The 59,292-nt window shown below is 32.9% G+C and overlaps 6 protein-coding genes and 1 non-coding gene across 7 annotated transcripts; 2 read left to right on the top strand and 5 right to left on the bottom strand.

The window, feature by feature from the left end:
* Positions 1-3,391: 3,391 nt before the first annotated feature.
* LOC107467888 (probable serine/threonine-protein kinase At1g54610) lies at positions 3,392-6,906 on the top strand. The gene is made up of 7 exons (XM_016087108.3): positions 3,392-4,149; positions 4,596-4,880; positions 4,976-5,293; positions 5,379-5,600; positions 5,826-5,920; positions 6,029-6,128; positions 6,429-6,906. The coding sequence occupies exons 1-7, from the start codon at positions 3,706-3,708 to the stop codon at positions 6,750-6,752; spliced, it is 1,788 nt and encodes a 595-aa protein (XP_015942594.1). The 5' UTR covers positions 3,392-3,705; the 3' UTR covers positions 6,753-6,906.
* Positions 6,907-8,966: 2,060 nt separating this feature from the next.
* Positions 8,967-9,551, bottom strand: LOC110275442 (uncharacterized). The gene has a single exon (XM_021131541.2). The coding sequence runs from the start codon at positions 9,454-9,456 to the stop codon at positions 9,196-9,198; it is 261 nt and encodes an 86-aa protein (XP_020987200.1). The 5' UTR covers positions 9,457-9,551; the 3' UTR covers positions 8,967-9,195.
* A 3,190-nt stretch (positions 9,552-12,741) lies between these two features.
* TRNAR-UCU (transfer RNA arginine (anticodon UCU)) lies at positions 12,742-12,814 on the bottom strand. The gene has a single exon. It is a non-coding gene; the product is annotated as a tRNA-Arg (tRNA).
* An 11,870-nt stretch (positions 12,815-24,684) lies between these two features.
* Positions 24,685-26,449, bottom strand: LOC107467817 (phytosulfokine receptor 2). The gene has a single exon (XM_016087010.3). It carries the CDS (start codon positions 26,049-26,051, stop codon positions 24,978-24,980), a length of 1,074 nt encoding a protein of 357 aa, XP_015942496.1. The 5' UTR covers positions 26,052-26,449; the 3' UTR covers positions 24,685-24,977.
* A 376-nt stretch (positions 26,450-26,825) lies between these two features.
* LOC107467815 (histone-lysine N-methyltransferase ASHH1) lies at positions 26,826-31,342 on the bottom strand. The gene is made up of 11 exons (XM_016087007.3): positions 31,158-31,342; positions 30,525-30,554; positions 30,323-30,390; positions 30,004-30,160; positions 29,653-29,739; positions 29,465-29,549; positions 29,276-29,369; positions 28,945-29,143; positions 28,458-28,492; positions 27,360-27,846; positions 26,826-27,229 (listed from the first exon to the last, which is right to left on the bottom strand). The coding sequence occupies exons 2-11, from the start codon at positions 30,525-30,527 to the stop codon at positions 26,969-26,971; spliced, it is 1,476 nt and encodes a 491-aa protein (XP_015942493.1). The 5' UTR covers positions 30,528-30,554; positions 31,158-31,342; the 3' UTR covers positions 26,826-26,968.
* A 3,894-nt stretch (positions 31,343-35,236) lies between these two features.
* LOC107467816 (protein S-acyltransferase 8) lies at positions 35,237-40,249 on the top strand. The gene is made up of 5 exons (XM_016087009.3): positions 35,237-35,782; positions 37,996-38,181; positions 38,351-38,650; positions 38,784-39,017; positions 39,279-40,249. Exons 1-5 carry the CDS (start codon positions 35,738-35,740, stop codon positions 39,804-39,806), a joined length of 1,293 nt encoding a protein of 430 aa, XP_015942495.1. The 5' UTR covers positions 35,237-35,737; the 3' UTR covers positions 39,807-40,249.
* Positions 40,250-55,571: 15,322 nt separating this feature from the next.
* LOC107467747 (uncharacterized) lies at positions 55,572-56,256 on the bottom strand. The gene has a single exon (XM_016086924.3). It carries the CDS (start codon positions 56,161-56,163, stop codon positions 55,597-55,599), a length of 567 nt encoding a protein of 188 aa, XP_015942410.1. The 5' UTR covers positions 56,164-56,256; the 3' UTR covers positions 55,572-55,596.
* Positions 56,257-59,292: the final 3,036 nt, after the last annotated feature.

Raw genomic sequence — 59,292 nt, 5'->3', positions numbered from 1 at the left:
CCCTTGCAATTTGAAGTGCCAGAGAAGGTATGGTCAGGTAATGATGTTTCTTATGATCATTTAAGAGTATTTGGATGTAAAGCTTTTGTTCATATTCCTAAAGATGAGAGATCTGAACTTGATGTAAAGACTAGGCAGTGTACTTTGATTGGCTATGACATGGATGAGTTTGGTTACAGGTTTTATGATCCTGTTAACAAGAAGGTGATTCGAAGTAGAGATGTTGTCTTTGTTGAAGACCAAACATTGAAGGATGTTGATCATGCGGAGAAGCCAATGGTTCAGCCTAGTGATGATTTTTCTGACTTGGATATTACTCCCTCTATGCCTTTAGTAGAAGATGGTAGAGTTGAAGCTCAAGATAATGAGCATGATACAGGTGCAGGTGAAGATGGAACAGTTGATCCGATACTTGATGAAGTTGGTAATGATGATCAAGATGAAGAACCAACTTTGGAAATTCCTGCAAATGCTCTCAGAAGGTCTACAAGAGACAGGAAGCCTTCGTCAAGGTATTCTCCACATGAGTTTGTTTTGTTGACTGATGGGGGAACCTGAATGCTTTGGAGAGGCTGTTGAAGATGAAAGCAAAGCTCAATAGCTTGAAGCTATGCAAGAAGAAATGAAGTCCTTGCTTGAGAATGATACCTATGAGTTGGTGAAGCTACCGAAGGGTATGCGAGTTTTGAAGAACAAATGGGTATTCAGAATCAAGAATGAAGAACACAATTCTAAGACTCGGTATAAGGCTAGATTGGTTGTTAGAGGTTTTAGCCAGAGAAAAGGTGTTGATTATGAGGAGATCTTTTCTCCTGTTGTGAGGATGTCATCCATTCGTACTGTGCTTGGATTAGCAGCATCTCTTGATTTGGAGATTGAGCAAATGGATGTGAAGACAGCTTTTCTTCATGGTGATTTAGATAAGGAGATCTACATGGAGCAACCGGAGGGCTTTGTTGTTAAAGGAAAAGAAGATTTTGTGTGCAAGCTTAAGAAGAGTCTTTATGGGTTGAAGCAAGCTCCAAGACAGTGGTACAAGAAGTTTGAATCTGTTATGGGGAAGCATGGTTACCATAAGACAACTTCAGATCATTGTGTATTTGTGCAAAAATTTTTCTGATGATGATTTTATCATTCTTTTGCTTTATGTGGATGATATTTTGATTGTGGGCAAGAATGCTTTGAGGATTAATGAGTTGAAGAAACAGTTGAGCAGGTTCTTTGCTATGAAGGACTTGGGTCCTGCCAAACAAATTTTGGGCATGACTATTACTCGTTATAAAGATTCCAAGAAGCTTTATTTGTCACAGGAGAAGTACATAAAGAAGGTGCTTCAAAGGTTTGGCATGAATGATGCCAAATGTGTTGCTAGTTCTTTTGCTCCTCATTTTAAGTTGAGTACCAAGCAGTGTCCAACCACTGATGAGGAGAAACAAGCAATGGATGAAATTCCTTATGCCTCAGCTGTTGGAAGCTTGATGTATGCTATGGTGTGTACTAGACCAGACATCGCTTATGCGGTTGGTACTGTGAGTCGTTTTCTCTCTAATCCAGGTAAAGAACATTGGAATGCTGTTAAATGGATTATGAGATATCTCAAAGGTACAACTAACTTGAGTTTGAGTTTTGGTGGTGAGAAACCTTTGCTAGTTGGCTTTACTGATGCAGACATGGCAGGAGATATTGATTCTCGAAAGTCTACTTCAGATTATTTGGTCAAGTTTGCAGGGGGAGCTATTTCATGGCAGTCAAGGCTACAAAAGTGTGTTGCACTTTCTACTACAGAGGCAGAGTTTATTGCAGCAACTGAAGCATGTAAAGAGTTGTTGTGGATGAAGAAGTTTCTTGCAGCACTTGGTTTTAAGCAAGACCGTTATGTCTTGTTGTGTGATAGCCAAAGTGCTATTCATCTTGCCAAGAATTCTACTTTTCATCCAAGATCAAAACATATCGATGTTAGGTATCACTGGATACGGGATGTGTTAGATTCCAAGTTGTTGGAACTTGAGAAAGTTCACACTGATGACAATGGTGCTGATATGATGACAAAAGCATTGTCAAGAGAAAAGTTTGAAACATGTTGTTTGGTCACCGGAATGGCGAGGGCCTCCACCTAGTCAAGAAGGGGGAGATTTGTTGGGTTTTTTTTTTCTCTCCTTTGTGAAGCCCAAGCCCAACATTTTGGGAGTGTATTCTTGCACCCTAGTGTTACAACCCTAATTCAGTTTTTGAGGTCTTTTGAGAGAAAGAGTGAATAGCCACCAATTGAGAGAGAAGAGGGAAAAAAGAATTCCCGTTTTTGCCCAAAGCAGTAAATTTCAAATGGCAGTTTCTCAATTGTTCACCGTTGGATCGGCTTGAAATTTAAAGTGCGTGTTCTTATCATCTTGTTCTTCATTCTGATCGGTGGAGATGTTGATTGGAGGTTTTCAGTAGGAGAAACTGGTTTCGCAAGAGAGAAATTAGGTTTCCCGTTTTTACACAGAGCAGAAATTTTGGAACAACAGTTTCTCATTCTTTCACCGTTGGATCGACGTGAAATTTGAACAGTAGATTCTTCACATCTTGTTCTTCATTGTGAACGGTGGAGATTTTAATTGGAGGTCTGTAGAGGGAGAAATTGGCTTCGACATCAGCTCTGTTTTTTGGGTATATTTCATCTTCTTGACTATTATTTGTGAGCTTTGGTGCATTGATGTTTTGGCTGGTTATATGCACGTTTTTGTGCTTTGTTTGAGACTCTCTTGTACCTCATTTGATTATAGTGGAGCTATTTCATTGGTCTGGACGACCCGTGGTTTTTACCTCTCACATTGAGGGGGTTTTCCACGTTAAAATCTTGGTGTGTTCTTGTTATTGCTTTACTTGCTATATTTGCTTGTTATAGTTGCTGCCATATTGTGTTGTGAGTGCTTCTATATTGTTCTTGTGTTGGACATTTGTGTCGTTTCCTCTGCTAGACTCTTTCAGAAACTCTTGCTTTAATAATAAGATAGGAGTACGTAAACTTGATTAGATTATTAATAAGCAACAGATTTAAGAACTATTAAATAATTTAAAATATTTAATTAAAAGTGAAAATTAGGTACAGTTAACTTCACGTGAAGTTTATAACTGAAAGTGAAGTTTATAACTGAAAGTCGTTAGATGATTTGACTAAATTTTCATCTAACGATTCTCAACTATCAAACTTCAGTCGAAATCGACTGGAGAAGAGTTTTTACCTTAATTAAATTATTTAACATAATATATATATAAAAAAAGTAGAGGACAAAAATAATGAGGGAATCTGGTGTGCAAAATTCTGACGAGGTTGCCGGCAGTTGGGACCCACACACAAGAAGAATATCTGGATTTCCTGTCTGCCCAATGACAGACACGTGTGCACTCTCTCTCTTCTCTCTCTGCGGAGAAAGCAAAGAAAGAAGACATGTTCAGTGTGTCTCAACTCTCAACTCATCAGTGAATCCCAAGAAAAGAAAAAGCACCCATTTTGCTTATTTACAAACTACACACAGCAACATTCCAAATGTGCCGCCCATGGCCGCCTTCTCCTTCTTCCCATTTCTGTCACTATCAACTTCACATTCATCATTTCATCCCACCCCCATTTCCTCCTTTTCTTTTTTCTAATTCTACTTCTTCTCTCTACTCTGTCCCTCCAATAAAAAGTATCAAAGAAGAAGAAGAAGAAGGGGTGCTTTTATGGGGTGTGTTCAGGCCAAGACACTTGAAGGTCCTGCTCATGAACCCAAGGGACTAGACAGGCTCAAATTGGAAAATGGGTATGTGTCAAATTCTGATTTTGTTGCTCACAGAAGATCCACTGGTCAAAAGTATGAACCTATGGAGGATGCTAATGGTAGGCATCATCATCATCATCAGAAGAGAGAACAACCTCAACCCAGAAACCTTGCAAGAGTTAATGAGCTTGCTGCTGTTCCTGGCGGCAACAATGGTGAAAGTGGCAAGGGGAAAGGGGGTGTTACTAGAGAGAGGAAGAAGAGAGAATTGGCAAAGAAGAAGACTTTTGAGGATGACTATGAGATGGTTGATGGATGGCCCAAATGGCTAGTTGATAATGTTCCTGCTCAAGTCTTTGGTGGATTGGTCCCAAAGAGTGCTGAATCCTACAAAATGATTGATAAGGTCCCTATTTTCTCTTTCTCAGTTCCCTCTTTTGATGCAAGGCTTCTGGCCATTAGGATGAAGATTCAAGGGTATTGCAAAATGATTTGGGCATTCAATTCATAGTGCTGAGCTATTTATATATTTTCCTTGTTTGAATAATGAAATCCAGAGTTTTATCTTCTTACATTTGGTTTAGTGCACATGTCCAAAGCCTTACTAGTTATAACTGTTGTCTTAAGTTTAATCAATGATCTGATCAGTTACTTTATGAGAACTGTAAGCTATCATGCAACCATGTTATTGATTTATGTCTAGTATAGAAAAGCAATAATCTTCAGTGGTATTCAGCTTCAATCTGTCTGTTCTTCTTTTCAAACATCGAAATCTGATAGGTAAACTTTAGAGAAGTTAATGGCTGATGTGAGCTAGCCAGTTGACTTGGCCTGTTTTACACATTTATGCAGGTAGGACAAGGAACATACAGCAATGTCTATAAAGCTCTAGATCGGGACACCGGAGAAATTGTTGCCCTAAAAAAGGTTCGCTTCAATACATCAGAGCCCGAAAGCATTAAATTTATGGCAAGAGAAATCTTGATACTACAAAGATTGGATCATCCTAATGTGCTAAAACTTAAAGGATTAGCCACTTCAAGAATGCAATACAGTATATATCTAGTTTTTGACTTCATGCAAACGGATTTGACAAGAATTATCTCTCATTCTGAAGAGAGGCTAACCGAGCCGCAGGTTGGGAGTTTCCCACTTTCCCTTCAGTGCCATTTTAGTATTTGGATCCCATAATTCTCCTTTATAATCTTAAAAGGTAAAATTGTATATTGTAGGTCAAGTGCTATATGCAGCAATTGCTTTCTGGTCTGCAGCATTGCCATGAGAGGGGAATTTTACATCGAGATATAAAGGGATCAAACCTTTTGATTGATAGAAATGGAATGCTTAAGATTGCAGATTTTGGGCTAGCCAACTATTATAGTCCAAACCATGAGCATCCTCTCACAAGCCGGGTCGTGACACTCTGGTATAGAGCCCCTGAGTTGCTGTTAGGTGCCACGGATTATGGAGTTGGTATTGATCTATGGAGTGCTGGATGCCTCCTTGCAGAAATGTTCACCGGAATTCCACTCATGCCTGGCCGAACAGAGGTGATACTGCTGATATTGTGCCATTGTTTTTCAACTTTCCAGTGTCTATATGTTACCACTACTCATGAAATATATCTGCTTCCAGGTTGAGCAACTTCATAGAATTTTCAGATTATGTGGCACACCATCAGAGGAGTACTGGAAAAAATTTAAAATATCTGCATCATTTAGACCTCCAAGGTCGTATCGACCTAGCTTTCTAGAAACTTTCAGGGATCTCCCTCCATCTTCTTTGGGGCTTTTATGTACCCTCCTTGCTTTGGAACCGGCATTCCGTGGAACTGCATCTAAAGCTCTTAACAATCCGGTGTGTGCAAGTATCTATTGACAATTCCCATTAAAATGTGCACAACACATCCATAACATTCATTTTGTTGATCATGAAGCAATTGTAGACTTAGCAAGCAAGCTCATGTGTGTCCAATATAATATTAAGTTCAGATTGCAATTGCTAATGAATAACTAGGAAGTAAAATCATTGCATGAGTAAGCTATTCCAAACTTCTCATATACAATTATCTTTGGCCTGCAGTTTTTCTTTACAAGCCCGTTGGCCTGTGATCTCTCTGGTTTGCCTGTAATCCACAGAGAAGAAGATGAACATGATCAAGCCAAAGAACAGATCAAGTAAGTCACTTTGGCTCAAAATATGACATTGATCAATCAATCCCATTTTTATTTTCCTAGTTTGATGAACATATAAATTGAATCTCATTGCTTTACTAATATTTCTAGGTACATGAACTCTAAAATCAGGCGTTCTCGTACATACCTGGAGCGTCGCAAGAGTCTAGCTCCCAAGAGGCAGATAGAACATACTGTGTCTAACAAGGAGGTAAGTTTCAAACCATGTGCTTTAGAAATCTTTGATTTTCATGCATAAACCAAGGCAAAATGGTCATTAGATGATGCTAATGATAAACTAGCAACTCTTACATGATGGTTTCAGTTCCTATTAATATTTTTATCACCTTATATGATGTGTGACTGATACATCTCTGATGTTCATTGATCCATCTGGTTTTTTTCTTTTTTCTTTTCTTTTTTTCTGGTTATGCATATGTTTCTAGCACAACTACTTTGATAGTTGATTCATTGCTTAAGTACTGAGGTATTGAATTCACATAATATCTAGGATTCAAGAAGGAATGTGGAACCTGAAACTTACATTCCAAGCGAAGAACCGGGTAGCGCAACCATAAGCAGTACCTCATCTAGTGTAAACCCTGGTGTGGCTAAGGAGCAGTTTCCACTTTTGGCTTCAGATAAAAAGGTGGCCCCAAAATACCATCACCATGGCAGTGTTGGTGAAATTACAAGGTACCTTCCTCCATTACCCAAGTCAAAACCAAAAGCAACCCAGAATGATGACTACAACAGATTCAGTTTCAGGAGTGCTTCTACCAGAGAATTTAGAAACTTTAAGAGGGAGGACTATTTACTCTTTGAAATTGATTAGAAAATTTTGTACAATTTTTTATGGATATTGTAAAACCACCTTGCAATTAGTTACTATATCTCAAATATTGACCCTTAAAAATTGTACCTATAGAATTAGAAACATACAATTGGTTCAATTCAATTAGAACCTGTAATTGATTGATTGTTTTCCACTGAATCATTAATCATCAATGGTTAAAGTAAATACTTATTGGTTTTTATATCATTATCAAATTTGGATCATACTTATCTGGGTTATCTTATTTCCCGTGTAGAGAAATGTTAGGAGCTATCAGAATTTATTGATTTTGGCCATCATTTAGCTATTAACTCAATTCTTTAAGGCTAATTTGTTTAGTCTAGTAATCTAACAACATATTTTATGTTATATTTTTAAACATTGATGGCTAGCTGATAGTCAAAAACAATAACTTTTGATGGTCATCTAGCATTCTTCTCCTGAATATTATGTACTGAATTCTCTGTCCTACATACCAAATTATCGTTAAAAGATTACTTGTAATATAATTACAAAAACTAGTAAATTGCATGTCAAAATGAACCGCAGCTTCCCTATAATCATGGTTAAGATAATTCAAGTTGTTTACATAATGCAAGAAGTGCAGTAAGTTGGAATGTCACTTTCTAATAGAGACGATCACAGTACGGTTTGGATTAGCTTTGTGTCAAACAATTATCTGATCTAAACACTAATTTTATTTAGGAGGATGCTTCCATAAAGACGCAGAAAACGTCTTTTTTTAAAGATATTTTTTAATAATTAAAATTTAACACATATAATAATTTAAATTATGTTATTTTTATCAAAATTAGGTCAGAAAAATTAATTTGATAAATGAACAGTGAATCAAATTTTGAATATGTCTAAATTAATATTATTTTTTATAAAAAATTACTACAATATCCCTATTATATAAAATAATTAAAATACTCTTATTATATATATTAATTTTGAAATTTAAGGTGCGATTTGGATTGGATAATTTTTGATAATTTTTGTTAAACAATTCAATCAAATTTCAAGTGTTTTGGATTGCAGTCGATTTGCGACTTTGTAAATTTGAAAAAATAATATACATAATAAGTCTCAACACCAAATTCTAAATAACTAACAATGACATAACAAGTCTCAATAGTATCTTAAAAAATCAACAATAACATAATAATAAAAATAAAATTATAAATTCATTAAAATAAATAAATAAATAAATAAATTTTATTTTGAATTCATAAAATACCCACTATATAATAATAATATATGAATATGATAAAAATGTATAATAAATTGAATATATTATAAGTAAAATTTTAAATATGATAATACAATAATAATATTATATTACATTGTATGGTTTGGAGTGGATTGATTTTGAAGAATAGATCCAAAATTCGATCCAATCCGTATGATTTGTCAAAAATAAAATCCGATCAAATTTAAATTAGTATGATTTTAATCGATTTTTAGTTTGAATGAACGGTTTAATTTGGGTCGATTTGAATTTGAACACTCCTACTTTCTGGTTGTCTTAGTTGTTTGTTTTACTCCTTTGTCGTTTTATTTTCTTCTTTATATGCTATTGATGCAGTACATCCATTGAATTTGGATTCTAGAGTTCTATAATATGCAGAACAAAGAACCAATGATGAAAATGGAACTATTGTAAGTTTTGAGATCCCTTCCCTTGGCACCATGTGTTGAGCAATAAACTCCAAGGGTCAAATCCAAGTACAAGTTTCCAAATTGTAACAGTAATTCGTTTCTTTTGCATAGGATAAAAAGAAAACTTTTAGATTCTTGAGAGTATTTCAGTGATATGTTCAACAACAAAAATTGAATGAACCTTAGAGCAACGGATGAGTTGTTTCTGTGTGACCTCAAAGGAAAATTTGTATCCTATAAATGACTTTTCCAATTATCTTTGCTCATTTATTTTATTTAGATTGAAGATATTATTGCAGATTGATATTAACCAGAAAGAATATTGGAGCTTGACAACAAATACCATCACCAAGAAAGTAAATAAAAAAGAAATGATAAATAAAGATAAGGAATGAAAAATGGTTGTCTTAACTCTCAAGTAAAAGTGAATTACAAGTGCAAAGAGGCTTTATATGAATGTTTTTAGTTACTTTATCAGCTATATATATAAATCCTTTCTACTATATCTCAGGTCTTTTTGGCAAAAGAATTAGAGTACCAAAAGAGAATAACTAAAGATAAGGACAACAATAGAAGTCTATGTTACTATTACTAATCATAGTTCCTATGAACATACATACATTTTGAACTCTTGATTGTTTCATACAAAGCATGCTAGATTGCTTGTTTTCTCTTACTCTTACAAACCAAGAAAACACTTTTGATGATGATCTGAAAACACTTTTTGTTTTCCTTAAATATTCTTACCTTTGCTTGTAAGCAATTCTAATGGTTCACACAATCACACACCATAGCGGATATCACTGAACTTGTTCTTGATCCACTTGAAGCTGTTTCTGAAACTGGTTTTGAGCTTCCCCTCTGATGTCAACACATTATAGGCCTTGATCCTCTTCTTCCTCTTAAGCTCAGGATCACTTGCTGCAGAAAATCCACCTCCCTTCTCAGTTGGACCATTGAAACTATATGAGTTGGATCTTTCTCTGAATCCAAACTCAGAGTAAGAGCATGAGTATTCAGGGAATGACTTGCTTTTCTCCATCACCAAATGCTTTAGAATGAAACCTTCTCTTATTATTGCATGGAACAGGAATATATATATCTATAAAATACAATTGAGAAGGAAAAAATAATAGGACAAAAAGTGATCATGGGATTTTAGAGGGAGAGGATTAGTACTACTACATCATGATCCATGATCTATAGTGGTGGCATCCCATGTGTGATGTTTGATAGCTACTTTTTTTATTTTGGAAAATCATAAGGGTCATTGAAAATTTTAGAGGTGGAGCATACTTGTTTAAACTACTAAATTTAGAATAAATTATATTTTAATTTATTCATTTTAAATTTAAACAATAATGTAATACTATACTTAGTACTTAGTACTTTGTATTTGATTGAAATACTTAATCAATAGACACATTAAGAATCAAACTACTCAAATGACACTATGCATGAGTGAAAAGTCAACATAGGAGCCAACCCTAGTTGGGACCAATATTTCCTAGTGATGAATTCGCATGGTAAGGGTATGGACCCACCATATTTAGTGGGGGGACCAAGGTGGTTGCTTTGTTTGTGAATTATGATACCAAGATAAGGCACTAGCTTTTGCTTTGAACAGATGCCAATTTTCCATTTGCAAGCTATGATGCATTCTCATTTATGTTGTTTAGTAATGGGGGAGCTTCTAGCTAGTGCAATCCCCCAACCATTTCTCTTGTTAAAAAGAGGTAAATTAAATGGAGTTATCTCTAATCACTTTATGTCAATATCAGCTTCTTATGGCTTTTGTGGGCCTTGGGTTTTAATTTCCATGTAGATATCAAACATTACAAAAAAACTAAAATAAAATGAATTAATTTAGGTTAGTTGAGTGGTCAACTCACTCGTCTGTTTAAGCAAGTGTCGGGGGTTCGAATTCGAATTTCAACTTGTACATGCAACAACTCATTGATCAGAGGCAGATTCTTAAATAGAGCTCAGATCCGCAACAGATTAATTATTGACTTGTTGGGCTGAAAAATATGTGAACAACCAAAAAATATAAAACAAAAACCTTAGAAGTTAGTTACCTAATACAATTATATATAATTGACCAAACTCATATCATTATCATTATCATCACCATTATCATTATAGTTATTGGTTGTTAAAAGTGGGTGACACCAATATTTTCTGATAAATTATTTGTTATTACTGAAAAATTATTTATAACACAAATAAAAACTTTGGCTTCCATTCATATGTATACACATAAATATATTTGTAGCTTCTAAATGGCTAATAAGATTTGGTCCATTCAACAATCATCATGAGGTTGAGGATACATAGATGGTAAAAGAAAATTGAAGCTATTTGAGTTTGATTGGATGATATATACTCCATTTTCAACATGTTCAGAGAATTCTTTGAGGGTCAGCATCTTATTTATTTATTATATTCTTATTCTTTATCAATTTGATGTATGTATATGTAGACTCCAAAAATAGGAGCCTCTATACCAAAAAGATAAACGAAATAAAGGGGCCATGCTAATTAATTATATTCCAGGTTACCATCATGGATTAATTGGGCAACCCACCACTATAAATATCAATGAAGCTTCATGATTTTTTATTTAATTTTTGGCCTTTTCTTTATGCGGTTCTCGAAATCATATTCCAAGCAATTCTAATGAATATTCCAAATGCCCTTTAGCATTTTACATAGTGGGGATGAAGTCCTAAAATCTATCTTCTCTAGATTTCAAATTTTAATTTTCTTTTTCATAGTAGGACTTTTCATTGCTAATCGTAACAAACACAAATATATTCTATATCATGGTTCGAATTCAAGTTAATTGAAAATCGGTTACTAGATTAATTCAATCTAAGTAAAAAATTGATTGAGAATAAATTAATCAAAAATAAAAAAAATTAAAATTTGGTTAATTAGTAAAATCGATATAAATTTTTAATAATTAAATGATTTAAAATAATAAAATAATAAAATACTTTTTTCCTAAAGAGATATATATTTTATTAAATCTCCATTAAATTTTAAATCATTAAATCTCTAATTCTATCGGACGATTAGTATAGTTTTGAAAACCTTGATATTTACATATAGTAGCATGTGTGTGTTCTTTACGATTTCTTATCAAAACAAACAATAAGAGAAAAAGGTAAAGGTAATGCTCAAGCTCATTAATTGCGCTACAAATCTGCAATAATTATGATTGAGGAGCACAACTGAATTCAAGACAATAAAAACGCACCACCAAGTTTTTTTTTTTAAATGTTTAGCTAAAATATATTTATAGAATAGATATTAAGGCTATAATAATATTCTTAGTAATTTTTTTAATAAATGCATAATAAACATATTAAAAATATAATTTTTTTATTTTTTTATAACTTTTTTACTGGTAACTAATATATTATAGAGTAAAGTATTATTTTTGTCCTCAACGTTTGGAGTAAATCTTATTTGTGTCCCTAACGTTTAAATCATCCTATTTATATCTCTAACGTTTGTAAAAGTGAGTCAATTACATATCATAAATGCTTTAGTTGAGTTTTAAAAATCTCTTGTTGAAGTTAGAATATAAATGTCTGAAATAGAATCGATGATCCACTCCGAAAAATAGCTCATCAAAAGTTGAAACTAATTCCTACAACATTTAAATAATTCACTTTTCTAGGGGATATAATTGAATCTAAACACAAATAGTCGGTATAATATTAAAATGGAACACATCCAAGTGAAACTTAATTGAGAATGAATACATCCAAGTGAAAATAATTGAAAAATATAATCTGATTTGTTAGTATAATTGATAGTAGGATAACATTAAATCACTTTTATAAACATTAGGAATACAAATAGGACGATTTAAACGTTAAGGACACAAATAACCATTAGTGTTATCTTTTTCCATCAGCATAAACTTCTAGAATGAGTGGTATTATGACATAGTATTAGAGTTTTAAATCAAAAAAATCAAGAGTTTGATCCTTGATAAACTCAAAATCAGCTTAAAATAAAGTTTTAATTGTGAGGCTCTCTTAGCTAGCTAATTAAGTTATAGCATAGCTTTCAAGCGGCATGCCTCTAGAATTTTATATTTCAAATAATTGTTTTAGTTTTGCCCAACCTTCCATTTTTGTTTATTTTTTCTTTTGGTCATATCCGTTTTTGGTGAAATTATATCAAGAGAGCCTTAGAACCGTTTTTGGTTTTTAATTCTTTGATCGAAAGTTGTCCACTTAAAAGCCCAACTTTTCATCTATACTGGGCCTGTTTTGGGGGGCATATACAAAAGAAATGAAAAACATGAAATCACGCCCAGTGGGACTCGAACCCACAATCGCCTGATTAGAAGTCAGGCGCCTTATCCATTAGGCCATGGGCGCAGTTATTTGCTGTAAAGCATTTTATATAATAAATAACTTTGAAGATTCTGAAATATATCACACACAATTTGGAAACAGAAAAAAGGAGATAAATTATGCATTTACCTTTCTTTCTTTTCCTTTTCTTTCATGTCTGTGTTTAAGAGGAAAAAATGTTTGAATTTTTATTTTATTTATGGTCTAATTTGTTAATATAAAAATTAGTTTGAATTGTATTATAATTATTAAGAAATTTTATTAATTAATTATATTGACAGTTGGTTTGTTCTTTGATAGAAAAAAATACGATTGTTCATAAAATTCATAAAGTTTGGGTCTCCAATTCTAATCATCATAACAAAATACTTTAATTTTATCTAAGTTGGTGGTTTAAGACTTGAAAGTTTCTAATCATAATTTAGAATTATTGGCAATGGTTGAAGATATGTAAATTACTAATATATAGTATCAGACCAAAATTATCTCTGTCTTGCCATTTTCAAAATTAAATCACTGTGCATTGTTTTTATTATTTATATTTTAAAAAAATACATAATATGAATTTTAGAATAAAAAATTATTGAAATTAAAATTAAATGAGAAGAGAAAATAATAGATAAAACTTTTTTAAGGAATTTTTTAAATTTATGTGGTAGTTGTTTTTTCTAATGGCATGATTTTCTATAATTCTCATAAGTTTTTTTATTCTTGTATTAAAAAAAAGAGTAAAAACCAAATAGATCCCTAATTTTTTTAAACGTGGACATTTTCGTCCCTCAAGATTTAAAAATACATTTAATTATTTAAATTCCTCCCCTTATAAAACGCGTGAAATTAGACCCCTTCGTCGAGTTGGGGTTCAAAACCGCAACGGAACATGCTGACCTAGAAGGGTAGAGTGTTAGGTATTCGTTTTGGTTGCTGATGTGGATGGATAACAAATTTTTAATGGGCAAATTAGTCCTTGATGTCTAACATCTTGCCTTTGCCATGCGAGTTTCTGCTCAAAGATCCTCCTACTCTCCATATTTTAATTATTCTGAAACTTGTTCATAGCTTGCTCCAATTGATTCAAAACCTCCATTTCACTATACAAATTCTTAGTGTTACTAACATACCTATCCATCTTCCTCACCATACCTTCCATATGCTTAACCAATAACCCTAATTCATTGACATCTATGACCCCACTCTCAATGTCACCATACACATGCTCAAATCCCTGCAATGCAGGAACAAAACACTTCTTCCCTAACCTGAAAACGACGCCGGCGACGCGGTTCAACTCGTCAAGCTTCTCGACGAGAGCAAGGTCGAGGAGATAAGAATGGTCGGAGGAAACGAGGCTCCTAATAGCTTCAGAGGTCAAGATCTCATTCCGAGCCTCGACACCTCAGAATCCGAAAGGAATTTGTGAAGGTGAACCGTTTTGGACATGACATCGGCTACTTCAAAAGAAAGAATGTCAATGGTTACCTTATTGTTGTTCTTGATGGTGCTGCTATGTTGCTGCTGCTTCCTCTTTCCCAAAGAAGTTTTTAGAAGAAGGGCGTGCTTGAGATTGGAAATGACTTTGTTACCCATCTTCACAAACCAGGCCTCTGCAATTAGGTTCCTATGAGTCAGCATCACTCCCTTCACCTTCCCTATGGTTTCTGAAGAGTAAATAATAGCTACCACGTCAGACTGACTCACCTCCACTTGTTCGAGTTTGGCACCGGATCGACTCGCTATCACGAGCGATTCAAACTCGGGCGAGTCGATGAGGACGGTTCCGTGACGGAACTCATCGGGAAGGTTGTTAGTCGCTGATGATGTGGCGACTGCGATGGTAGGTTTTCTAAGGCGGATGATGCGCGTGAGATTGGAGCTCGTGGCAAGTGGATTTACCGACAAAACAACAACGTTGAAGGAGAGGAGCGCGAAGTGGAGGATAGGAACGTGGAAAGAGGTTTGGAGAGAGGACCAAAGCGGTGTCGTTTTTGGAGAGTGTGAAGAGGGATGTAAGGTTGGCAGATAGGGTTTCTGAAAGGCGGATGAAATCGGCGTAGGAGAGGTGGCGGCCGGTGGCAGAATCGATGAGAGCAGTGACAGAGTCGGACCAAGGTGAGTTGCGACGGAGAGAGAAAACATATGATGGATGCAAGGACTAATTTTTCCATTAAAAATTTGTTCTCCATCCACATCAGCAATCAAAACGGACACCTGACACTCTACCCTTTCAGATCAGCATGTTTCGTTGCCGTTTTGAATCCCAACTCGACGGAAGGGTCTAATTGTCACGTGTTTTATAAGGTGATGGATTTAAATATATTTTTAAATTTTGAGGGACGAAAATGTCCACATTTATAAAGATCAAAGACCTATTTATTTTTTACTCAAAAAAAAGGGAAAAGAGAGACAGCGTGCACGAAGAACTGTTACCAGCATAATAAACAACGCGTGTGACATTAGGTTTCAATGACCTTTTCCCTTGCTGCAATTATTATATGGTTTAGTTTGATCATTGGTCCACTGGGCTTCATTTGAATTGCTATAAAAATAAAAATTTAAACTTTGTTATGAGGGAGAAGAGTTCAATCCGGTCGGATTTTTGGATTTTTTGGGTTGAGCAAGGATTTCTGTTTTGTTTGGAGTTGGGTCAAGTTGTTGGTTCAGCTTTTGACAAAAACAAAAAAAAATTGGATCCTCCAAGTATTATTAAAATGTTTAGCCACTGGAGCATTTTTTTATTTTGTTATTATGTATGTCATTGAAATTATTTATCTGATAATAATTATATTTGCATGCTATATAAATTCTTTCGCATATTGTAATTAATACATAATTTAGAGTAATCACAGTATTTTTGATAATAATTGTATTTAAAAAAATCACATAAATATTAACATGATGACTTTACTCATAGAAATTTATTGTCTCATTCACATTTAATTAGGTTGAAATAGAAAATATTTTATTTCTTAATTAGCCCACGAATGTTAAGTAGTATTTTATTTTCTAGTTTCAACACTTTAGTCAATATAGTGAATATTATGTGTTAAAGTCTTTGTCCACAAGTAAATTTTAATGACACTATAATTTATATTTAATTTGATATAACTTGCATTGACATGTATTATCATATGTTATGAATTTTGATATGTCTATTTAAAATTGAGTAATATTAGCATAATTTATTATTTGCAACAGTAATAATATCTAAAACTGTATCTAAAGTTCATTTATTAAGTGGTGACAACTATAAGAAGTAGAAAGATAAGGTTCTTTTTCACTTAGGGTGTGTAAACCTTGATTATATTCTTTGTAGGGAAGAGCCTCCAACACCTACTGATGCTAGTACTCGGACTGAGGTAGCATTATAAAAATAGTGGAAGTAATCCAACTGTACAAGTATGATGTTCATTAAGTCTCGTATCTCAACTAGTATTTAGGGTTCAATTTTTTATTGCGAGAATATCAAGGATTACATGAAGGTTATTAATCACCAATTTGAGTCTTTTAGTAAGGCACTTGCAAGCACTCTAATGGCACAATTATCATTTATGAGGCTTACTGGCGTAAGGAGTGTGTGTGAACACATCTTGAGGTTGAGAGACATAGCATTAGCAGCACAACTAAAGGCTTTAGAAGTTGAGATCTCTGACTCATTTTTTGTGCATCTTATTATGAATTTACTTTCTACTCAGTACAAACCATTTAAGATTTCTTACAACATACATAAAGAAAAATGGTCCATTAATAAATTACTAGTGATGTGTGTTGAAGATGAAGGAAGGCTAATTCAAAAACTTGGTGAAAATAGATTATTGGTGACAAATGAGAATAGTAAAAAATAAACTTATAAGAAGAAAGTAAATTCATAATAAGATGCACAAAAAATGAGTCAGAGAAAGGATAATGCATCCCATCCTATGAAAAAAAGGTGTACGTTGTTTCTTTTGTAAAAAGAAAGGACACATGAAAAAGAAGTGTCCAAAGTTTAAAGTTTGGCTTGAGAAGAAATGTACTAACTTTGTGATTTTACTCCTTCAGTGTGTTTTGAATCTAATTTTATTGAAATATGTCATGATACTTGGTGGATTAATTCTGATGCTGAAATTCATATTTCAAATATTATGCAGGATTTCATAAAAAAAAGGAACCGATAGAAAGTGAACTGAGCATCTATATGGACAGTTGGATGCATTCACGTGTGGAAACTATTGAAACATTTAGACTTATATTAAGTATTAGTTGTATTTTAGATTTAGTAAGAACTTTTTATATTCCAAAATTTTCTAAAAATTTTGATTTCTTTATCTAAACTTATAAAACAAGGATTATATATAAATTTTAATGATGATACTGTTGATTATATTAAAAATTTTAATATTATTAGATATGATACTTTAATTGGTGATTTATTTAAAGTCCATTTTGCCAATAATATTCCATCATGTTTAATGGTTATGCATGGTGTTTTTATGAATAAAAAATCCTCCATGTTGTCGCACCGTAGGTTAGGACACATCTCTATTAGGAGAATGAAAAAATTAGTAAATGATAAAGTTCTTGAATCTTTAAACTTTACTGATTTTAATACTTGTGTGAATTGTATTAAGGGTAAGTAAACCAAAAAGTCTCAAAAGGGTGCTAAAAAGAATTATGACATATTATAAATAATTCACACTGATATACATTGTCCTGATATGTCCTCAAGTGGTCAGAAATACTTCATCTTTTTTATTGATGATTATTCACGATATATGTATCTCTATATGTTTCATAATAAATATGAGGCATTGGACGCTTTTAAAGTTTATAAAGTTGAAGTAAAGAAACAATACGGAAAGCGTGAGATCAGATAGAAGTGGAGAATTTTACGAGATATATATTGTGGAAGTGGACAAACACTTGGTCTATTTGCAAAGTATCTTCAAGAGTATGGTATTGTGGCACAATACACTATGTTTGACATACCAGATCAAAATGGTGTAGATTTGACATACTAAATCAAAATGGTGTAGCTGAAAGAAGAAATAGAATTTGCTGGATATGGTGAGGAATATGCTTAACAATTCCAATCTTCCTTTATCCTTGTGGAGCAAAGTCTTTAAGACAGTCGCATATATATTAAATAGAGTTCCAACTAAAGCAGTTGTTAAAACGCCATTTGAACTATGAAAAAGTTGGAAACTTAGGTTTAATCATATACGCAGTTGGGATTGTCCTACTGAAATTTGGGTTTATAATCCACAAGAAAGAAAGTTAGACCCAAAGACGATAAGTGCCTATTTTATAGGTTATGCAAAAAAGTCTAAGAGTTTCTGGTTTTATGTTCCTCTCACTTAAGTAAAATAGTTGAATCTAGAAACGCAAGGTTTTTAGAGTATGGTGTGGAAAGTGAGAGAAATCGTTTTCTTAAAGTTGTTGAGAATGAAAATATTTGTCAAACCTCTCCATGTACAAGAGTGATTGTTTAATACAATTTTTATACAGATAGAGTTAATATAGAACAAACTATTACTAATTTTTCACATCATGAAGATAATATTCTAGTAGATCATATGATAGAAGATCAAACTCCTTATAATGAAAATGTTGTTCAAAAACACATTGTTCAAGAACAACCTCAAGAAAAATGCTACTATCTTTACAAGAGGTTAATGATGCAACATTAAAATTTACAAGAAGTTAATGATACAACATTAAAAAAAAGAGATGATAAAAAATTTAAACACAATAATAATAGTAAGAAAGATTTAGTTTCAATAGATTATACATCCGTACAACGAAAACCACCAATCCACAATTAGTCCTTTTTATTTAATTTAATTTGATGTGCAACAAATATATTTTATTGTGAATTTCTTTGGTAGTACTATACTACTATTTAATTAGAGAGAATTATTATGTCTCTTCTACTATTATTATTATTATTATTATTATTTTTTTTTGTTAAAGATAGTAGGTTATAATTTATTAAACAGTGAAAAATGAAATACATAGGTATTCAAAACAGGATAGCATAGCAAAAAGTGAAAATCTCCCAAAAAAATACACTGATGATATATATCCAATGGTATATAGACAAACTAAGAATAAGCTAGAAGAAAGAAAATAATAAGGTAAATTGAGTGAAACTAAGAATTGTTCTCGTGGAGACAGTAAGCTAAAAGGGAGATTTTTTGGATTACACGAAGCAACTTGACGAAATTTGTGAGAATGGCTGATGACATCGAAGTGCAGCTTTTAAAGACTAACTGGTTGCGTGCTTTTCAACAGTGCTAGCAAATGATGGCAAACAATTGAGAATTTCGGTCAGCATTTTTCAACGAGTTAATCATCTCTATTGCTACAATCCACCATGTCCAGAAATCATCACGAGGGAAGACAGTCTCTAAGAAAACTTTGAGACCGTACCATACTTCTTTACTTGTAAAGCAGTAGAACAAATAGTGAGTGATCGTTTTTGTTGCTTCCTGATAATAGGGGCATGTTGGCAATGTAGATAGGCAGCGGCGGTGAATCTGAGCAAGAACCAAAAGACGGCCATGTCAAGCTTTCCAAATAAAGATCTTAACTTTGTGGGGCAAGTTTAGCTTCCATAGTTCAATCCATGGCTTCTTCTGCTGCATATGATTAATAAGGCAAAGTTCAAGAGGCAAGTGGTGAAATAAGTAGCCGATTTTGTAACCTGAAACAGTATCATACTGTTTGGAATTGTTTAAATCCAGTTGCAATTAGTCATGACTCCCATAAATTTTAACTGCAAGAATCCTGTCAGAAACGTCTTAGGGAAATAATTCTCAAATGAAGCTTTGATTCCAAATTCCATTTTCAGTAATCAAATCTGTCACTTGTGGAATAAGATTGGAAATAATCTGACTGTTTGGCATTGCCGATATTATTAGAGGATACAGAGGAGGTAGCCACAAATTCTGAAAGGTTCGGATGTTCTCTCCAATACCCAACGCCCAGTTAAGACCTTTTTCAACTATCTTTCAACCTTCCAATATGCTCATCCATCCCTAAGAAGGAAAGACTCCAGTTTCTGCAGTTATAGCATTACTATTTCTAAAGTACCTTCTTCTTCAGGATTTTGGATAATAGAGAAGTTGGCTGTGTTACCAGTCGCCAATACTGTTTGCCTAAGATCGCCAAATTCTGAATTCTAAGGTCTTTAAATTCAAGACCTCCTTCTCTTCTTAGACGAGTCATAGTGTCCTAGCTAATCCGAATCATCCATTTTTTAGAACATTTTTGCCCCCACCAAAACTGAGAGAGTAGAGAGTGGATTTTTTAAATTAAACCATTAGGCAATCTAAAGCAAGACAATGTATAGATATGAATAGCTTTACCCACAACCTTAAGCAATACCTGTTGACCTCTCGAAGATAAGAGACTGCGTTTCTATCCTTGGATTCTCTTTTGCACCTTTTCTTTGATCATACTGAATGAAGCCTTTTTAGATCTAGAGATCCTAGAAGATAAGCCCAGATATTTATCTTGAACCCCAACATGATTGATATTTAAAGAGTTAGCCAATTGTGTACGAATAGAAGAAGGAGTGTTGTGGCTAAAAAAATATAGCAGATTTATTAAGATTCACCCGCCGATCACTTATGCTTTCATAAGTCAACAATTGCAAAATATTTGAACATATCTCAGGATTAGTCTTATAGAATAAGATGGAATCATCAGCAAAGAGGAGGCGATTGACCTCGGGGCATCACCTATGAACCTGAATACCTTGAATTAGTCTGTTTTATTGTGCCTTGTGTAACAAAAAGGATAGACCTTCTGTACAGAAAAAAAAGGTAGGGAGATAAATGGTCTCCTTATCGAATACCTCTATTTGGTTTAAAAAAGCCATAGGTTGTTCTTCCACAATGACAGAATAAAAAACAGTTGTCACCAATTTCTGAATTCACATAATCCATCGGGAGTCAAAACCAAACTTCTCCAAAATAAACCAAAAAAAGTGTCATTCCACCCTATCATATACCTTACTCATGTCTAATTTTAGAGCCATTTCAGTTGTGAGCCCTCGTTTTTTCTTTTTCAAGTAATGTATGCACTCATGGGCAATTAAGATATTATCAAAAATTAATCTGTCTTTAATAAAAGCGCTCTATGTAGGGCTAATTAGTTTGTTCATCATACCTTGAAGTCTATGTACAATGACTTTAGAAATAATCTTATAAAAGACTGAGGATAGGCTTATTGATCTGACCTGAATCATATCTTTAGCATATGAAATCTTGGGGATAAGACAAATTTGAGTGTGATTAAAGCCCTTCAAAATTCTGCCCCCTGAGAAGAAGCTCCTAATTGTTCGCAAAACATCATCACTGAAGATGTTCCAAAAGCTTTAAAAAAATTTGTTGTCATACCGTCATCTCCCGGAACACTTTGAGGATGAATGTTAAATAGAGCTCATTTCACTTCCTCCAAAGTCACTGGTCTTTGAAACCTACGATTCATGAAAATTGTAACCTTAGGTTCCAAACTAGTGAAAAAAATTCAGGGTTCTCATGACAAGAGGAGGAAAAGATGTCTTTAAAATATGCTTCTGCCACGGAAGCGATTCCAGTATTAGAAGTCGCCACTCCACCATTACCGTCATTTAGTTGCCAAATTCGGTTCCTCCTGGTACAATTTCTGAATATCTGATGAAAGAAAGTCGTGTTCTGATCATCAGATTTGAGCCATTTGATTCTAAATTTATTCTTCTAATAAGATTCTCATTTTGCACTATTTTCTCAAGTTTGTCTTCCAATTCTAAAATGATTTCACCGTCATGAATTCTTGATAAGGTAAGTGCCTCTAATTCGGACTGTAATGAATCAATCTCTACCCTTGAATTAGATCTGTTTTCTTCCTTCCACTTGACAATTTTATGTCAACATTGCTTTATTTTTTGAGTTAGGATATACATGGTGATCCTTCAATCTATTTATGCCAAAGTTCTTTAATAATCATTTGAACTTAGGTAAACACATGAAATACTATCGAGATCACTAGAACTATTTATCAAAATTGATGCTGTAATAAAGAATCTATATACTGTAAAATCTGGACGATATAACCATCTTTTCATGTCATTACTAAATTTTCTAATAAATTTTTTTTCCCTTTAAAAGAAAGAAAATTATCTTAAACAAAAAAAAATGTGATTTGTGTGTGTTTTGTGTAGATAATTTTTGTTGGGTCAATAAATAACCGGACCAACTTAGTCGAAACTAATTATTAAAACTGTTTATACATGTAATATATATATATTCTTATTATTCTAACATATATTATATAAGTGACGAATTTTATAAATAATAAGAGGTCATTATAGGTTAATTGTGACACTTTTCTGAAAAAAATTTAAATTCTTTTTTCTACACCTCAACATCCTATTGAAAAGGAAAACCAAGAATATGCTGCATTATTCAATATTCTTGGTCCATATAGAACATCACAACATATCTCTATTTAGGGGTATTTAAAACTCAACTCGATCTAAATTTGAGGTATATTTTATTGGATTTGACTTTGTTGTTTTTATCCATTGCTATTTTAGAGCTGGATTCGAATTATATTTCGGGTGGTCCGATCCAATTTGAAATTATTATTTTTTTATAAGTAAAATATACAATTTAGAGTAAAATTAATAATAAAATATTATATTTTTATATTTTAATTAAATTTTTTATATTATATGATATAGTCAAAATAAACTCAATAGACTATTGGAGTCGTGTCTAAATCTAATTAAATTCAGTCCGGCTACAAACATTCCTATTTCTGTTAGCGTGCGGTGTGGTTAGAAAAATTATAAATAATTTTTAAAAATTTTAAGATAGAAATATCGTATTTATATATTTGGTTTAAAATTTAAAAACTTATTTTTAAATAAATTTGATTTTAAAAAATTAAAATACCATTATTTTAATTCTCATTTTCTTCCTAAGTATATTTGATTTCTATAAAAACAAAATATACATCGGCTCCTTAACCACAGAAGCCAACGAAAAGGACTAGTTTGTTATTGCTACTACTCACAGCAATTGGCATGAATCTCCCCTTGAGTTTGGTCCATCCAGCCATAAACCGGACAGAGAACAAGCTCTGGTTCACAGCAAAACCAATGACACTGCCGTACGTTGGTCGTCTCTTGTAAGGCCTTGGTCAGAGGTGAAGTGCCGCCGCTAGTATCTGAGGTCAATGCAGTCTTTCTTATTGAATATGGCAGAGCTTCATCTCCCTAACTGATATTAAAAGTCCTACATAAATTGAAGATAGCGCTTTGCTAACTTAAGAAAGTAATAAAATAAAATTTTTTATTAATCAAAATCTTATGTTTTTTATACACTTTCAATCTAGCTATTAAATACATAAAAAAGTTCAAAAAATAATATTCTAAGAATATTTATTAGCTAATTCTTTTAAAATGTGATTATAAATTTATAATTGACTTTATAAAAGTTTGGATATTCTTAAGAATATCTTTGATATCAGTTTTAAGTTCAATTTATTTTAGGTGTCACAAAATAACACATAATATTTATGAGATTATATGTTATGAATAGTAATTTAAAATTAAAAATAAAATTTGTTATTCTAATGTTTGGTTTCAGTTCAATTATAATTTTATATTATTTTTAATTATTTCATTAAAATAGCTATACAAATGACAAAATTTTATTAATTTTTATTAGAGTGATATTATTTTTCTAAAGTAAAATTGGTTTTATTTTATCTATCAATGTTAATACAAATTTTAGTTTTAAATTAATTTATTTTTTAAAAATATCAAAAATAATATTCTAAAAATATTTTATTGGAGTTACTCTAAGGTTACAACCTACTTTTTATTTTTTAGGGTGGTTAGACTCTCGTTTGCATTAAAATCTATGACTTTGACTATGACAAAGAAAAAAGAATTAAACTTTGCAAAAATTCAAAATGAATAATAAAACTTAAATGACTTGAATAAAAATGAAATTAAATTACAAAAAATAAAAATATTTTAAAAAGTAAAAGACAAATTAAAATGAAGTCGAAAAAGAATAAAAGTTGTTGAATTTAAAAAAAAACGAAATGACATTGCAAAGAAGATAAATTGCATGAAAAAAATGCAAAAATAGTAAAGTACAATTGAAAGATATGGAAAGAACCCTTAAAAAAAAATTCTTCGACTAAGTTGTTAGAAAATGTGAATGAGTGTGAGTGTTTTCTCTAAAAAGATTTCAATCCTTTTTTCATCTGCTTCTTGTCAATTTATAAGCCAATTCGTCCAATTATTTGTTGACACGTTATTCTGGCGGTTAATTTAGTTAAATAACTGTTTGCTCTTTAGAGATTAAAACTTTGTCTTCGATTCGGTTTTTTGACCATCATCATCGATACGGTTGACCTCTTCTTCGACATAGCTGAGCTCAATTGATTAATAGAGAGTATTTAATGGAATATGTAATTGGCTCCAATCCAAAGTTAATTTTAACATGTATCTGTGAGTCGATCGAAATATTTTTCCCACTTGACAATAATAAAAATCTAAACTTGTGGAACATTGGCTTATCAAAAGAGTTTAATAGTATCTTTGTTAAAAATATTATATTTGATATAAGTGTAATATCAAAACGTTAATGGAATAAATATAATAGTTATAGATAGCTTACTAGATAATTGAAAAATATTACAAATGTTTAACAAAATAAAACAAGCTAAATTTAAAAGCTGATCAATCTTATATATTCTTCAAACGTTTTCCACTTTTCCTTCCACCTAAATTCTAAGTTTCTAACTCACAAACAATCCCTTGATCATTATATTTTGTCATGGAAAAAGTTGGATATAACATAGTATTCACACTTAAAATGAATATATAAATTCTATTGAGAATTGGAGAGAAATGCCATGGCTTGAACCTTTCCTTTTTCCTGTTTTCTTTTCAAATTCTCACTTCCTTGTGGAAACTCAATTGACATATGGCAAGAAGAACATTAGAACAACAAAGAATTAAGGAAACAAACAAATGAATGAATATGTTTCAAGCAAGGGTAGAGCCACAAAACTATTTATTAATCAATCATTCAAAGAAATATATCTATAGTTCTACTAATACACTGTATTAGCTATGTACATATCTCTTATGATCTGACCTGAACTGGACAAGCGAATTAGTTCCGGCATTGGCGGCGGAGGCTCAGAGCGGCATGGAATCCAACAAGCGAACAACCTCAGGCATCTCAGGCCTTTCCTTCTGCAACTCAGCAGTGCACATGCAAGCAATCCTCACATACTCTTTAACACACTCTTCCCTTAAACCTTCCCTTGAAATATTCACATCAACAATATTCATCTCAGCATTTCGCTCCTTCATCTTCCGGGCCCACTGGACCAGCCCAATATCTTCCTCCCCTAACTTCACTGGCAAATTAGTCCTGCGCCCTGAGCCCGTCTCAAGCATCAAAATCCCAAAGCTATACACATCCACCTTCTGGTTGGCCACATTGGCCCCAGCAACATACTCCGGGGGCATGTAGCCCATGGTCCCAGCAAACTGCGTTGACACGTGTGAATATTTGGACGTGTCAATCCTCCGAGCAAGCCCGAAATCAGCTATATGGGCCTTGAACTCGGAGTCCAATAACACGTTACTGGCTTTGATGTCCCTGTGTATGATGGGCTTATCAAGCCCGTGGAGATAGTAAAGCCCGCGGGCCACGCCTCTAATGATGTTGACCCTGGTTTCCCATGACAGAGGTAAACGGAGGTCGCTGAGGGAGATGTGGTCGTTGGGCCCAGTGGTGGGCTCGTGGAGCCACTGATCGAGGTTTCCCCGTTCGATGAACTCGTAGACGAGTAAGCGTTCGGGCCCGGAGGACCAGTAGCCGAGGATCTTGACGATGTTTGGGTGATCGAGCTTGCTTAGAGTTTCCATCTCGGCCTGGAACTCGCGGAAGCCTTGGAAAGCGTCCGGGGAGAGCTTCTTGACGGCGACGACGGTGCCGTCGTTGAGGCGGGCCTTATAGACGAGGCCAAAGCTGCCGTCGCCGACGATGAGATTTGGAGAGAAGTTTTCAGTGGCGCGTGCGAGCTCGGTAAGGGAGATCTTGAGGTTGGGATCGGAGGACCAGCTGGCATCTACGACGGAGACGGACGATTGGTCAGTGTTTGGGAGGGGTCGGGTTCGGGTTCGGGTTGGGTTGGTAGCGCGGTTGTCGTGGACAAAGAAGGTGCCGGCGGCGGCCAAGACGGCTTGGAGTGCCTTTTCCATGAGAGAGAAAGGGTGTATGAAGAGAGAAAGTGAGATACTGACGGGGTAAGAGAGAGAGAGAGAAAGAAATGGGTATGGCCATGGAAAGGTGGGGACTGGGGGCGGCGTTGTTTCTAAGAAAGTGTGGTGTGTTTTTCTTAGACTCAGTCAACGATTTCCGTGCTGTAGACTCCACTCACCAGTCATCACTGTCTTTTGCTTTCCAATCTCGGCGAGTAAGAAACAATACTTTGAATGGATGGCAACCGGCTTTGGTGAAAAAGACCGTTCAGTTATATATATATAACACTATCATGCTGATTGCTGATGTTATCTGCTACCACCTCCCTTTGGGAGATCCTGATTCCCGTTCGGTTTTATTGTTTATTGTAGCAGCACCGAGTCACCAACTCAACTCAAAAGCAACATGTGCCACAAATATTTCGTATCCCAACTTTTATTTCAAATAACATAGTACTCAATTGTGGACTACAATGACTGATTTTGCAATGACTTTTGACACTTTAACGAAAGAAACAGCTGAGGGCTGACCATGTTCATGAAAAGGGTTGATCTATGGACTCTTGTTTAAAAGGAAATAAACCCCTTTCGAGTTGTATTATGCTTGTTAAGAGGTTATTTCGTATGCTCTTTTGCTTAATCAAGAGAGAGTGAATCCGTGAGTTTTAGAATTTATAAAGGAGAAAGTATAACTTCAATGGAGATACACAGCCCAATAAAGCTTTCAAAAGCTAAACGAAAAAAGAAAAGATTGATGATAACTTATACGGGTTTGAATTTCAAGAGAAAAATTCCTGCCAGCTTCCCATATATTTTGTGAAATAATGAAGAAATTGTTGAAGGATAAAAAACGAGTAACGAGAGTAAGATTCAAAATATCCTTCTAAATACTAAATTAAGTTTAAAATGTCTTCATTTCAACCCATCAACAGCCTAATTTCGTTTTCATTATCAGCTTCTGGGGGAGGTTTAGACCTTTGAGCAGTGCAAGCCACGTTTTTGACAATTGAGGAGTAAAGATCAAACTCTGCCTTCAATTTTAGGCAGCAAGCTTGAATCCACTTCTCTGCTACAGAGGTAGATACACTGTCTTGGCTATCCCTCTCATGTTCTTCAATGGCTGGCCTTATTTCATCGTACAAGGAATCGAGACCAGAAGTAGCATTATTCTTGACTTCCTGCATTGAAACCATAGGATTAGTTTGAGCGTTTTTCAAAAGTTTCACATGTTAAGTGTTCCATCAAATCAAAAAACATTTTTCTTGAAACAGTATTCAGCATACAAGAAAATATTAATGTAAGACAAACCTCATATTTTAGAATCTCCTCTTGTGCTTCCTTTGAAGCCAAGAGTCCAGCGGCAAACTTGGCATCAACTTTCTTCTGAACAAGATTCTTTAACTTTCTGCCACGATATGCCTTGGATCGTTTAGTAGACATGGACCCAGGTCCAAGGTGATAGTTTCTGGCAGCACTATTACTTCGGATACGCGAGATCATTGCATTCTTTTGGGAGAAGGCCTGTTCAGTATCTTCAGAATCCAATTTCATATCCTCGCTTACTACTTCAGTTTTAATCTTCTTGACATCTAAATCCTTCATCTGAGCCAAATTAAGGGGAATACTGAAAGCACCGGACTCTGGTAGCTGCTCAGCTTTCAGTGTATTATCCACGGAGGATCCTATTCTTCCATTAAAATCATTTCCAGAGCTGTCTGAGTTCATACGTTTAAGAACTTCTGTCCCCAATTCATCCTCCGCGGAGTCATATACAGGAATTTTCTCAACAGAGTACCTGTATCCAACAAGACTTAAGTTGCCGGTTTCATATAAAAAGTAGAAGAGACTTAACTTTCACACAAATGCCAGGAAACCAAATTTTTTCACCCAACATTAACCAACTTTTTAAAAAATTTGTTTATCTTAAATTCTAGACTCTAAATCATAAACTTTTAACCCTACACCCTAAATTATAAATCATAAATCCTATATTCTCCAAAAAATGAGTATTATTAGAATTTCAAAAAAAAGATTGGCCAATATTAACTAACTAAAAATTGGTTCCCTATACTTTCGCTTTCACTATAAGTATGGGCACGGGGAGGGGGAAATGGGGAATATTATCCAAGTTGCATAAAGGGCATTTCTCCATGCCGGGCAACTGAGTCAACTAAGTTGCAAGTTCCCCATTAGTGACATATCACAATAGCTACAGCACTAGTTATTCAACCTCTAACCAGACTGTACTTTGCCCTAAACCTAAAAGATTGGATTTAGGCACTCAATGGAATTATTTTATTAGATTTCTTATTGCAAGTGTTATCTGTGGCCAATAACTAATTTGAAAAAGAAAAGAAAACTGTTGTTTAGTCCACATCATAAACGAACGCATAAAATATAGGTTACCTGTCATCATCATCTTCCCATAGATAAGTATCTTCCTGCTCAGAATTTTCCCAAAAAAAAAAAAAACAAAGAATCAAGAGAAATGAGATATATACACATATACCTAAACAAAGGCAGAGCAAGATGCCTTTTTCTTTTTAGTACTTCACTACAACTGAAAAAGTTGTCCAGAACAATAAACTCAGTTGAGCAGACATTCAACTGTATTAAAATGTATATAACCAAATTAAACGGAGGACCTCACTGCCTTGCCAACACGAAAAGTCCAGTGTTAATTATGTTTAAGATCTGATCACAACAATATTATGCCTTAGGAAGAATTTTAAAAGGCAAAAATACACCCGACAATGTCCACCAAAGAAGTTAATTAATGACTTATATGGTGATTACATGAATCATGGCTAAAGAGTTGCAGTAGAACCTCAGGAACAAATAAAATTTTCAATTCATTAACTATTTTCTGAGGTGGCTAATAGAAAAAGCTTACTTGGAAACCACGAGATTTTGCTCCAAGGAATCCAGAACATCTAGCTGCACCGCAGAGGCAGCGAACCTTTGTGCCCCCAAACCATTCAAAATTATAGTCATATGCCAATTCAGCTCCAAAAGGAATATCATATTTCGCAAATATTCCAACTCTTATTTCGCCCAAGACATTCCATTTTCTTGTCTCACAGTTTGGTTGACTGCAAACTTAAAAGTAGTAAGTTGATGTCAAACCTGAGGCAATGGGAAACAAGGAGAATAACTAGTGGCTACTATAATTTGCAAGTCAACGTAGTTTTATTTAATCTTAGTATATTGTTTGATTGACATACCAGGAATGATTTATAAATCTGCCAAGACTTCCCTTTCTTGTTGCATCAATAGATTCAAAGGCATTAAGGCAAATGATAAATGCATCTGTTAGACCTGCAAAGCAAGAACCAAAAAATGATAAGAAAATGAGGTTACAAACTTAATCATCAAACAGAAAGTAACAAACATTGAACTAGTCAACATTTGACCTTGAATTTCATAAGCCTGGGATCTACGTTTGGCTTCTTTCCATGATATTACTTCTCCACAGTATTCAATGACAAATTGTCCCGCCTGAATGATACAAATAAATTGAAGCGTCAACACTACTACACTAAATAGCCAGAGATTGTAGACATACATCACTTTGTTTAAAAGTAATTCGCTGTAATGTTACCTTAATGTTCTCATCAGCCAAAAGACCCCAACCACGGCCTTCAGTTTTAAACAACTTTGTTTTTGCATATTCACACTTCTGAAATCTCTGTATTCAGTGTATTCATTACACAAGGACAGAAAAATATGAATCTTGGTCCAAGTTTGTCAAAGTCTCAAAATAGATAGGAAAATCAGTTCAAGAATGTTCAATATGCAACTAGTTATGACAAGCACCCCTGATAGACAGGTTGATAACCAGTAAATAATAGATTCTTATGATCCAGCAGGTATCTTTCGCAATTAAATTATAAATTGGTATTACTAATACATAACAAAATATCATCATTGAGAGACATAAACATGAATTAACCTGATTTTTGCAGAGGTCACCACATGGGCAATATCCAGGAGTGCATTCGGTGCTGGTTAAAACATTGAGGCAGCCGTCCCCACATGCACTATCAGGGTCGTCAACATTATATTTGCAATCACATATAGCAATATCCTCCTCCTTCTGCTTCTTATGCCTGGGCAGGATAAATTATACAAGAAGTTAATTATTTATAAATGGAATTAAAATCTAGTATAAGCACAAAAAGACTTGCATATCAAAATAATGAACACAGGAACTGGTGTCAGAACAAAGAGAAAGGAAAATAAAAACATGTACCATCAATGAAATTACTAACCTTCGTATAAAAAATTCATTCTGATTTATATGTATGTATTGGGGCAACTCTTCTTCTACATTAGGATCCTTCAAATGATAAAGTATCTGTTACTTGACTCCAGCACGCCATAAAATGGAGCATTTGTTTATTGAAAAAATAACATGGAAAGTAATAAGAGAAAACTAGATACAGAGTGATGAAGTGAGTGGAAGGAAATTACCATCCGAGTAACTGCTGAAATGCTTACAACCTGAGAAAATTTAAGAAAAGAAACTTATGTTCATAACTCATCTTTGATACACAGATAGCAATAAACTAATTACTTTATCCAAACTAATAGAAGATAATCAAACTCAGCATCTTGCAAGATGACACTGTAGATAAACTAGTCTCAGCTTTTCCTCTTCAGTTTACCAATCAGAATAAAATTCCACTGAAAACAAGACATGGTTAATAGAAGGAACTCAAGTGCTACCATGTCTTGGCCTCCCCCTTCTGTTTCATTCACTCTTTACAATTAGTCAATTAGATAGGATGTTATTTTCCCACCACATTCTAGATCAAAGTAAGGGGCACAAAGTACTAGAGAGTGACCCTAACCTAAGCTCACATTCACACTTCATGGAGTTACAAAAATTGAAAATTCACAATTCCAGTACTGATACTCAGGTCAAGCTAGCCTTAAATACAAGCAGTGATTAAGAACTCCGGCAAAGAAATTTGGTCGCAGTTTTTGAGGAATAACATGAAAATAACAACGTTAGAGACAGATTCACCTCCAAAGGTCAAATCTTTGCACGAAGAAGAAAAAACAATGGTGTAGAAACCTAGAACACTGTTAAAAGGTTCAAACCTGTGGCAGCACAAACGGGACAGAAGATCCTCCAATGCTATTAATATCAGTTTCCTGTTGGAAGAGAAGCCCCTCTCCGGCGCCGGATAAGAGGTTTTCCGGTGAACTGTGACCGTAGCGTAGGTATTGGGTCGAAGTGCTGTGGTTGCGGTGACGAAGATGACTCAAGTCTGAAGATGTTACGAACTTACGATATATCAAAGTTGTATTTTTCTTTTGCAATTATATTTAGAATTTAATTTTGATATTCGATTAAATTATTTTATTTTAAATGTGTATTTAATGACATAATTATATGACTATTTTTTATTTCGACTGTACGAATAGTCATTAAAAAATAATATAATTATATAATTATATAATCAATTTCATGAATTTTAAAATTATGTGTTATAATCAAAATAAATATTTACATTTTCTTACTTTTAATATTTATAAACCAATCCAATAAATTAAACTTATCTAAATGTGCAATTTGATTGTTTAAACAATTTTAGATGTGCAATGTAAAAACTAAAAAGTAGGCTGTACATGGATCGAATAATATCCGCATATTCGTGATAGTTATTCGAATTCGATCCGAATTTTACCTATATTATCCGATCCGCACTATGGTAGGATCGGATTGCAGATTTGGCAGTGATATCCGTGGATTCGATTCACAGATCTGCATATCCGCACGTCTCATATAAATAGCATAGTTTAAGAAAGTAAACTCTAATTTGATATGAATTTTAGTATGTTGTTTTATGAATTTTATGATATCTTGTTTTTAATTTTGTGTTGTACTTTAACTTAGAATAATTAAACATAGATCTTGTGTTATTATTTTTTTTTGTTATTCAAGAGAACTTTTATTGATAATATTTTAGGAGTAATAGGCTTCAACCGGTGAAAAAATAGATTTTTTACAGGAAAAATGGGCCTTAAAACAAATTTTTTGAATTATGCGGATATAACCGATATCCGATCCGTAAGTATGCGGATCAGATCGAATCCAACTTAAAAAAATACGGATATTGTATCCAATCCAATAAATGCAATGCGAATCGAATAGAATTATAGATTATATCCGATTCGATCAATCTGTGTGCAGCTCTAGTACAAAAGATCAGAGAGAAATAAAGAATGATCACATGGACATGAGAGAGTAAAAAAACGTTTATGTAGAGTTACGCCTTTTTTTTGAAATAAGAAGTTCAACACAGTAAGGTGGAGCATTTACAAAGTCCAGAGTTACAATACAAACACTAAACAAAAAAACTAAGTTATCTCCGACATTGCCATCAACAACTAGACTGAACAAAGCCAACCCACTCTTTGTAGCTCCTAATCGACTTGGTAATAACTTCCGCAACGCATGTTTCTTGATTATTGAAAATCCTAGCATTCCTTTCCAACCACGTATTTCAAATAATAGCAAAAAAATCAATCAGCCACCTGTTACGTTCGACTTTTCTTACAGGAGCTCCTGTCCAACTCTCAAAGTGTTGCTTAATGGTTCCTGAAATAGAGCCAAATTTATTATAGGCGTATATCCAAGCACATAACACCTGCCACGTGAAACTCACAGCCAATGAATAAGTGGAAATCATTCTCAATTTCTTTTTTACATAAAACACAAATCATATCCCTATAATCAATAATGCACAATTTAATCAATCTTGGTGGTACTAGTTCTCTCCATATAATCCTCCGGGAGAGTCTCAGCCTGCAAAACCTACACAAAGGAGTTAGTAGAGTAAACTTCTGATCTATCAAATTTTCATACTATTCTGTCCTCCTTCTCACTTGTTAACCTGACAGATTGTAGAACTTCATAAAGTTGGTTAACTAATTCTAACTCCTATTAGAATAGTACCCTTCTCCAATGAAAATTTCATATTCACTCCAGCCCATTCCAGAACTCATGATCCCTATTTATTGTTACACCTTAGAATACAAATACTAATAAACTCCACATGGTTTAGATATTTATTATTTACCATTTGAATTTAGATTTTTTTTAAATTAAAAAGTTGATAAAGTAAAAAAAAGTGAAAAATTAATTATTGTTAATTTTAAAATTTTTATTAAATATATCACACTATCTCAATTAAAAAATGATTAACTTTCTATTTTATTATTTTATCAACCTTTTTATTTTAGAAGTTTTAATATCCAGATATCTGCGTGATATAATAAAAATGAATTAAGAGCCATGAAAATTTAAATACAACTTTATTTTATTTTACAAGAACACTTTTTAATATTTAAGTACGTATATATTTTTCTCAAAATTTGACCAATTTTTTTATTTTTATCTTATTTTTAAACTAATATTAATCAATCTTTTTTATACTAAAAATGTTTACCTTTTGTAGAACTAAAAACTCAAGCAACAAACCAAATATGTATTATTTATTTATATTATATAAGAAAAAGAGGAATAAGTTATTCCAATTTTTTTATTTTTGCATTTTTTTTTGTCACGGCAATTCTTTTTTTGACGCAAACAAAAACTATGCAAAGGAAGACTATTCTTCATCTCTCATTATCCAAAAACTACTGTGTTGTGACCAATTTGCAAACAAGAAAGGCACAGTTAAGAATCAAGGACCATATGGCCTATGCTTATAAAGCTGACTTTTGCAAATTAAAGAGAATATCTAGATTTCGGTAATGCCTTTAAAACTTTAAAGAACAAACACTTAGTCATGGAACAATATTATTCATCATTATATTTTATTACTAGATAATACTAATAATAATAAAGCTACAATTTTGGTAAGTGAAGGATGCTAAAGCATCTGAATCTATGCCATATGGTCAAGGCTTAGACCAACAAAGCNNNTTGGACCCATGCACCATTTCCCATTTGCCATTCTGAAAACTGTTATTTTCTTTCTTTTAAAAGAAGTGTGGGATTTGATGTAAAGAGAATGATATATACCAAAAAGAGAATAACATTCAAATAAAAAATTTGTTTTTAAGTGCACACAATTTTACATAATTGGCATTAACAATATCATCTCTCATACATATCAAAATAGGTAAATTCTATAGTGTCTAAATTGTCTAACTTGTTTGTAAAGATAAAAAATAAAAAGTTTAAAATAAAAAATAAAATATTTAAAATTTATTAAATATTATCTATTTACCTTTTTTAGTAAGTTAGACATAGTTTTAAAAGTACCATAACATTCACTATCAAAATAATTCACTATTTACTGATGTGTCAAAGAAAAATATGCTTTCTCTTTAATATTTTTCAGTAATAACTTTTTATTCAAATATTAATTTTTTATCTTTAAATTTAATTTGAAACTCATTGATTTAGGTCCTATATATCTTATCTAAATGGTGAAAAGAAATTAGTTAATTTTATATATGAAAAATAACAAGTATATATATCACAATTTTTATCAAAAAATAACTTACAACAAATAAAAAATATTTATTATTTACCAAATCAACTATTCGTATATAATATATGTTAAAACATAAAATATATATTTAAAATAAATTACATAATATATATTTATGTACTGATTTGATAATAATTTTTTTGTGTATATAATATTTTTGAATATTTATTTACCTAATCTTACTAATAAAATAAAATAAAAATATAGGAAGTCAACATTTTTATTAATATTTGATCAGCAATTAATTAATTTTATACTATTAAATATAATTTTACACTATTAAAAATACATAATAATTGATAATTATAAATTATAAATTCTATTTGTCTCTAGCACTCTTTTAAAATAAAATATATGAAATTATTCTCTTTAATTAATATTTCCACACGTCCATATCTGAATTTTTTAATCTGCATATCTGACTAAAACTCTGCGAACATAAAATCTATGCTGATACATTTCATTGTGTTTTACTCGCCATGAAAACTTGTTTTCTTTTGATTTGTTTTTTCGGTAACATATTTTGTCCTGTTTATAAAAAGGGACATAAACCTGGTGACAGAGAATGGACAATCTCCATCACCACCGTTGGATCATGCTTACTCAGCCACCACAGACCCCATTTTTGTGAAATAGTAGGTTTATTTTTTGAGATTGTGAAATTTCAGAATAATTAAATAGATATTTTACTGTCATAAAGACAGCGATAAAGATTAAAATAATAATAGTAAGGTGTTAGTGAAGGGCTTATTCTTATTCTTCTTCTTCTCATACCTACTTCAACTTCAAAAATTCAATCTTTCTTCACTTTTCTAGCTGTATCTGCAGTGCACACACTACATTTTTTTTTCTGTACCAAAACACTCCTCAACAAAATAAAAAAAATCCAAACTTCCAAAAATTCCAAACTCAAGAAAACCGCCATCTCCCTCTCTCTCTCTCTCTCTCTCTCTCTCTCTCTCTCTCTAGGATTACACACCACCCCTTTTCTCTCTCCTATTTCTTTTTTCTTTGTCTATGAAGCTTTTTCTATAACGAAGCCTACAATTTTTGACCCTGAATCCAACACTTCGATTCACTGTGACTGTGTTTGGAAGAATGGTGTTGGAGAATGAGATGAAGAAAGCTTGCTGGTTCTAGCACTCAAGTAGGAAGAGGGAGGGTAGTATCTTCATGGCACCGAAGCAGCGCGTGTACCAAGTTTGGAAAGGAAGCAATGTAAAGTTCAATTTTTTATCCATTATTAGCTTCAAATTTAGATTTTTTATGCTTGATATGCTATCTAGGTATGATGTAGATTTGTGGGTATGTGTTTGATTTGCTTGGTGATGAAGGCTTCTTAAGGGTGGGTTCTAGTGGGTGCCTTTGAATTTCTGGGGCAGTTCTGAACTTCTGGTTGCTTGAGCTGTGGAAACTAAGTGGGAAAAAGCTTTTACTTGAGTTTGATTTTTTGAAATTACAAGTAGGTTGTGTGTGCTCGATGAATTTTTTAGCTGGCAGTGGAGTGAGGTTATACTTTTTTGGGGGGAATTCTACTGATTTGATTGAGCTCTTAGGATTCCATTCTTGATTTCAGTTGGTTATGTGGTAAGCTATGAAGTATGGTCTTTGTTATATTGGAGTGGTATCTGAAGTAATAGCTTGGTCTTGTATCTTCTGAATTGATTTAAGTGTTGGTAAACTTCTGAGAAAATAAGATATGTCGATGTGGCATTTGAAATTTTTGTTGTTCTGGTTCTGCTATATCTGCTGCTCAAGTTGTGTAAGTGAAAGGAGTTGGAATCCAGTGTAGTGTATGTTTCAGTTATTGGTTTGAATTTTTGGATTATAGTTTTTGTGTAGTTCAACAGATCATGTTAGTGAGGTTTACAATAATTGGTGAGTTGCTGCTGCTGCTTCTTTTTATTTGTTTTTTGTTTAATTTAATGTGTGTGTGTGTGTTTTTTTTTTTTTTTGGAAACAAAGATGATATCCATGTTTTACATTTAGCAGACTCAATTTTTTGGAATAGGCTTTCATGTTAGATTTTTGTATTCTCTTTTCTTGGTGAAATGACTCCTGGCTAAGTTAAAGTTTATTAGTAGATAATTGAGTGAGGTGAGATTTAGATTTGGTTACAGGTTGGATTATATTGGCTTAACGTGGAATGATTGGAGCACTTTAGTAACATATGTGGGTCCATGTTGTTGCTATGTTTGGTATGATGTTAAGTGGCTTCTTGTAGAATAAACTCTAAAAGAATGAGAAACTTAAAGTGTGAGCTTAGGATGATTAATGAATTAGAGCAAGCAGAATATTATATCTTCTTTATTATAATAGTGTGATTGCTTTTGAAGATGTGTGGTAGTGGTAGATTGGTACTAGCATGTGATAGTGGTCTTCACTATCTGCTTGCTAAATTACTTTTTGTGGAAATTGATAATGATAGGCAATGTTTGCTGTTGGTGTTTGTTGGATGATTAATGCTACGTCATACATGTTTGATTGTAAGTTTGTAACTAGAATCTTGTTGACAATTCCAATGTACAGGATTCCAGTGGTGGTCCAATGGTTGAGAAACGATGAATGATTATTGTTGATTTGTTCCATGTGGTTTTTGTTGTCTCATCTTTGCTTTATTTCCATATATAAGATGCTTACCCAGTGAAAAGGTCCAAATGATATAATGCATGATACGATTTTGGGTATGTTCATCAGACTATAGTTTAACTGTTAGCAAAAACTGCTAAAATAAGCAAATATTAATACCATAGAATATAAATTGGCCATTTCTATGGTGCACTTGGTGAATTGTTTTGTGGTTCTTGGTCAAGATTTTGTTTGTCTTCTCATGCATCATATGTTCTCTCCTTTTCAAAGGTTTTGGAGTGAAAAAAGAATTTAGTTTTTATGGCATTTTGCAGTTCATGTGGTTGCTTGGTGCATTTGGTTGTAGGATACATTCTGTTTATGATAAGAGTATTTATTATCTTCCACCGCATGTATATTCTTTCCTTTAAAAAGTTAATTTTGATGCACTGAAAGTGTAAAGAAGTTTTATACGTACATCCAATCATGTAACGCTACATCTACAAAAATAACTACTTTTACATTGAGCGTTCGAAAGAACAGATGTGATTGGACGGCTGTGTAAAACGTTTTACCCTGTTAGTGCATCAAAATTAAAGCCTTCTTATAATTTTTTTACTAATGACATATTATATTTTGTGGGTGTTTGTGTATTTATGGAAAGTTTTGCTGGAAATTGTTTGTATTCTGCAGCTTCTGTTAGAACTGTTTCTAATTTCTGATCCCATCCTCTTGAAAATATGTAGCATTCTACTAGTATTGTATTATTCTGTCTCTTTCGGTAACTGTTAGTGTCCTGTGAACTATATTCTGCTGATTTTTAGCTCATATTTTACTCTCAACTTCTCCAAATATTTTTGCAGAAATTCATATTTGGAGGGAGGCTGATATTTGGGCCTGATGCTAGGTCGCTTCTCATCACCTTGTTATTGATTCTTGTTCCAGTTATCATCTTTTGCGTATTTGTAGCGAGGCATCTTCGGCATCAATTTTCTTCATATGATTCAGGATATGCTATTCTAGTGGTGGCAATTCTATTTACTTTTCTTGTAAGTATCATTGCCTTCTTCCCTTAGTTTATTGGTTGATGATTCTATCCTTATCTATGTTGTCAAAACTTGTTCATTTCTAATTTCAATGGTCCAAATTTAAAAAAGGTTATCATATGTTATCATGAGACTGCTTTCTACAGTTTAATACCACAGTCTTTGTCTCTAGGTGTTGATGCTTCTCTTCCTTACTTCCTCACGTGATCCGGGCATTATTCCAAGGAATTCACATCCACCAGAGGAAGAGTTTCGCTACGAATCTGTTGATGGTGGGGGTGGCCGACAAACGCCTAGCCTTCAGTTTCCCCGAACAAAAGATGTAATAGTCAATGGCCATACTATAAGGGTGAAGTACTGTGAAACGTGTATGCTGTATCGACCTCCGCGTTGCTCGCATTGCTCCATTTGCAACAACTGTGTTGAGCGTTTCGACCACCATTGTCCTTGGGTGGGACAATGTATTGGTCTGGTATGATAGTTGACATTCATGACTTAATTTATTTTTTTTCATGTGAAATGTGTTGTTCTTCATTTATGTTCTATTTCTTACTAGTTTTGCTTTGTTCTTATCAGTTTTTCATTTATTTTTTTCGTCTGCGCAGAGGAACTACCGTTACTTCTTTCTATTTGTTTCTTCAGCAACTCTACTCTGCATCTATGTCTTTTCCATCTCAGCTTACTACATCAAGGTTCGGGTGGATAACTACGATGGCACAGTTTGGAAGGCCATGAAAGAATCCCCTGCATCTGTGATACTCATGGCTTATTGTTTCATCTCTCTGTGGTTTGTTGGTGGACTAACTGGTTTTCATTTGTACCTTATAGGCACAAACCAGGTGAGTTTAAATCTTTTTACATTTCTTGTTTTGATACCTTATAAGGCTTTTTCAACGTGAATATAGAAAATCGAAAGGAGTGATATCCATTTTATTTGGGAAGCTTCTAAAAGGAGTGACATAATTTGTCATTGTTGATGTAACAATGGACCACCTATGTAATCTTAGAAGGGAAATGCAAGTACTTGCTTCTGGGTGCTGTACATAATGTCATAATGCCTTGTTTATCAAGAAATTGATTCTGAAGTTATTGTTTTGCAGACTACCTACGAAAACTTCCGGTATAGAGCTGACAGCAGGAACAATGTTTTTAATCAGGGATGTTTAGGTAACTTTCTAGAAGTGTTTTGCACAAAAGTAAAGCCCTCTAGGAACAATTTCAGGGCCTTTGTTCAAGAGGAGGTAAGGAGGCCACCTGTTCCGGTCACTCCTCGGGAACATGAACTGGATGATTTGGACGGAGATCGCCGTCCCAAAGTTGAAGATGATCTAGATATTGGTGAAGACCTATTGAAGATATCGCAGCGTAGGAATATTGAAGAGCTTGACGAGGACATTCGGAGCAGAGGGAGCAATGGACCACCTCATAATACATCTGAACCTGACTCCATTTTGTCATTAGATCATCGAGCTCCCACGATTCGGTCGGATGCTAGGCGTTCGAGTTGGGAAAAGAATGAAAGCTTGGAAATTGCACAGCAGGTTCTTGCCGATTCAAATGTCACCGAAAGCAGAAGCTATCTAACAACCTCCGGAAATGTGCCGACCAGGGCCGGCCGGTCTTTATGATATTTGCATAGCATCAAGATTGTGGGATTACTTGGAGACAAAAGATAGCAAAGGAAATGGTCCTTGTCCAGAGTTGCCATAACACAAATGGGAGTTGAATTAGTTGGCACTTTTGGTATAAAAACTTTGACCTTTTTTTGTGATTACTTTAGCTCTTTGGGAAAGCATAGAAATGTTTGTTTGTAATTGTTTGAGAGGACAAAGAAAGTAGTGTCTTGTTTTTATGGTTAATTTTGTTTTATTTTATTTTTCAAAATTTTCAATAGATCAATATGTTGTGGATCACTGCATCTTATATTCTTATCTTAGTTGGCTTTTATTCTTTGTGTAAATAACCAGTTGAGAATACTTAAGAAGTTGCCCTACAAATGCTGTGTTTTAGGCCTGGGAAAACTGCTCATTTTTTTTCAAGTGCTTTTCATTTCTTTGATGTTTATGTGAAACCATCTTTGTTAATTGTTATAATATTCTTTCTAAAGGTGAAAATCTCCGGGTAGTTGTTTTTATATGAAGTTGACAGCTGAGAGGTATTAGATAATTTGACAAATTTGACTAAATTATCATCAACGACTTTCAACAATTAATTTCACAACTGCATATAAATTTTTACCTTTGCAAAATGAGATTTGGAACACAGGATAAATTATTCTTGAAATAATTGTATAGGACAAACCAAGACTATTGACATTCTTATGTTAACTAACTATATAATATTTAGTTATTTTGTTATTTGAATGTTTAATTTATGATTTCAGTTTTTCACCTTTCAATGATCTAACATGATTGGATTTTGTTAAACGAAGCAAATCCACAATGACAACTAGACTTGAAAATCGAATGCTAATATAGGCATCAAATCATGACTTTGTTATAAAAAGCGAACTAAGTTAAGCCGGAAAAAACTGATTAGCCTAAATTAGAGTTTCATAGTTAAATAGTGTAGTATAAATGACTCCCCTCTCCACAAAAATTAAAAACCTCAACAAAAACTCACTCTAATCTTCATCACTATCATCATTAAACAAAATGAGTTCCTCAACATTATCATTATTCGCAGTACTTGGCTTGATCCTTATCACCTCTCATGTAGCACATGCCAAGAAACCAATGGCTTCTGCTCCAAGCAAAAGAGTTTCTGCCTTGGTTGGTCTAGTTTGTAAGAGCAATGGAATAGACAAGGAGGATAGAGCAAGATGCACGCAAGAGATGCTTTCAGACCCCAAGATCTCGTCCGAGAAAGACTCCGGAATGCTAAGAGTGCTCCTTCTTGATCTCGCAATCAAGAAGGGCACGAAAGCATGGATCTCCCTGGAGAAGATGGCAAAAGCGACGAATACAATTCTGCTAGGTAACCAACTAAGATCAGCTAAGTACCCTGAGGCTCTAAAAGCATGTGCTAAGTATGTGCATAGCGCGGTTGATCATTTTGAAAGTGCGGTTTCAAGGATAAGGAGCGAAGGTCAAGAGATAGACCTTCAAGATACAAGCATGGATATTGCCATTGCAGGTGATCAACTCCATTATTGTGAGACAACCTTGGCTGATGATCACATTGTTGATCATCTTGTTAACTCTATCATCCATGAAGTTAAGTTGTTTCATCGAATGCTTTCTATTGCATTTGACCTATGATTGATTTCATTTTCCTATTAATCACCAAAGAATTTAATTTTCATGTAATGTCAATTTTACACGTATATTTAAATATTTGTACATTAAAATCAACTACTAATATATTTATGTATAAATACACATACATGTAGTTTAATTTATTTTATTTCAACATATATTTTATATTAGTAGCTGGTTTTAGTATGCACGTAACATAATTCTTTAATTATGTAATATCATATCAGCAAAAATAACTCTTTTTTATATTAATCGCATAAATGAACGAATGTAATTATACAACTGAATTACAATTCAGTGGATCAAAATTAAACTTCATTCAATAATACTCTTTAATATTATATTCTCCTAACTAACTATTATTTCTTCTGTTTATAATTAAGTGTCTTTATTGTAATTGTATTTTTTTTTTGCACATAATTATTTACATGACAAATCATGTAATTTTTATTTTGTTTTCACACACACAATAAATATATATAATGAATCATTTATATATTTAATAAACCAAAAGTAGTTAATTTAATGGGATACATGCATGAAACTTCTAGAATTGGCATTTAAAAAGATTGGTGGATTAATTAAAAATTATTTCAAATTTCAAAACTAATAAAGTAGTTAATTTTGACCTTTTTTTACTAAAGATAAAAAATTTTTCAAAAGATTATCATTGTATTAGATAATAGATATCATATAGTATTTAATCAACGTAAAATTGGTTGGAATGATGCCATAGTTTTTGGGTATAACTTAAGTAAGAAACTGAATTTGAGACCGTATGAAATAATTATTTATGGAATATATAACTATTTTTCACGTCAGAAGTTTTTTATTTTTTTTTAATTATCGTCATCGTTATCATTACCACACCATCTTTTTTTATCTCTTCATTTTCCTTTTTTTTTCCATTTGACTTTTTTTTATCTTATTTTCCTCCTCTTCCTCCTCTTGAAACAAGTACACCTTATTTTAAAGAAGAAGTATAGAAAATTAATGGAGTATATATACAATGTGTACAATAAGGTTTAAAGATGTTTGATTCAGTAGGATAACAAATGTTTATTATCCCTGATATCTGAATAGTTATTCTCGATGTTTATTTTTTAACTCATATTAGGCCAAATAAACAGCCAATTATACATATTGTACAGATATTCTATTGGTTCCCTAACGAGATTCTATTTTAAATTTAAAACTCACCGAAATTATTTAATAATAACGACACACAAACAACTCTTTCTCCTCTTTTTTTAATTTACCTTCTCATCATTCTTAAACCAACTTAGTACCTTCTCATAATTTTTAAATCAACTTAATTAAATTTAATTACTAAAAAAATTTAAAAGTGTTACAAAAAAAACTTGAAAATATAGGAAGACTATTATTATGCAGGAGAATCGCCTATCATAACCACTGCCCCGACCTAATTTATTTCTAAATTAGTCAAGGAAAAATCTTGGACATGGTAATAAAAAGTGTTTAGATAAATTTGTTAAATTTTAAAATCTTTTGGAGTATTTATATCGTCTTAATTTTTTAAAATATTTTTATTAATGTCTAAATTTTTTAAAAAAATTTGTTAGTTTATAAGTTACACAAATTTTGTTGTTGTTGTTATTATTATTATTGAATTTAGTAAATAATAATAATATTTTTGGTAATAACAAATATAATTTTAATTAGATTGATACCCAAAAGTATTTTTGATATATTATTTAGTGTTGCAAGTTCAAGTATTAATGTGCAGGCCAAATAATAGAACCAAGTATCTAAACCTTAACTATTTAGACTAAACTCTTGGTCTAGCCCATTATACTCATGAAACTATGAAAGAAGTGGAGTTCTGCAATTCAGGTGAAGCAATTAACTAAAAAAAAGTGCTTCACTTTTTCATTAAACACCAAATTAAAAAAAAAGAAAAGTAAATCTTGAAGGTGCCAAGTCAAACGGAAGCCAAAAGTGATTTGCTAAAGTTAAGCTAAATTAGAAAAAAGAAGTGAAATATTTTCATTAACATACTAGTCAAATATTTGTTAAATCTTTCTTTCCTTTGCACATGTAATTTTGGGTAGTAAAAGAAAAATGGAGTCTATCTTTTTTTATTGTAAATCAATGATTAATATTATTGTTTAGGACAAAAACACAAGGTTAATAGTTTTGATTTATCAAATTTATTGAGAATTTGTTACCAATGAAGTTGTAGCTGCCAATATATTCTGCATTGTTTAATTCTAATTTTAAATTTCTAATTTTCTGATTTGATTGAAGAAAAGAAAGACTTCAATTGGTTCGATATTCAAAGAGTTGACTTAGGGAAAACAAGCCCTAGCTTTGGAAAAAGAACTCAATAAAAAAAAGAGAAATCAACTTCAATTTGAAAAAGGAGAATGAACTAACAAAATCTAAGTTTTATTGAGAGTTTTTCTATTGTTTTAATTCAACATTTTGGATAGTATTTCTCTATATTAAAGAAACATTCCGCTAATTAAGATGAAGAGCTGCATATGAGAAGAGCTGAATCCGACTTATCTTATAACTTCAAAGTTGTTCAACATCATCTCTCTCGTAGTTTATTATTGAATATTTTGTTTGTATGTTTTATCTTTCTTGATTTTTATTCACTGGTAAAAGGCATATATGTAAGGCATCAAGAAAAATCCATTGAGAGAGAAGATAAAGAAATGTACTTGAAGAGAAAAGTCAAGATTTATGTCAAGTATCTTTTGATTATATTTCCGTTTTGTATCATGTACCTGAGAGATATTCCTTACTAAGTTGTGTGAGCACTTAGTGTGTTGTGAGTTTAGAGAATGAAGCTAGCAAAATCAAGCTTAGGAAGAAACTTAGTTTGTCTCTAATAGAATTATATATTGAATCATTGAGAAATGATACATGTAATATTTGAAAACAAAATACAATATATAACTACGTCATGCTTAAAGTAGCTGAATTATGATATATAGCTACGTCATTTTCTTCTTCTACTTTTACTTGTTTTGAAATAAAACAAAACTTTTTTCTACATAATCTATTTTGTAATCTGAATAGAAGTAAAATTTTATTTTCTGATTTAAAAATTAATTAATCAAATTTTAAAAAAAACCATAGATACATTATTTCTTCGTTAGAATATCAAATCTCAGTCAAAAATATAAATTCTAAGTATTACATAGTGGCTAATAATTTATAACCGATTTTTAAGTATGCTAAGAACATTTTTGTTAATTATTTTGTTATTTAGATCTTTAATTTTGTTAGTAGGTTGATGATTGATGATAAGAAATTGACACTTATGATTTCGGTTTTTCTCCTTTTAGCGATCTACCATGATTGGATTTTGTTAAACGAAGTTAATCCATAATGACAACTAGACTTGGAAATCCAATACTAATATGTATGGGTATCAAATCAAGAGACTTTGTTATAAAATCCAACTAATTAAGTTAAGCCAAAAGAAGAAAATGATTAATAGCCAAAATTAGAGTTTCATGGTTAAAAAGTTTAGTAAAAAGGACTATATAATCCCTCCCCCCCAAAAATAAAAAATCTCAACAAAAACACACTCTAATCTGCATCACTATCATCAATAAACAAAATGAGTTCCTCAACATTACCATTATTCTTCAAAGTACTTGGCTTGATCCTTATCATCACCACTCATGGCTCTCATGTAGCAGATGCAAGGAAAGCAATAGCTCCTTCTCCAAGGCAAAGAGTTTCAGCTTTGGTTGATGTAGTTTGTCAAAGCTACGAAGTACTAGAGGAGGATAGAGCAAGATGCACGAAGGAGATGCTTTCAGACCCCAAGATCTCGTCGGAGAAAGACTCCGAAAAACTGAGAATTCTGCTCGTTGATCTGGCAATCAAGAAGTCCAGAGAAGCACGGATCTCCCTGGAAAAGATGGCAAAAACAAATAACAAGTATCCTGAAGCTCTAGAACGTTGTGCTGGGTTCTTAAATGATGCGGTTCTGCAGTTTGATAGTGCCCTTGATTCACTGAAGAACCCAAATCCAGAGGAAGATCTTATGTCCATAAGTATGAATGTTACTATTGCAGGTGATCAGCTTGATTATTGTGAGACAGGCTTAGCTAATGATCACATCGTTGATCACACTGTTAAATCCATCATCCACAATGCTAGGATGCATCAGCGAATGGTTTCTAGGGCATTTTCCCTGTGATTTCTCTTTCTTCTTTAACAACGAACATTGTTGATCAAACTGTATTATAAATAAAAATGTTCTTCATATTATTGAACCACGTATAAACATATTGTTCATCCTCTGTTTACATTTTTCTGTCTTGCTTTTCTTTTTTTTTTCTCTCATTTTTAGTGTGAAACACTAAAAGTAATGAATTATGATTTTAATTTTAGTAATAAGTTATGAATTTTAATTTTAATTTTATTCCTAGGGTATTATGATGTTAGTGTTAATGCATGCACTTCGAGAAAATGGGATGAAGGATTAGGTTTCTCATACTAAGATGTCCTAGTCTCTATCTGTAAAAATATTTCTCTCATTAATGGTCTCACTCCTACCCATAAGACTTTAGGTCCTTTTCGTGCACAACTCTATCGCATTGTAAACCACATAATCATCTCTCAAAGCGATTCATATCAAAGGATTTTATTTTGTGACGTACTAGCATTATATACTATCATTATATGAAAATTGAAATTTTCTTTGCTTATTTGATGAGGCATATGTATGATTGCATAAAGAGTGATAAGAATGTGTCACTTTCATATGCATGTTTTTAACTTGTTTTTTTGAATTTTTGGGTATTCTTTCCAATGAGTCACTTGAAAATAAAAACTCTTACCCAAAAGAGGGTGGTATAGTAAAATAACAAAAGAAATGACCTATCAAATCTGAAAGAGTAGTCATTGATGAAGAAGAAGAAGAAGAAGAGCTTGATGACATTTCTCCTCAATCCACCACTGGAATATCAACCTCTACTAGAAATAAATCTCTTCTGTACGAATTTGTTAAGGATGTTCTACAAGAATTTGTCAACTTGTGCAATCATCTCATCTCTTCCAGCCAACAAGAGAGAAAGCCTGCTGTTTGAAATGAAAATGCTTTTCGCAAGTCAAGGGACCGAGTTGCTATTCTTTTGAAGTATGTGGACAACATTCATAAAGATAAAACCATCGCAACTTATCAAGAGGAGCCACTGAATACTGAGGATGAAAGCTCGGATGCCTAAGGATGTCTCATGTTAAATACTTTTAATTCTGTTGCACTTAGTTTTATGAGACAATTTGTTTTTTAGATAATAGTTCTTGTGTCTTCTGGATGACTGTATCTCTTAACTAAACAATTATTTTCTTCTAGCTATGTTATTTTTGGAATCTAACGTGCAGGGCTGAATAGGTGAACTTTTTCTCCCTTGATGATAAAAGGGGGGAGTAGAATAGTCATTAATAGGATAAATAGGATAGATTGAGATAGGGTAGATTGAGACATATGGTGACTTGATATTTTTTTGATTAATAAGCTCATGTTTAATAATGACATTCTCTTATCTCTTATACGTGTTGCTAAAAATTCTGGTTGTATGCTAGTATGAAATGTATGTTGTTTGTGAAAAAGGACACATTAAAGGGGAGTATGTCTTACGAGAGAAAGATGGAGCAAATCACATTTGATTTGGCATCAAAGAAAAGTCTCTAATTTAAATTCTGTATTTAATTTCCTTTAAATCCACATTAAATGATGTTTGTCATCAAGTGGGAGATTATTGAGTTTAGTAATCAATAATAACATTTTTGGTGATGACAAACATGATTTTAATTGGATTGATAGCCCAAAAATATTTTTGATGAATCACTTAGTGTTGCAAGCCCAAGTGTTATTATGCAGCCCAAACAATGAAACCAAGTATCTGAACCTTAGCTACTTAGACCAAGCTCTTAGTCTAGCCCATTATCCGCATGAAAGAAAAATCATCTAGCTGATAGTGGAATTCTGGAAAATCAAATAAAGCAATTAACCAAGAAAAATGGTGCTTCACTTTTTTGTTAAGCATCAAATTAAAAGAAAGAAAAGAAAATATTGGAGACTATGTCAAATCAAATGAAAGCAAAAAATAATTTGCTCAAGTTAAGCTAAATCAGAAGAAAGAGGTAAAATATTTTCATTAACATGCAAGTCAATTACTTGTTGAATCGTCCTTCCCTCAGCACATGCAATTTTGGGTAATAAAAGAAAAATAGAGTCTACTTTCTTTTGCTGTGAATCAATGGTTAATATATTGTTGCTTGAAGCCAAAGCACAAAGTTATGATTTTGAGTTATCAAACCCATTGAAGAATGAAGCTGCTGCTGCCGATCTATTCTCTGCATTGCTTAACTCTAATTTTAAATTCCTAATTTTCTGGTCTGATGGAAGAAAAAAAGAAAAAACTGCAGCTGGTTCAAGATTTAAGGAGTTGACTTAAGAAAGCAAGTCGTAGCTTTGGAAACAGAACTCAATACAAAAAGGAGAAATCAACTTCAGTTTGGAAAAGGAGAGTGAACCAACAAAATCTGAGTTTCATTGAGAGCTTTTCTACTATTTTAGTTCAATGTTTTGGACATTATTTCTATATCAAAGGAACATTCCTCCAAGATGAAGAGCTATATATAGAAGAGCTGAATTCAATTCATCCTATAGCTTTAAGCTATTCAACATCATCTCCTTCATGGTTTATCATTGAATATTTTTGTTTGTATATTTTATCTTTCTTGGTTTCTATTAAGTGGTAAAAGGCATATACGTGAGGCATAAGGAAAAGCCATTGAGAAAAAAGACAAAGAAAAGTACTTGGAGAGAAAAATCAAAATTTATGTCAAGTCTCTTTTGATTGTATTTCTGTTTTGTATGATGTACTTGAGAGGTATCTCTTGCTAAGTTGTGTGAGCACTTAATGGTGTTGTGAGTCTAGAGAGCGAACCTAGCCAAATCAAGCTTAGGTAGAGGCTCTGTTTGTTCTTGGTAGGATTAGGTTGAATTCTTGGAAATTGGCGTATGTAATATTTGAAAAGATAGTGAAAATTTCATCACTGTTATGTGAAGACTAGATGTAGGCTGCATTGCACAAGGCAGTTGAACTATGATACATGGCTGTGTCATCTTCTTCTTCTTCTTCTTCTCTATTTTGATTCTGTTTTCACTTGTTATGAGACAAAACAAAATTGTCTCCTGCATAATCTATCACGCAGTCTAAATAGAAGTAAGCAGGTTTTTTTGGGAAACTTCATTTATTCTGGTGTGGATGGCAGGCGGACCTATATTTCTTGGTTTCAATAGGACTCCTTATGAGCATTGTTTTATTTTCTAGTTTGAGAATCAATTAATCAAATTTAAAAGAAGACCAAAAATTCAACCTCCCTTTTCTAAGCCATCACAAACCTTCAATTGTAATTATTATTATTATTATTATTATTATTACTTCGTTAGAATATCAAATCATGGTTGTAAATAAACAAATAAAAAAACAGAATAAATGAAGGAAAGACAGCAGGATCCCTTATTAGCTTTGATCCATCACCTTATATCTCGATCTTTATTGTGCATTATGAGTTATAACTCAGCCTTAATTATTATTCATTCTTTGCTTGTAACCGACACCTTCATTATCAGCTTAATGATCATCATTTCTATCTTAATGACTAAATGGTTATAATATGAATATCATTCATCAATTTTATGCCTATAAAAAGCACTAATTTCTATATCTCCAGAGACAACACATGATAAGTTCTATATTCATAGAATTATTATAAACAAAATACTTGATAAGTTATATTTCATGTCTTACATTCTATATTCATAGAATTATTATAATACACAACACATACATGATAACTTCTATTTCATGACTTACATTCTATATTTATAGAATTATTCTTATACCTCTTAAACACTTATTGACTTGAGTATTGGAGTGTCTTTTACAGGTACCCACCCCTTGTTCTCTCCTTGCCAACGTATAACTCGTCTTGACGAAAAGTTTAAAGACATTCATCGATAGACGAACTATACACCGGCCAACCTCAATAAGAACAAACTTGTTATAGAAATGTGATTAAGTTGAGTTAGATTAGAATTTGGGAATAATTTGTGTACACAAACCGAATTGATTTAAACCAAGAACCACACAGGGTCAATCAATCTTGAAATAATTGTTTAGGACAAACCAAACAGTATTGATATTTTTATATTAACTATATAATATTTAATTATTCAACTATGTTAAATATACACAAAAAAATTAATCATCAAATTATCTATATAAAATATAAATTAAAAATAAATTAAATAATACATTATTTATATGTCAATCTATAGTGACTAATTTAATAGCCAATTTTTAGTATGCTAAGAAAATTTTTGTTAATCATTTGGTTATTTAGATCTTTAATTTTGTTAGTAGGTTGATGATTGATGATGAGAAATTGACACTTATGATTTCTGTTTTTCTCCTTTCAGCGATCTACCATGATTGGATTTTGTTAAACGAAGCTAATCCATAATGACAACTAAACTTGGAAATCCAATGCTAATATATATGGGTATCAAATCAAGAGACTTTGTTATAAAATCCAACTAATTAAGTTAAGCCAAAAGAAGAAAATGATTAATAGCCAAAATTAGAGTTTCATGGTTAAATAGTTTAGTATAAAGGACTATATAATCCCTCCCCCCAAAAATAAAAAATCTCAAAGAAAACACATCAATAAACAAAATGAGTTCGTCAACATTACCATTGTTCTTCAAAGTACTTGGCTTGATCCTTATCATCACCTCTCATGGGCCTCATGTAGCAGATGCAAGGAAAGCAATAGCTCCTTCTCCAAGGCAAAGAGTTTCAGCGTTGGTTGATGTAGTTTGTCAAAGCTACAAAATACAAGAGGAGGATAGAGGAAAATGCACGAAGGAGATGCTTTCAGATCCCAAGATCTCATCAGAGAAAGATTCCGGAAGACTGAGAATTCTACTGGTTGATCTGGCAATCAAGAAGACCAGAGAAGCACGGATCTCCCTGGAAAAGATGGCAAAAACAAATAACAAGTATCCTGAAGCTCTAGAACGTTGTGCTGGGTTCTTAAATGATGCGGTTCTGCAGTTTGATAGTGCCCTTGATTCACTGAAGAACCCAAATCCAGAGGAAGATCTTATGTCCATAAGTATGAATGTTACTATTGCAGGTGATCAGCTTGATTATTGTGAGACAGGCTTAGCTAATGATCACATTGTTGATCACACTGTTAAATCTATCATCCACAATGTTAGGATGCATCAGCGAATGGTTTCTATGGCCTTTTCCCTGTGATTTCTCTTTCTTCTTTAACAACGAACATTGTTGATCAAACTGTATTATAAATAAAAATGTTCTTCATATTATTGAACCACGTATAAACATATTGTTCATTCTCTTTTTACATTTTTCTCTCTTGCTTTTCTTTTTCTTTCCGTCATTTTTAGTGTGAAACACTAAAAGTAATGAATTATGATTTTAATTTTAATATATTATAAATAATTATTATAACTCTATCTATGTTACATTTGTGGTACATAGTTGGTCCCAAGCCCAGATAAAGGAGGAGGGTTGTATTAGGTCTTCGACAACCAATATAAAAACTTAGTCGAATCTTCATGACATGAATCAAAGACGTTATTGCGCTAAAGTTAGGTCATTGCCCAGAAGCAACGCGTTGTATGGCTCGAGTACAGTGTCAAATGAGTAAGGGTCGTTGCATCGTTGCCTGGATGTAGTGTTAAATGAGTAAGGGTTCCCGCGTTTTCATGAACGGACGAGGGTAAATAAGCTAGTTCACAAAATAAAAGGTAAATGTCAGAGCGAAAGAAGGTGGAGATTTGGAACATGGAACATAGGCACTCTAACAGGAAAATCCATGGAGGTGGTGGACACTATGACAAGGAGGAAGATTAACATTATGTGCCTACAAGAAACAAAATGGGTTGGTGCGAAAGTTAAGGAGTTGGATACTTTCGGATTCAAACTTTGGTATACATGAAAGGTGAAGAACAGGAATGGGGTTGGCATTGTGGTGGATAAGCAGTGGAAGAAGAACGTAGTGGATGTCAAGAGGGTGGGAGATCAGATCATCTCTATCAAACTTGTGGTGGAGGGAGGTGCTTTTCATGTGATTAGCGCCTATGCATCGCAAGTGGGTTCGGACGAACAACACAAGATAAGGTTTTGGGAGGATCTAGAGAGTTTGGTCCAAGACATACCTTCGGGAGATAAGATTTTCTTAGGAGGGGATTTAAATGGCCATGTTGGAAGAGAAGTGACTGGGTATGAAGTATTCACGGAGGCCATGGTTTCGGGGTAATCAATGCCGATGGTAAAACTATTTTGGACTTTTCCTCAACTTTTGACCTTCTCATCGCAAATACATGTTTTAAAAATAGAGACGAACATCTATAACCTATAAAAGTGGCATGACAAGCTCTCAAATCGACTTCTTCTTGTTGAGGAGAGTCGACCAAAAATTTTGCATTAATTGTAAAATTATCCCAGGAGAGAGTTTAACAACACAACATAGAATGCTCGTCATGAATTTTCGCGTTGAGTAAAAGTTGAGGAAAAGACATCATACGAAGAACTCAAGGATGAGGTGGTGGCGGATGAAAGGTGAGGAACAAAGAAGCTTCCTAAGACGGGTAGGAGAAGAGGCAAAGTGGGATAGGAATGGAAGCGTGGAAGAGATGTGGAGGGAGATGGCAGAAGTTATTAGAAGAACAGAAAAAGAAAGTTTTGGTGAATCTAAAGGGATAGGACCAAGAGACAAGGAGTCCTGGTGGTGAAATGCGAGTGAACAAGAAAAGATAAAGTTAAAAAGGGGGTACTTTAAAGAGTGGTCTTTATGCTGCAATGCAGATAATTGGAAAAAATATAAGGTGGCTAAGAAAGAGACAAAAGTAGTTGTAAGTGAAGCAAGAACAAGAGCATATGAGGGTCTCTACCAGTCTTTGGGTACAAAAGAAGGAGAAAAAGGTATATATAGAATCGCAAAGAGTCGTGAAAGAAGAACGAGAGATTTGGATCAGGTTAAGTGCATAAAGGATAAGGATGGAGAGGTGCTGGCTCAAGAGGAGAAGATTAATGCTGAAAAGTGGAAGAGCTACTTCCATGAGTTATTTAATGAAGGATATCAGATTCTTCCGAACCTCGGTCGATTATCCATAAGGGAAGAAGATCAAAACTTTGACTACTATCGATGGATTCAAGACTTTGAGGTAAAAGAGGCTCCAAAGCCGATGAAAAATGGCAGGGAAGTAGAACCTGATAATATCCCAATTGAGTTTTGGAAGGGCCTTAGAGAAAAAGGTATCAATTGGTTAACCAAGCTTTTTAAAGATGCCTGATGAGTGGAGAAAGAGTACCTTAGTACCTATGTACAAGAATAAAGGGGATATATAAAGTTGCGAAAACTATAGAGGAATCAAGCTCATGAGTCATACCATGAAGTTCAAGAGTGATAGAACGGAGGTTGAGAAAAGAGACATAAGTAACAGAGAATCAATTTGGATTTATACCAGGCAGATCCACCACCGAATCGATATACCTGTTAAGAAGGATGATGGAGAAGTATCGTAATAATAAAAGAGATTTACATATGGTGTTTATTGATTTGGAAAAAAACGTACGATAGGGTGCCAAAGGAGGTCTTATGGAAGACTTTAGAAAAAAAGAGAGTAAGGATCGCATATATTCGTGTAATTAAAGACATGTATGATGGGGTCACAACTAGTGTGAAAACTCAAGATAGTGTGACAGAGAAATTTTCTATTGGTATAGAATTACACCAGGGATCATCCTTAAATAATCCATACCTTTTCACATTAGTCTTGGAAGTACTTGCAAAGCACATCCAAGAGTCTGTGCCATGGTATATGCTTTTTGTCGATGATATCTTCCTTATGGGAGAGTCAAGGGAAGACCTAAATAAGAAGTTGGACTTATGGAGAGAAGCTCTAGAAGTGTATAGTTTGCGTATAAGTCATAGCAAGACAGAATATATGGAATGTAAGTTCAGTCTGAGAAGGAAAAACCCTAATATAGAGGTGAAGATTGGAGAAAACATCCTACAAAAAGTTAAAAATTTTAAGTATCTTGAGTGCATCATACAAAATAATGGAGAGATTGAATAGGATGTAAATCATAGGATCCAAGCAGGTTGGTCAAAATGGCGGAGTGCATCTGGCTTTATATGTGACAAAAAAGTGCCTTTAAAACTTAAAGGTAAATTCTATTGCACTACTATAAGACCTGTTATACTTTATGGTATAGAGTGTTGGAGCGGCCAAAGGAGAGTATGAACATAAGCTAAGTGTGGCAGAGATGAAGATATTGAGATGGATGAGTAATCATACATGATTGGACAAAATAAGGAACGAAGATATAAGGGAGAGAGTTGGAGTAGCACCCATTGTGAAAAAGATAGTAGAATTGTGTCTCAGGTAGTTTGGACATGTGAGAAGAAGACCGACAGAACACACAGTCAGGAAGGTGGATAAGATGGAAGATGGATAAAGAGTGAACGGCAGAGGAAGACCTAAAAAGACCATTCATGAGGTGGTCAAACGAGATCTACATGTAAACGGTCTCTCTGTAGATGTGATACATGACAGAGCTCAATAACATTGTTTGATTTATGTAGCCAACTCCACCTAATGAAACAATACTTTGTTGTTGTTGTATAAATAATTATTATACATATGTTAATAAAAATGATTAAAGTCATGGTAAGTTTATACAGAAACTATGAGTTACCTACTTATCCATATAAAATAATATTAAAATATAAAATATATATTAAAAATAAATTAAAAATTACATATATTTATATATAAATACATGGATAAATTTTTAGTATGCATATAATATTTTTTATCACTAAATTATCATTATACGTTTTTCAAATAAATTAAAATTTTACCATTAAAGAAAGAAAAGGTATAAAAACATATAAATTATAACTTAAAAATTTTAATATTTTTAATTAAAATTTATTAATTGATGAACACTATATATAATATATCTAAAATTTTCAACCATATCACGTTAATGAAAAGATACTACATTCAACTTAAAATTCTAAGACATTAAATTAATAAATCTCTTATCTTATAAATTTTTTACATTTTTTTTATGTGGGACTAATTTTATAAAAAATCTTAAAATAAAAGAAAAAAAGAAATAATCTTTATTCATAATGCATAGCTTTTTTCAATCGATTGAGTTGCATGGTACAAGATAATATCATTATTTGTATTTTTGTTAATTTCAATTGATTAACGTTACAAAATCAACAAAATTTATTATTTTTAACCAATATTAAATTTTAAAATATATAAACACAAATTATATTAATTCACTCGTAGTTACAAATTATATTAATTCATAAAATTATATACTTTATACATCTATAAATATAAGTGCATAGCATTGCTCTTTCAATTATATACAGCTTTTGCATCAAAGAATTGACTGCAACGTTTTCGTTTCTTTTTTGCCTATTAACAAAATCTATAATAATTTATAATTAAGAGATAAGTATAAGTTTTGGAAGAAAATGGAAGGAAGAGGAAAAACGGTTAAGGCTTTAATTGTTATGTTGTCTGTTAGTTGATTTTAAATTTTTTGGTAGATATTTATAATTATTTTTATATAAAATTAATAATTAAAACATTAAATATGTTAAATTATCTAATTACTTTTAACTAATAATTTTAAATGTAGATAATTTTACGTAAATTTTTATTATTATTTTATTTTATTTGCCTTGTAAAAAGCAAAGATGAGAAATTAAAGGTGCTGCATCACATTGGCAAGTGACAACACATGAGATTGGATTCTATTCAGTAAACAAAAAATTGGATGGTGTCAATTGTAATTTTTCACCTTTCAATGTTCTCTCTCATATTTAATTTTAACTCTATTTATAAAATTAATGGTTAGAGTTTAAGGATAAACCTTCTTCTTTTAATGATTATATATTATTAAATATTAAAAAGGAAATAATTAAAATACATGAGAATTGATATGATCAATTCAACAAGTTGTTAATGATGTTCACTATTTCCGACCTTCCCCCACCTGAAAAGTCCCCCCTAAACTCTTCAACAGTAATCCATCCCCTATTGAGGAGTTTTTCTCTCAATAAGATTTGTTGCACCAAAAGCTATGTCTGAAAGCAGCATAATCTCATCGTTGATCTTGGTAACAGCAGGGTTAACGATCTTCGCTTCGGCCAAACCTTTGGCGCAGTTATCGGCGTCATCGCCGGCGATCTTGGCATCATAATTCGCAGTAATGGGATCGTTCTCGATCCCTTTAAGGGCACTCTGGAAGGATGCAATGACAGCATCATAATCGGATCCAGCGCATTGTTGAATCGCCGGAGACTTGTCCTTCTCCGCCAAAGTCTGAAGGAATTTCTGTCCCTTGCCGGCCTTGTTCACTGCCAAGGTAAGGATCAACTTTGAGATCTGAAGAGGGCTCTTTGCTGCTAGAATCTTAGGGTTTGATGTCAGGATGTCAATGCATTTTGCCTTTTCTATCACCAGTTCATCGTCACAAACTTTAGTTATCAAGTCGGTTATGGGAAGGGATTTTCCCAAGTTTACACGAGCTTGTGCAACATTGCCAATGATGAGAATCAAGACAAGGCTGAACAAGATGGAGGATTGTGTTGAGGAATTCATATTGATAATAATGGTGTAGGAAGATAGTTGTTTGATTTGGGTGGGGGAAGATGAATTCTAAGTGGTGTTAGGGGCTCTCTTTATAGTTCATCATAAATTATGAAACGCTAAATTTAGAGTAAGACGGAAACTACTTATGGAAATGTTCAACTAGATAAGAGATATATTAGGTAGCAACTCACGTACTGTCGCAAAAAAACGTCTTTTTTTTTTTTTTAAGGTTTAATTCATAAATTAACTAATTAAGCATAATAAATTATTAGATAAAATAAAAGTAAATAAATTAATTTAAAAAATGAAAAGTTTGGAATTTTTCTTTAAGTGATAAATAAAATAGTAATTGTAGATGATCGAATTAATATAAGTAGATTATAACTGACAAACATAAATTTTATAATTGTATGTGTGTAAAATTATATAACACAATTGTTCGGTAACTCGGGTACCGGACGATTTGGTGGGATCTTCGGGTTGATAGGTGGGGTGTAGCCTGGAACCGGTTTGCGAGGATGAAGCTGGAGTAGACGACGTCCTGAGTTCTTGATGTGGAGGAGGTGTCACCTACAAAGACACTCCGACATTCTAGTCAGTTGAGTACGCAGGCAAAAAAGGAGGATAAAGTGATGTGTGACGTACCTTCGGGGAGGGGTAGGACCCTCCTCATATATACCGTGTCAAAGGTGGATCCCACAAGAACAAACCCGCCTTCCTCAAAATTTCTCCATACAACTGTGGCAGAACTGACAGAGACGCGTGTCCGAGTCGGCAGTCGAGTGCCTCACACCCGACCATTCGGGTCGGATAGCCTATGAATCAGATAGGCCCACGTGAAATTTGGGTCAGGCCGTAACAACTATTGTAAATTAAAATTATAAAATAGATAATATATATTATTATTAATAATTATAACAAATAATATATAGTTATAAAATTGATTTATCCAAAGTTAAGAGCAAGCTAAGTCCCAAAAGGTATATTAGTAGTTGGAAAACGAATCTATAATATGATGCAAGTTATTTTTAAAAAACAGTTATGGAAATAATACGTTTAATTAAGAACAAGTCCAAAATAAAAAAACATGTAATTAAAAATAAAGTTGTGATGATTATTTTTTATAGAGTAAATTATTATTTTTATTTATAAAAGTTTTTAATACTAATAAATCTATTCACGTATAAATAAAATTATTATTTTTATTCATGAAAGATTGACTTTTACTAATAAAACTATCTGAATCCTAAAAAATTATTTAAAATTCTCAAACTACCTTCTAATATAATCTAACTCTAACTTCTCCTTTTACTCTACACGACTATTTTCACTCAAATCTTTCCTCACCACCACTCTCATCCCCAACTAGCACCATCACTAACGTCATCACCATCCCCAAATCTTTCTCTTTACCACCACCATCGAAAAATAGAGGAAGAGTAAGAGAGAAAGTCGAAACAGAAAGAGTAAAAGAATGACTATAAAGAGAAGCTACTCATTGCCGTTGAAAATTTTATTTTGAAGAGGAGAAGCATTCAGAATTTCACATTCAAATTCAAACAATAATGCTGCAACAAAGCCATATTATTACAGATTCAACAACAAAACTAACAGAACTGCATACATAAATTAAATTCAAATCATAACAACAGATCTGGACCATTTAAATTCAACAATCACAGATCTACAATTCAATAATAAATCAGATTATGGAGATGCAAAATTAGAGAATGAAGTAACAAAAATTAAAAATTGAAAATTGAAAAAGACTGTGACGACGACGTATTGCCAAATCTTTGAATCTCTCAATTCCCAGCCTCGAAGTTTCGTGAGCAGCGCTTCAAAGTCGAAATGCTGGCATGAAGACTGTTGTTGAAGATGGTCCCAATCAGAGTCTACCATGTTCTTGTAAAAGAAAATACGAAGACCAAGGATTTGGTCATCAAAGCGGGGCTCAAGGGAATCGAGAGTGCTACCATTATACAATACCTCATGTGTACTAGCGAAGGAAAGGTAGAAAACGTTCATGGCCCTCGTTGATGGAGTAGCAACAATGACAAACACAGATCTTCAGGCAAGGGCGGTGATGATGTGCAGATCTTATCACCGCTGCTACTGGAATCGCTACTGCCAAGTCACTATTGCTGTCACTAATGTTCTGAAAACCAGATGGAATCGGTCGGTCAAACCAGTTGAACTGAAAATTGATGACTAATTTGATTTGGTTCATATACAAAACTGCTTATTTTAAAAATCGAAATTGAATCAAAAATTCAGTCGGTTGAACCGAATTAGAACCTATTCGGTTTTTAAAAATCATCATTCCTAAAGTCTGAATCATTACAAGAAAAATATTCAATACCATCGAATTTATCATCGGATTTAGTATCGGACGTTAGCGGCAATTTTTCCATTGGATTTTGCTATAAATTTGTAATCCTAAAATATTATCGTCAAAATTGATGTTCTGACGCGAGGTTTGAAATTGGAGGAGTGGTGGTGTGAAGTAAAAAGAAAAATTAGAGTTAGATTATATTAGAAAATATTTTAAAAATTTTAAAAAATTTTTTAGAATTTAGATAATTTTATTAGTAAAAAATCATCTTTCATAAATAAAAATGGTAGTTTTATAAATTCGTAAATAGATTTATCAACATTCTAAATTTTTATTGCTAGTAGAAATGATAATTTATTTTTTTTATATTTATAAGATCGAGTTTGATTATGTGACTAAGAAAATGCTTAATTACTTTGTTATGAATAACTTGATTTTAATTTTTTTGGTTAGAATTAATAAAAAACAAATTAATTTTAAGAAGTCATTAATTTTTTCATTTTATGTAAAGCTGGTTGTGCAAGAACTTATTCTTCTGAAAATACTATTTTTCATCTATTATTATCTTTTATTATCATATTATTTTATTATTTCTGCTCTCAAATCAATAAAATTACTACAACAATTACTGTGATTACAACAATTATGATTTTATCGTTATTTAGAAAAATGATACTTTTGGAAGACAAATTTTCAGTTTTGACTAAATAATTAAAATAAAATAAAATAAAATATTTAAAATAAAAATAAGATATTTCAAACATTAGAAATGAAATTAAAATATAGTCTAAATATTATTAAAG

The sequence above is a fragment of the Arachis duranensis genome, chromosome 9, assembly GCF_000817695.3.
Source record: "Arachis duranensis cultivar V14167 chromosome 9, aradu.V14167.gnm2.J7QH, whole genome shotgun sequence".
Lineage (NCBI taxonomy): Eukaryota > Viridiplantae > Streptophyta > Magnoliopsida > Fabales > Fabaceae > Arachis > Arachis duranensis.
The sequence above is the reverse complement of the archived record's forward strand: the minus strand, read 5'-3'. Positions and strand labels throughout refer to the sequence as shown.

Coding starts and splice junctions, on each gene's coding strand:
- LOC107467816 (XM_016087009.3), top strand. CDS start 35,738: ATGGCACCGAAGCAGCGCGTGTACCAAGTTTGGAAAGGAAGCAAT. Junction 35,783..37,995: donor AAGTTTGGAAAGGAAGCAAT/GTAAAGTTCAAT, acceptor ATATTTTTGCAG/AAATTCATATTTGGAGGGAG. Junction 38,182..38,350: donor CAATTCTATTTACTTTTCTT/GTAAGTATCATT, acceptor CTTTGTCTCTAG/GTGTTGATGCTTCTCTTCCT.
- LOC107467817 (XM_016087010.3), bottom strand. CDS start 26,051: ATGGAAAAGGCACTCCAAGCCGTCTTGGCCGCCGCCGGCACCTTCTTT.
- LOC107467888 (XM_016087108.3), top strand. CDS start 3,706: ATGGGGTGTGTTCAGGCCAAGACACTTGAAGGTCCTGCTCATGAACCC. Junction 4,881..4,975: donor AGAGGCTAACCGAGCCGCAG/GTTGGGAGTTTC, acceptor TGTATATTGTAG/GTCAAGTGCTATATGCAGCA. Junction 5,601..5,825: donor CTAAAGCTCTTAACAATCCG/GTGTGTGCAAGT, acceptor TTTGGCCTGCAG/TTTTTCTTTACAAGCCCGTT.
- LOC107467747 (XM_016086924.3), bottom strand. CDS start 56,163: ATGAATTCCTCAACACAATCCTCCATCTTGTTCAGCCTTGTCTTGATT.
- LOC107467815 (XM_016087007.3), bottom strand. Junction 29,550..29,652: donor TGGCTGATGAGAACATTAAG/GTAACATTACAG, acceptor TGTATCATTCAG/GCGGGACAATTTGTCATTGA. Junction 28,493..28,944: donor CAAAATCTCGTGGTTTCCAA/GTAAGCTTTTTC, acceptor AATTCTGAGCAG/GAAGATACTTATCTATGGGA.
- LOC110275442 (XM_021131541.2), bottom strand. CDS start 9,456: ATGGAGAAAAGCAAGTCATTCCCTGAATACTCATGCTCTTACTCTGAG.